Source organism: Engraulis encrasicolus, chromosome 5, assembly GCF_034702125.1.
Source record: "Engraulis encrasicolus isolate BLACKSEA-1 chromosome 5, IST_EnEncr_1.0, whole genome shotgun sequence".
Lineage (NCBI taxonomy): Eukaryota > Metazoa > Chordata > Actinopteri > Clupeiformes > Engraulidae > Engraulis > Engraulis encrasicolus.
This window is the reverse complement of record NC_085861.1, coordinates 46,707,551-46,771,537: the sequence shown is the minus strand read 5'-3', so window position 1 is coordinate 46,771,537 and position 63,987 is coordinate 46,707,551. Positions and strand designations below refer to the sequence as shown.

The 63,987-nt window shown below is 45.4% G+C and overlaps 1 protein-coding gene across 3 annotated transcripts; it reads left to right on the top strand.

Moving 5' to 3' along the window:
- The first annotated feature begins 4,503 nt into the window (after positions 1–4,503).
- Positions 4,504–35,685, top strand: smarcc1a (SWI/SNF related, matrix associated, actin dependent regulator of chromatin, subfamily c, member 1a). Of its 3 annotated transcripts, none has more exons than XM_063199584.1 (28): positions 4,504–4,730; positions 5,935–6,054; positions 6,346–6,431; positions 6,739–6,820; positions 6,952–7,044; positions 7,159–7,228; positions 7,591–7,660; positions 8,178–8,253; positions 8,684–8,809; positions 9,402–9,496; positions 9,972–10,099; positions 10,658–10,717; positions 10,978–11,015; positions 11,227–11,348; positions 11,622–11,693; positions 12,105–12,218; positions 15,748–15,901; positions 16,355–16,468; positions 16,599–16,655; positions 16,854–17,112; positions 17,642–17,803; positions 22,403–22,464; positions 23,935–24,073; positions 24,523–24,698; positions 25,460–25,594; positions 29,023–29,350; positions 32,346–32,474; positions 32,942–35,685. In XM_063199584.1, the coding sequence occupies exons 1-28, from the start codon at positions 4,545–4,547 to the stop codon at positions 33,022–33,024; spliced, it is 3,336 nt and encodes a 1,111-aa protein (XP_063055654.1). In that variant the 5' UTR covers positions 4,504–4,544; the 3' UTR covers positions 33,025–35,685. The 3 variants fall into 3 exon arrangements, with proteins under 3 accessions (XP_063055654.1, XP_063055653.1, XP_063055652.1); XM_063199583.1 differs by having other exon boundaries at positions 9,378–9,496; positions 16,358–16,468; XM_063199582.1 differs by having other exon boundaries at positions 9,378–9,496.
- The last annotated feature ends 28,302 nt before the right edge of the window (positions 35,686–63,987 follow it).

Below are 63,987 nucleotides of genomic sequence, written 5' to 3'. Positions count from 1 at the left end.
TCCCTCTCTCTTCCTCTCTCTCCCTCTCCCCCGCCCCCTATCTCTCTCACACACTCAAACACACACATACACACACACACACACACACACACACACACACACACACACACACACACACACACACACACACACACACACACACACACACGATCATGACCCCATGTGGCCAACGAGCTGCAAAGCATCTGCCAATAATGCAATACGAGTAGCCTATCTCTTTAAGAAAAAATGTAGTATTTAACCTGACTCTCGCAAGATGGATGAATGCGTTTCACCTTGCTCATTCATCTGGAGCTATACGCCATATGTGTAGGTCTGTGAAGGTGTGAGTTTATCCAAAAAAAAAAATGCACATGATTTAATGAGGAACTACTTTACTCACAGTAAATGCAGCAGAAGCCATCATTTTCAGAAGATTTTCAGAGATGGGACATAGCTGAAATGTAAATGTGCAGAAGGGAAATAAGTAACACGACAGTTGCTTCATATGGACTCACTCATCGACATTGATTCTGTTATTTCAACTTTATTTTCGAATCTGTGAGTAGTATCACCTCATTAAAAATGTTAGACAAGTGTTTCCCCATTCCCCAATCACCTGCAATGACTTTTTTTTTTTTTAAACCTTCTTTGCAGACTTATACGCATATGCTGAAGCTCCAGATGAATGTTTGTGGAGCAATCGGGCCGCAGGTGAATGGGTGGAAATCTTGTATCAGCATTAGTGGTGTGTGAGTTACTTTTGACTGGACTATTGAAAAATACAGTATGTCACTTTAGTGAGTACACCCCTCACATTTTTGCAGATTTGTCAGTATATCTTTTCATAGGACAACATTAAAGAAATTTCACTTTGACACAATGATTAGTGACTGTTAATGACATGTGTAAACGACAGAACGAGATGTATACAACAAATTTGTTGTTCACTCGCAAAAAATCTAAATACAACCATTAATGTTTGAACATGTACCCACAAAAGTGAGCACACCCCAGATTAAAATCTGATAAAGAAGGGGCCGTGTTGGCCCGAATCGTCTCGAAATGAAAAGGGATTAAAAGGGAGGTCATCGGTGTGCTTTCAACCTTTCTTTACGCTGAACTTGTGTATTTTGAGCCTGCATCTAAAAAAATTGGAGTGAGATTTGAATGAAATCCTGTGAGAATAATAATTTGCTTCAGTAGTCACAGAGTGCATGTTGGCATGCATGTTTCTTTTAGGTGTAATTCAGATTTCCAATGTTGACGGCATTCATGCATCCTCAAACCATTTCAGTCCCAATACCATGCTTGAATAGCCAGATGATACACTTTTTTGTAGAGGTCGCGGTAACACTTTATAATAAGTACCCCTTTTTAGGCATTACTTAAGGGTTAGTTAAGCCTTATTTTACCATTAGTTAACCCTTAGTGAATCACAAGTTAATCATTATGTAAGTATTATTTCTCATTTCCTAACTATTATCTACTACCGTTAGTAAATGGTTAGTGTGTGCTGATATAACGGTTCGCTAAGCAAAGTTAAGCATGGAAAGGTTTTCACTTTAAAAGTTCCCCAGATATGCAGAAGTAGTGAGTTGTAACTTCTTGTTAATGCATAAGCAATGCCTAACAAATCATTTGTTAACGTTTTGTAAAGCATGGAAAGGTTTTCACTTTAGATCAGTTCCCCAGATATACTTAAGTAATGAGTTGTAACTCCTTGATAATGCATAAGCAATGCTTAACAAGTCATTTGTTAACGTTTTGGAAAGCATGGAAAGGTTTTCACTTCAAAAGTTCCCCAGATATGCGCAAGTAGTGAGTTGTAACTTCTTGTTAATGCATAAGCAATGCCTAACAAATCATTTGTTAACGTTTTGTAAAGCATGGAAAGCTTTTCACTTTAGATCAGTTCCCCAGATATACTTAAGTAATGAGTTGTAACTCCTTGATAATGCATAAGCAATGCTTATCAAGTCATTTGTTAATGTTTTGGAAAGCATGGAAAGGTTTTCACTTCAGAGAAGTTCCCCAGATATTGGCCTACTTAAGTAGGCATGGAAAGATTTTCACAGAAAAAGTTCCCCAGATATGCGTTATTAATGCGTTGAAACTTCTCGATAATGCTTACGCAATGCTTATCAAGTCATTTGTTAACGTTTCGGAAAGCATGGAAAGGTTTTCACTTTAGAACAGTTCCCCAGATATAGCTAAGTGATGGGTTATAAATCCTTGATAATGCATAAGCAATGCTTACCAAGTCCTTTGTTAGTGTTTCGGAAAGCATGGAAATGTTTTCACTTAAAAGGTTCCCCAGATATGCGTTAGTAATGCGTTGAAACTTCTTGGTAATGCATAAGCAATGCTTATCAAGTCATTCGTTAATGTGTTGTAAAGCCATAACAGGTTTTCACTTTAGATCAGTTCCCCAGATATACTTACTTAATGAGTTTTAACTCCTTGATAATGCATAAGCAATGCTTAAGAAGTCATTTGTTAACGTTTTTGGAAAGCATGGAAAGGTTTTCACTTTAGATCAGTTCCCCAGATATACTTAAGTAATGGTTCGTAATTCCTTGATAATGCATAAGCAACGCTTAACAAGTCATTTGTTAACGTCCAGAAACATCCATGAGGGGCAGTCACATGAGCCTCAACTTAGGCCTAGGCCTACTGTTTGCCATGCTACCAGTCATCACACACTAACCATTACAAAAGGGTTAGGCCTAAATAAGATTTCACTGATGCTAAAGCAAGAGTTTACAAACCGTTACCATACATGCCTAATAGTACTTGTTAATGGTTAGGTGGTAGGAGACAACAAAGAGACAATGTTTTTTTTCATAAATAAAGGTGGGTTATCAGACATTTTAATGATGGTTTACTAATGCTTATCAGAAAGTTAAATCACCATAGACGAATGATTAATTAACAGTACTTAATAATTTCACAGAAATACATAATGACTGACTCGTGATTCACTAAGGGTTAACTAATGCTTAATTTTGTTTAGCGAGTAGTTACATCAGCACACACTAACCATTCACTACCAGTATTAGTTAATGGTTAAGAAATGAGAAATAACACATACATAACGACTTACTCGTGATTCACTGAGGGTCAATTAATGTTAAAAATAAGGATTAACTAAGGTTTAACTTTGCTTAGCGAACCGTTACATCAGCACACACTAACCATTTACTAATGGCAGTAGATAATAGTTAGGAAATGAGAAATAATACTTACATAATGATTAACTCGTGATTCACTAAGGGTTAACTAATGGTAAAATAAGGCTTAACTAACCCTTAAGTAATGCCTAAAAAGGGGTACTTATTATAAAGTGTTACCGAGGTCGCTTGTTTACCAACACACATGCTTGACACCATTCTAAAGTAAATTTGTTTATCTTGGTCTCAAGAGAGATGAACAGACCAAGGACATGGATCACTGGAACCGTGTTGTGTGGTCTAAGGAGACCAATTAGGCCTACTTTGTAGGCCAGGGGTGGGGAACCTATGCCTGGAGGGCCGTTGGCAGCCCTGGAGGCCGTTTCATCCGGCCCCCGAGACAATTTTGATGTTATGCAGCTTCACATGAAATATGACATATTTTGAAAAATAATCTTAGAAATTACATTTTCAATACAATTAAGTTATATTCATGGGACATACAGAGACAGGGGTCTGTTTTAAAGGTGGATGCCTTCAATATAGGCCCAAAGTGCAGGGGGAAATCCTGGTTTGAGTTCATAGTATGGCCCTCGGAGGACTTTTATGGCCCTCGGAGTAATTTGAAGTGGTCCCTCGAATGAAAAAGGTTCCCCATCGCTGTTATAGGCTATCCCCACAACCACAAACCCAGATAAACTGGAAAACTCTAATAAATACCATGCTTGTGTAGTATGGTGTAATGTGTGCAATGTTGGGCAGTAATGCATTACAAAAGTAATTAATTACTTTAATGCATTACTTTTTGCTGTAATGAAGTAATGTAAGGAATTACAGGGCAAAACAAATATGTAGGCCTAATATTTACTGTAGGCCTAATAGTTACAATGCTAAATAACTTAAGTTACAATGCATCACAATGACCTGGATTTTAGTATTATTCAGTGTGGTGTGTCAGAAAAAAGCTATTCCTGAACTACCTGGTAGTTTTTAGTCTGTATGCTGCAAAAAACACCTCCTGGATGCAGTTCTTTTGGCGAAAGTAACTAAAGTTGCCTAATGCAAAAGTAGTGTAATGCCTTACATTTTAAATATAGTAATATTGTAGTGTAAGGGATTATTTTGAAAAGACAGTAACATGTAATCAGTAATGCATTGCAGTTTTTGAGTAACTTGCCCAACACTGAATGTGTGTAGAGTAGACCTAACTGATGTAAAGACATGATTGTGTGTGTGTGTGTGTGTGTGTGTGTGTGTGTGTGGTTGGGGGAGAACATGTCGCGAGATTGCTTCAGTCCACCTGCGGAAATCCGCGGCTGCGCAGTTTCATTTTAAAACTTGTGTGGTGTGCTTCGGTGGACAAGACTGGTCTGGGGCACCAAACAAGAAACAATGGCGACAGCGGCGACTGCAGCGGGAGGAACTGGTTCAGGAGGACCAGCAACCGGTCAAAGTGGCTCAGGAACTTCAGTTGGGAGGAAGAAAGATGGGGGACCTTCTTCAAAGTATTGGGAGAATTCGGAAACTGTTAATCAATTGGAGACGGTGCGCCAGTGGATCGGGAAGCACTACAAAAAGGTTGGCCATCCCTCAGTGCTAGCCAGTATGCTAGCCCATTCACCCCCATTGATCGACAGGCCCGCGCCTGCTAACGTTACCATCACACAATAGAAAATTGTGCTCAGACACGGCTAGCAAGTTTTCTGCTGAAACGAAGTGATTAGATTTGTGCAGAACCGTTTTGAAACACCCATAAGACAATTGCCCGTTTACTTGTAGCGCGCGGGCCATGTCGTCTATCTGGTAATATTAATCTAGCAGTTATTAGCTTTCAAGCTAATGTTTTGATAACGTTATTTGCTTGGCTAACAGGCTAGCTCACCAACTTCAACAAACGGCTGTGTAGTCTACCAGATAGTAGCAGGCAGAAAATAAAGCCAGAGCTACACTTCAAGTTTCATCGTTGTTTTGACTAGATAGTCGTTAGTTATACAAGTAAGCATTCGTTCACAAAGCACACAATGAGGAGAATTGTGATGAACTCAGGAGAGGAACATGCAGTGCTAGCTGTCTCAGTCAATGAGCTAACAGTTGGCAAGTTGTGAGAAGTCGATTCAGATTTGTGTTTCCTGCCAGAGTAGAAGACGTAAATGAATTATCAGATGTATTCTGCACAATAGGCATTGATAAAGAAAAACAGAATTAGGAATAGCATTTGAACATGGCTGTATTTAGGGGGCTAACTGACTGGTTGCCTGGCGCGACCGCATTAGCAAACCGGCTGCTAACGTCTGGAGATTCATGGGTGAATGAAACGGGCTCATTTGTGAGTCACATGCAAGCCGTGTTGTCCTTCTCAGTCGGTCTGCTTTGTTGTCTTGCATTGAAGGAGTTGAACTCGTGCTGTCCCACAGTAGGCCAGACTCCACTGGTTTCTTGGGTGACAGATGTGGACGCCAATAACAGTATCCCCACATACTCCAACAAAGAACGCTGTGTTTTCTTGGCCACTGTGGTTTGACTTTGAAAGCGGGGCGTCCAGTCCCCCCCCGTTGGTTATATCCACGCTTGTCATGTTTCAAAAATCCGCTACTGATTGCTGTGACTGTAAACATTCAAGAGGTGTCCTCACATGCATGAAAAAATGGTTACTGATTGAAAACATTAGCCTAAAAGAGCATGCTGCTTGTGCAAAGTAAACAAGCTACTTTTATAATGCCTTTGCTTTGTTCAGCAAGTAACCTTTCATTTCCTTCTGTGTCCTGTCAACTCTGGTGTGTAGTATGTGCAGACTGATAACCCATCAAGTAAGAATCTGGCTGGGCTCGTCATACAGCTGTTGCAGTTTCAAGAGGATGCTTTCGGTAGAAGGGTGAACAACCCAGCACTCACCAAACTGCCGGTAAGCATACATTATACACTGCATATCATGTAACTTAAACAATACTGCATATTGAACATTTTAACTGATGTGAAAACCAAGTGTGTGTGTGTGTGTGTGTGTGTGTGTGTGTGTGTGTGTGTGTTTGTTTGTGTGGCATTAACACATGCCCAGCCACTGTTTTTCTTCTGCTCTGTATTTTCTGACGACATTGTGTGCACACATGTGATGTGACTCTTGCATGAAAAATCATCACTCGAGGAATTTGACGATGACACCCAATCCTTGCTGCATGTTTGTGTTTGCATCCAGGCAAAAAGCTTCCTGGACTTCAAGGCGGCTGGTGCCCTGTGTCACATCCTGGGTTCTGCTTACAAGTTCAAGAGCGAGCAGGGCTGGTGAGTTGGATGATGTTGGCAGGGTTTGACTTTGGCACCTGCCAACCGCCCATATGCTGGTAATGACTTTGCAGCAGGTGGTCATAATTTCAGTGTCACTCGGCACTTGGGCAGGCAGTTCAAGCTTGGAAATGACGCGCAGTACTACAGTAGTAGGCTAGTTGAAATTGTGAATGGCAAGTGACTCCGGCCACAGTGGCCGATTAATGGAAACGTTAGTGAAGAATTGTCTTGTGGGCCAGAAATGATCCATGATGCCCCTGAAGACTTTTGTTCTCCCTTTAACCTCAAGTGTGTCTGCTTGTAGGAGAAGGTTTGATCTCCAGAACCCTTCACGGATGGACAGGAATGTTGAGATGTTCTTGAATGTTGAGAAGACACTTGTCCAGGTAAGGAATCATGTACATGTTCAGTTTTACCAGTCTTGTGGCTGGTTTTGCTCCAGGGTCCATGGGTGAGGGCAGGGAAAGATGCCGTTATCTGCACCTCAAGCAATTGTATTTTGTTTATGTGCTTTCAGAATAACTGTCTCACCCGCCCAATTGTGTACCTTTCATCTGAATTGGAGCAAAAGCAAGCCGGCAAACTTAAAGACATCATCAAAAGGCATCAGGTAGAAACAAATCTGTGATTTTCATGAATGGATTATCTGCCAGTGTGGGTTTGTTTGTGAGGAATAGAGGGCTTCACTCTTACCGTTTTCTTGTTTATTGCCAATGTGTTGCAGGGAACTATCACAGAGGAGAAGTCCAAAGCCACCCACATCATCTACCCATCCCCATCACAGCAGGAGGAAGGTGGGTTTATGCATATGAACGAAATAATCACATTGCAGTTTCTCAGGACTGTTTTAATCCATTTTATTGAGCTTGGTTTATCTGTGAACTTGTTAAACACGTGGTGACACTTGTCATGCACAGTGCATTTTGAGACAAAGTGGCATGTACTGCACCCACCTATGCAATTGCAGTGTTCTTCTGGTGCTGCTAACTGGTCAGAATCAATGGAAACAGAAGGTGTTGTTCCAAATGTGAACTAAATAGTGTTTGGAACTGTGGAACGAGAGGGTTCTATGCAGGGGTATGAAAGATCATCATGGCGCTTGATTGTGAAGACACAAGTATTTAATGTGTGTGTTTTTCGTTGTTTTTCTTTCCAGATGAGTGGCTGCGTCCTGTTATGCGTAAAGACAAGCAGGTGCTAGTCCACTGGGGGGGCTTCCCAGACAGGTAAGCCTTGTACACAGTACAACTGGTAGTTGTTAATAGCTGCTCTTTTCATTCCAGAAATGGTCTTAAATTAGATGGCTCATTATGGAAAAAAGACAAATTCTCTGGCTCCCACCAAAGCCTGTAGTCTTTTTAGAAAATTTCAGTCCTCCTTTGGTTAGCTTAACCAAACAGGTTCAGGATGTAGCTGTGGATAGCTGCAGGACGGGAAGTTAAATATTGATTTATGTTTCAGATAAAAATGGGAATTGTTTGCATTTAGTGGCTGAAAAATGTAGCAGTTTCCAACTTAATGTGTTCTGATGATGAAGGTGCAACTTCCAAGATCCCAGAATCGAGACTTTACGTAACAGTAAAGCTACCAGACGGCAGCTTTAAAAATTAAAAAAACAAAACAAAAACAAAAACGATTCAGCACTGATGCGATTGATTCAGTTGAAAGGTAGAATGGGGATAACTTAACATTGTGCTGAATGGCAGTCACGATGAACACTAAGCTTGTGGTGCTTCTTCACAGCTATGACACCTGGGTGTCTACCAGTGACGTGGATGCTGACGTGGAGGACCCACCCGGCGCAGAGAAACCCTGGAAGGTGAGGAGGGGGTTGTCATTTTTCAGTTGAGAATAAATATGAAATTAAATGGTTGACAAAACTATTTTTAAAAATTACGTGCTGGGTTCTAAACATGTTTCCTGTTCTTTAAGAGTAATAGTTTGACAGACGAACCTTTCCTTAAGCGTAGTGTCACACTTAATTGCTTGTACAAGTATCCCTCTGCTCCTAGAGGGTGGGGGGACAACTAGTGTCAGTGTCATTTACAAAATGAAAATGTTAACCAGTAGGGCACTCGCCTGCCATGCAGATCACACGGGTTCGATTCCCGGCCCGGGTCCTTTTGCCGACCCCTCCCCGTTTTCTCTCCCAATTCGCTTCCTGCCCCCTTCTCACACCGTCCTATGAAATAAAGTTGGGAAAAAAAAGTTTTACCCACTTCCTCTCTCTCTCCTTCTGTCTGAATCAGGTACATGCTAAATGGGTCCAGGACACGGATGCCTTCAACGAGTGGATGAATGAGGAAGACTATGAAGTGGACGAGAACAAGAAGCCTGTGAACTTCCGCCAGCGCATCTTTCCCCGTGAGGAGGAGGTGAGAACACTGTGTGCGTGTGTGTGTGTGCGCGCGTGTGTGTGTGTGTGTGTGTGTGTGTGTGTGTGTGTGTGTGTGTGTGTGTGTGTGTGTGTGTGTGTGTGTGTGTGTGTGTGTTTTTTTGCTGCTTTACTTTCATTTGGGAAACTGCTCTATCAGCCCAACACTCAGTGATTACTGCTGAGACGCACTTCTTGGCTAAAGTGTGCGTGTGTGCACTTCTGGGAGTCTGAGCATGTATGCATGCAAGTAATTTTTGTAAATGCGTCAAGCTGTGTTATAGTTGTTTTCGCAGTTATCTTTTTTTTTCACCCATCCTTTCAAGCTCCTCTTTCGCCACCTTGCATCCTCCTTTTCCTTTTCCTCCTCCTTGCACTCTGCCACCTGAAAGCCAATCCTCACCCATCCCCTCCCTCCACCACGTCCTCCTCCATTCGCCGGTCCACCCTCCTCCCTCCCCTCCCTCCCTCCCCCGCCTCCCTGCCAAAGTGTAGGAGCCGATCCATCCTCTCATTCTCTCGCTCTTTCTCTCATCCTTCACCCCCCACTCCGCCACGCTTCTGATCAGTCTTCCCGTACACCCGATCGTAAGGACCGCAAGTCCATGGCCGGAGGCAAGAAGAGGAGGCGCTCCCCGTCCCCACCCACCACTCCCGCCGAATCCCGCAAGAAAGGCGGCAAGAAGGGGTAAGACACCCAGTAGCGCCTCAGACAGCCTCAGATTGTGTGTGAATGTGTGAGTGAGACAGATTGGTGTGCCTTGAAGCTATTCCAAGTGAGCATTGAAATCATTGTTTCATTTGTGTGTGTGTTGCTGTTGACTGTTTATTTGAGTTGTATTGTTTATTGGGTCAGCGATGGGCCAGGCCCTGAACATTTGTGAAAATTTCAACTTGGTCTTAGGTTAGAAAAGGTTGGGCAGCCCCTGCTCTAAAACAATATGCCTGATTGCTGATCAAGAATACTTTTACTGGCATACAGCTGCAACATAACAGCGATACCCAAATCTATTATACCCATCTGTACTCGTATTTTTGAACTTTTGTTTGATTTCAATGTTTGTTATTGCAATGCTATCGGCATGAAAGACATTGTTCCAGCGCTCTGCAACAGAGATGCCCATGCCTGACTTGTGTTGTGCGTGCGTGTGCGTGTCTTCAAGGAACCCGGGGCTGCACTGGAAGCGCCGTGGCCATCGAGACGACGACGAGCAGGATGATGACCTCACCAAGGACATGGAGGATCCGTCACCGGTGCCCGGCATGGAGGAGGTGGCGCTGCCCAAGAGCGGTCAGTACCAACCAGCCCGCACCTCACCACCAAACCCCCGCCAGATGAATACCTTTGGGTTACGTTGTCACCACATGGGACGCCCTAGGTCCTCAGAATTGGTCAATATTCCCCACATGCATGGGGAGGTTGTCACTAATCTTGCGCTTACCCATGCAAGGCATGTTATTTGAAGGGCTGCATCAACATCACCCATTTGAAGCTCTCTGCTAACACGGGCAGTCGGCATGCTGCACAGCTTTCAGAAATATGAAGTTCCACACACTTTGCTGTTGTATTCTCTGTACAGTACATTTAACAGAAGAACCTGTATTTCTTCCATTTCATGCTGTAAGTGTTCCTGAGGTGTTGGTCTGTAAAATGCAGAAAGAAAGCTTGACTTTTCTCTCTCTGTAATAAATTGGCTGTTGCATCCTGAAAAACTGAGGCTGTGTTGAAGCAGGGGTGGGGAGTAATTGGTTGTTCCATTTCTATCTTCCTTCCATGAACCTGGTTCATATGTGCTGACGTCTGTCTCCACCCCCTCATCCTCTTCCTCCTCCACCTTGGTCCTGGCAGCCAATCAGAAGAAGGACAATGAGAACACTCCAGTGAAGGGCGGAACCGTGGCCGATCTCGGTAGGTTCTGTTTGCCTGTCGGTCTCTTTGTCTTTGCTCTCTCTCTCTCTTTCTCTCTCTCTTTCTCTCTCTCTCTCTTTCTCTCTCTCTCTCTCTCTCTCTCTCTCTCTCTCTCTCTCTCTCTCTCTCTCTCTCTCTCTCTCTCTCTCTCTCTCTGCATCTTCTTTTAATATTTGCATGCATGGTGTTGCCTCTCAGGAATAACCATGGCCTTCCACAGTCTGTGTTAATGAATCACTCTGATCACCTTCATTTTATAGATGAGCAAGAGGATGGCTCTGTGGCTTCAGGTGGCAAGGTAAAATCATTTTTGCATTTCTGGTTTCTCATATGTAACCATTTCCCAGAAATTCACTGCTTTCACTACTGACTATCATTCCAACCAGAGAACACCTTCTGTGCGCCTACTGTGAAGAACTTTCTTTTGGCAGAAAACTGCATGTATTTGTTTCATCTGGTAGTGTTTTCCCGTATTCCTCTTAAACAAAGAATCCCATCTCTCATCCCAGGACGATGAAGAGCAAAGCAAGGCTGAGGTGAACCGACTGGTAGACTCTGGAGAGGACAATGTTACCGAGCAGACCCATCACATCATCATCCCCAGCTATGCCGCCTGGTTTGACTACAACTGGTAAGTGTGTGTGTGTGTTTGAGTGCGTGTATGTGTATATTGCTAGACAGCCTGCATACATTTTATTTTTTAGGCCAGTGTAAGCTATTTTTATAAATGGAAGAACTGAAGAAAAGAGCTTTTTTACTTTTTTAGAAGACGATCAGGACAAAAAAAATCAGAGATGCTTGTTTCAAGTGATGATGCTTAGATGACACCTTAATTGGGAGTTGTGCATGGTTCATAGAGGTAGAAATGCATTATAAATGCTCGATCTTTTTGTTCTTTCCTCAGCATCCATGAGATTGAGCGCAGGGCTCTACCAGAGTTCTTCAACGGCAAGAACAGATCGAAAACCCCCGAGATGTGAGTCACAGTCATCCACACACAAAAACACACTGGCAGACTTTCAGATATTTACCTTTCATCTATAATTTTAGGCCTATTCCAAACTTCTCAAGCTAAGGAAAAACATGCTAATCTGTCTAAATATCACAAGGTTCCACATTAACTGGAACAAACTGAAATGTCACTGAAGTATCATATTTAAAGAATAGTAAATGGGAGTTTGCTCTGGCAGAATTTATTTTTGTTGTTCTCATTTCAAACTTCTGCCAATTATTGCATTCGCACATGCCATTTAATTTAGTCACGTGTTCCTGTGGTATGCAGTAGTGTAGATGTTGAGTTTTAAAACCCTCCTCCATGAGGTTTTTTCATTCTCCACATGACTGTAGTGTGACCAGTGCTGTGGCTGTTCTGCCCCTCTGTCTTCAGATACCTGGCCTACCGCAACTTCATGATCGACACCTACCGCCTCAACCCCCAGGAGTACCTCACCTCCACTTCCTGCCGACGCAACCTCACCGGAGACGTCTGTGCTGTCATGAGGTAAGGACACACACACACACACACACACACACACACACACACACACACACACACACACACACACACACACACTCACACACTCACACACACACACACACACACACATAGTGTACGCACCATCATGTCCTGTTTGATCTCCTCGTAGGTGGCAGACACACACACACACACACACACACACACACACATACGCGGAAGGTGGGAGGAGTAGTCAAGGAGGGATCAGTGACAAAAGTATACTGTATGTAAAATATTGTACAACCAATCGCCTTTCATGGAGAAATACTGTAACACACATGTCACAACAAATGTCATCAAACAATGAATAGTTAACCTACAGAGAACATGCTTGAATTTTGGGAGGTTTCTGAATTTATTTTGTTGAACTAATCCTGGTTTTGCATATTCGTTGGGTCATTTTACATGTGATGAACTATAAAATGTAATCAGTCTTTGTGATGGATGAAAAATTGTGGTTTATTGTAAGAAACGGACAGACAAAAATGCACATTATTTGCCACTCCCAGCTCTGTCACAGGCCAATCTTTTTGTTCAAATTGGTTTACATAGTAAAGTCCACTCATAAAGTAGATTAGAGGATAATCGTATTTAATCTCATAACAGTCTGTTATGCGTTGTGCCAGATAGTAACTGAAGTATTATGTGTTAAAGAGGGGCGTAAAGTAATGGGAGACCTATTTGTGTTGTTTTAGTCTTTCGAAGTAGTGTTTACACATTGCTGTGGATGACGCTATGAAATACTCACCTTTGAAACATAGTCCTGATGCTTTCCATGGATTCAATGTCATTCACCTCCTATTTTTCCACATTTAAGAACTTTTTCAAAACTTAACTAACAAACAGACATTTTATCTACTCATAAATGCAGTGTGTCTCCATCAAATGTAAGCAAGATGGAACCAACTCCTCAGTAATGAAAGCATTTCTGGCCTGATACAGACAATAACCACACTCCTCAGTAGGATTTTGTGTGTTTGAGTAACACAAGACCACCAGACCTATAATTTCAGAGTGCGCGTGTGTGTGTGTGTGTAAAGTTGCGAGTATATATTGTACACACAAGCATGTGTGGGTTAGTCTAATACAGTGGTTCTCAACTGGAACAGTCTTGGGACCCACCATTTTCCACTCTCATTCGGTCGCGACCCAATTTTTTTAGCGTTCAAGTCAATTCAATGCAATTCTCAAAATGTAACCAAGACTCGGATGACTGGTTGCACGCTATCTATCTCGCATAAACATTCAGATTGTATGTATGACAACAGATGACACAGAGTTCACTAGCCTATCAAAATAAAAGTTGTAAATTGTTGCAGGAAAAGTTGGATTTTTTTTTTTAGAATTACGTTTTTTTTACACCAAGGCTCCGCGACCCACCCATGACCCCTCCGCGACCCACTTTTGGGTCGCGACCCACCAGTTGAGAAACACTGGTCTAAAATATGTCTGGGGTGGAGTTTTGGTGTTATCAATTAGATTGTCATCATGAGCTATCTTAAAGGTTCACCGTTCTTCCCTGTCAGAGTAGTACTTATAGCAGTGTGTGTGTGTGCACGCGCCGTCCTTGACACCTCAGTGGTGTGTTTAGGAGACTGCGGGGTGGGAGGTGTCTGTGTTTGCGTGGGTAGCGCTGTGACAGACCAAGGATACTGCACCAGCTTGGCCAAGGGCACAGATATGAACCTAGATCTCTGCTGTACCATACTCCCACCTCTGCTTGCTGCAGACTTCGGGCAGTTACAGGCTTCTCTTGTACGTTTTGGGGGAGCAACATATCTGCAGCGCTTATTCAACAATTTAGACGGTCTACTATGGGAAAAGCACCATTGTTAAAAGTCCTCTCTAGGCTAGCACTTGACAATGCACTAGATGCCAAATATGGCAATGTTTACAAATGGCAAACAATGTTTTAACTTTCATTATATTTGCTTGCCGCGATTAACATGTTTTCCTAATATCCTGCATTCTCAGCTGAGGTCTAATTCAAATTTCATATAATGCACATATTGCAAGTAAAATACAGTAATTCGGTCTGTTGCTACTATCCTCACCATATTCCACAGCAAAACTTTTCTATCATGCCACATGCAGCAGTAGAGTTTCAAGATTAAACTACAGAGGATGTTGGTTCTCTTTTCAAATGTTGAATGATATAAGTTCAGAATTTACACCGCATTTCACATTATTACGCAAATGACATTTTTTGCCGTTTTCCTAAATAATCAATAGAAATGACAGTCGTCATAATTTTCAAGTAATCGGCCATTAGAGTACAATTCAAAAGTTTTTGATTGAACCTTCCAATGATAACGGTATTTTTTTAAATAACAAAAAACTTAAAATGCCCAAAATGCTCTGTTCCAAATTATTACGCAAAACAGTTTTGTAGTGTTGTAATACAAATTTCTTTCTTTTTTTCCCATTTACATCAAAACAGTTGGCATTTGATACCTTCTAAATTACATTTCGAAGTTCAAAACTTGGTCATAAGCTGTAACTGGAATGCTGCGTTTAACATTGAAGTCAATGGCAGGGCATTGCATGGGAGTTATGGAAGCCTAGATATCCTTGATGCTTTGCTCTCAGCTGTTTTTGTTTGTTTGGTCTGGTGACCCACACTTCACTCTTCAATATACCCGTAGATTTCCATGCCACGTGTAGGTGCTTTGGAGGTGATGACATTCTAACTCACCAGACATAGCATCCCATTCATTTTCAATGGGGTTTTATGTCTGGTGCGTTAGAATGTCATCACCTCAAAAGCACCTAAACGTGGCATGGAAATCTACGGGTATATTGAAGAGTGAAGTGTGGGTCACCAGACCAAACAAACAAAAACAGCTGAGAGCAAAGCATCAAGGATATCTGGGCTTCCATAACTCCCATGCAATGCCCTACCATTGACTTCAATGTTAATCGCAGCATTCCAGTTACTAAGACAAAGAGCTTATCACCAAGTATTGAACATTGAAATGTAATTTAGAAGGTACCAAATTCCAACTGTTTTGAGGTAAATGGGGAAAAAAAGAAATTTGGATTACAACACTACAAAACTATTTTGCGTAATAATGTGGAACAGAGCATTTTAAGTTTTGTATCATTTTAAAAAATACCGTTATCATTGGAAGGTTCATTCAAAAACGTTTCAATTGCACTCTAATGGCTGATGACTTGAAAATTATGACGACTGTCATTTGTATTGATTATTTGGGGAAACAGCGAAAAATGTCATTTGCATAATAATGTGGAATGCGGTGTAGTGTTCAAATGGAACTATGGATGAAGGGTGGGTGCCTGTATTTAGGTGGGTTATTTTTTTTACCTTTTTTTTCAGGGGTTATGCCCATTTCCACTGTCTCTCTCTCTCTCTCACACACACACACACACACACACACACACACACACACACACACACCCGACAAGTCAAGTTCTGACTGCATGTAGATCATAGATTCTTCACTCATTTCCATGGCCTCTTTGGAAACATAACATCTTTCCTGATTGCTGGCAGAGTCCACGCCTTCCTGGAGCAGTGGGGCCTGATCAACTACCAGGTGGACGCGGAGAGCCGTCCCCTGCCCATGGGGCCGCCCCCGACCCCCCACTTCAACGTGCTGGCCGACACCCCCTCGGGCCTGGTGCCGCTGCACCACCGCCCCCAACAGGTCAGTATTGGGTACTCGGCCACTCTCAAAGAGTGGCATCATCCAAAGATTGTAGATAGTAGATAGACACATACAGTTAATGGCGTATGTAGTTGTCAGTGCCTCATGCCTGATGTCCCAGCACCACACCACCCCACAGGTCAGTCCTGGCAACACTGCTTCTCAAGGCTTTGTCTTCTAAAGAAAGTAGATGTAAGTTGAGGTTGGTCATCATGCCTTTGGTAGCACAGAGGGAATTAGTTCCAGCCTGCACAGAGATGCATGTGCTCAATGTAAAACGTTAACATTTTTTACACCTTTTTTGGTCTCAAAGGATTAGAGGAATACAGCGTGGCCATTGTATTTCATGTAACGTAACCTATTCTTTAGGTCCAGAGTGTTGTTGAAATGCCCCTTCTGGTTGGTTTCAGAAGTTTGTGAATTTTTCCTCCAATCGTGTGTATGTGTGCACAGCAGGTACAGTCTGCCCAGCAAATGCTGAACTTCCCGGACAAGCTGAAAGACAAGCCCACCGACATGCAGAACTTTGGCCTGCGCACAGACATGTACTCCAAGAAGAACGCCAAGGTCAGTGGCCAGAAAACGTCTACGAAACAAAACCATATTCTTCCAATTATTTAAACGGAGATAAAGAGTGTACATGAATCATTAGATGTAGTTATTAAGTCTTGTGTGTTTTGTTGTGTTAACCTTGTAGCCAAGCAAAGCTGCTGGCAGAGAGTGGACCGAACAGGAGACCTTGTTGCTGCTTGAGGTGAGTGAGGGTTGTAGGGGACCCTATCATTTCACATATACACATACGCACACACACACATACGCATGCAACGCAATGTATCGTCCTTTTGCTTTCAATAATATGAGTTCAGTATTTCTTTTTATTCATCTTCCTGAAGGTTGTGTTTTATGATCCCACAAAATATATTCTTTCTTTCTCCCTCTGCCCTCCCTTCAGGCGCTGGAGATGTACAAGGACGACTGGAACAAGGTGTCTGAGCACGTGGGCAGCCGCACGCAGGACGAGTGCATCCTGCACTTCCTGCGGCTGCCCATCGAGGACCCGTTCCTGGAGAGCACGGAGGCCACCATGGGCCCGCTGGCCTACCAGCCCGTGCCCTTCAGCCAGTCGGGCAACCCCGTCATGAGCACCGTGGCCTTCCTGGCCTCCGTTGTGGACCCCCGCGTGGCGGCCGCCGCAGCCAAGGCAGCGCTGGGTAAGAGGGGGAGGGGCAAGGTGTGTGTGTGTGTCGCGTTTTTGTGTGTGTGTTGGGCAACCCCATCAGGAGCACCGTGGCCTTCCTGATAGCTAAGGCTGCGCTGGGTACGTGTGTGTGTTGGTGTGTCTTGCGTGGATGCCAAGCCAAGGGCAAGTCAAGTGCATTCATGTGTATGCCCATACGACGTCATCCTTGGCTGTGTGTGAATGTAACATGGCTGGACGCTCACACCTGTCATCACCAAGCAGATGTTCATGCATTATGAAAGTGGGTGCTAGATTTGGGTGACAGAATGACGTGATTAGTAATGTTGTCCTCTCCTTATCTCTCTCTCTCTCTTTCTCTCTCTCTCTCTCTCTCTCTCTCTCTCTCTCTCTCTCTCTCTCTCTCTCTCTCTCTCTCTCTCTCTCTCTCTCTCTCTCTTTCTCTCTCTCTCTCTCCCCTTGCACTCTCCTGTCCCTCCTTTCCCTCCATGTTCTCTCATCTCTCCTATGTGCTCCTCTCCTGTCCCCTTGTCCCTCTACAGAGGAGTTCTCTCGTGTGCGTGAGGAGGTGCCGGCGGAGCTGGTGGAGGCGCATGTGAAGAAGGTGCAGGAGGCGGCTCGCAGCACGGGGAAGGTGGACCCCTCCTTTGGCCTGGAGAGCAGCGGCATCGCCGGCACCGCCCCCGAGGAGCCCGAGAAGCCAGGTATACACACACACACACACACACACACACACACACACACACACACACACACATACTGTACACACACACACAGGCTTTTAGCTAGGGGGGCGTCTGGGCGTCTTTTCGACGCCCTATTTTGAAAATAACAAAAATTTGGACGCCCTACTTTTTTAGTAGGACTCCCTACACGCGTCCTATTTTTTCCACTTTGTCCGCGTTAACCATGCTGATGTTCAAAATTCGCTGAGTCCGAGCTTTCCCACGATGGACGATTTTCATTTACACCGCCATTTTGGAAGTTTTAGAAGATAAAATATAAAATACACCCAACCGGCTCCATCCTCCAGGTCTGTCCTACGCTGCGCTGCACTGTGCATTCTGCTCGTCCCCCCCTTCCCCCTCCCCCTCCCCTCGCGCTTCTGCGAGTCTGTCCCTCGAGTCGCTTAACGTCGCAATGATTCTTCATCAAAAGTTTTGAAGCTATGTTGGGCAGAAAACCCATGTGGAAACGTCATAAGCTACAGAATGTTATGGTGTGGTCATTTTAAGCAACAAAATGTGCTCCTCAAATTGCAGGAAATTGTGTTGTCCTGACCGTCTGTTACAATGCGATGCGACACACAAAGGACGGCCGGCTCTCCACTGCACTTTAATAAACAATGGAATCATCCGATGCGAGGCACGAGTTTGGAGTTTGTTACAACAGACGTGACCGCTGTAAAATAAAAACTTAACAGGCAATGCTTTGATCATGTCTTGTTAACTTTGTTGGCCACGAAGCATAGTGACCAAAACTTAGCAGCAACTTTGAAAAATGGTCATCATCAGAAGAAACATGTGCTTGTGTGAAAAGGTAGGTAGGGACTTTGCGACGCTATTTAATGACTACATACGCAAACAAAAATGTCTCTAATGTAGCTGCACTTGCAATATAGCCAAACTTATTCGAGAAAACCTGATGCTGCCCGAGTCCAAATTGAACGCATCAGAAGTGAATTCGCCTTCTTGTTGGGTGCGTGACGTGTATATAATAGAAAATATGCGCATGTACATTTCAGCTACCGTATTGCCTGAAATATTTTGGAGGGCAGAAAAACTATTAGGTAATTGAATCTTCTTTTCTCTACCTAACATTCAACCATGAGTGATTGGCTCTGTCCACCCACCAGTTTGAACTAAATAACTAAGAAATAAGATTTTTTGGTTCAAAAATGTAAAAAATCCGATTTGGCAAAAAATAAATCCTAAAAACCGGAATTTGAGAAAAAATAAAACGGATTTCATAGGGCCCTACTTGTGCCTGCGGGTCGAGGCGCCGCGGGGCACCCGCGACGGCGCGCGGCGCCACGCACAATGACAGGTTAAAAAAAGTTAGACACCCTAAAAAAAAATCCTGCCTAAAAGCCTGACACACACACACTCTTGATCTATTTTCAGTCTGGTACCACCCCCATGGTGCTGGAGAAGCCAGGCACACACACACACACACACACACACTCTTGATCTAATTTCACTCTGGTACCGCCCCCGTGGAGCCAGAGAAGCCAGGTACGTGCATACATACACACACTCCCTGTTCATCTTTCCCTCATTCTTGCGGACATACACTCCTGTTTACCATCGTTTGCAAACACATACACATACTCCCAAGCTTCTCACACCTGCAGACGTGTACACACACACACACACACACACACACACACACACACACACACACACACACACCAACAACAACATGCATCTACAGACAGAGCATATTAAGGTAATAGCAACGACTTAAGCATTTAGATTCAATACAAGTCAACCCCAACACCCACTTCGCCAACTGTTTTTTGTACTAATGGAAACTTGCACGTCTCTACTGACAGGCGAGCCAGAACCTGTGTTAAATCAGTGTGGAATTTTAGACAAACGATATCTGCAGCCGTGCTATGAATTCCTCAGCAGTAAGTGATGCGGTATCGCTGGTGTCCTGCAGAGGGCAGCATTGTGATGCGATGAGACCTACTGGAGCTCCCGGCGTGCAGGGATGCAGGCAGGGGTGGAGACTGCAGCCGCCGCAGCTGAGCTCAGCTCTGCCTGTCTGCTGGTTTGCAGCGCTGCGTGCGTGTGCATGTGGAGCAGCTTGTTCCAGCCGGTAACTAAGGAGGTGTGTCTGTAATCGAAACAAAGCTCCAGCATTGTCCCGGGATGCATTTTGTTACATGTGAAAATGATGATTGGACTGGCCCATGCGTTTCATCTGTGGCAGGATGGGATGAGGGAAAGGGATGGAGACACATTCTGTATGTCAAGCTTGACTAGCTGCAGAGTCGAAAGCAGTGGTTTTCAACGCTTTCTTTCAATAAATACCCACTGGGACTCATCATAAGCCTCCCAATGCCCCCATTCACCTCATCCTGTAGTATTACATTTAAAAAATAGACTAATAGACTCTACAGCCCCCTCAATGACAACTAAGCGCCACCCCCTCTCAACTGTCTCCTTCTCAAGGCCTCCATAGGGCTCCCTAACGACTCCTAGGGAGCTGTAGAGCTCATGTTGAGATAGACTAGTCTAAAGCCTGCATCTAGACCTTTTGAATGTTCATGCAGCACTATGATGGAAGCACGGTGGTCTACTTGCAGCAGATGGTTTGGCCAGTGAGGGGCAACAGAGAGACGTGTGTGTATGGGTGTAGGAGAGAGGATGAGGGAGAGGCTTGCTGCCGTGGAAACGCAGAGATTAGTGTGGCAGCGGCAGCAGCAGATGGGGAGGGGTGGAGGTTGTGGGGGTGAGAGGGCGGGGGGCAGAAAGTGGGTCACTCGAGTGTGTGCTCAGTGTGCCACACTGAGTAGACACACACACACACACACACACACACACTGCCGCTCTAACACATACACGCACTGAGAGCTCAAATGCACACTTATTTTGCTGAAAGCAAATGTGAACATGCATAACAGTAGTTGCATATCCAAACACTCTGTGGGGAGCTACACTGAAGCATGCACTTGTCACAGCCACATACAACACATTCACAGCTCTAATATATCGACGGATAGTCAGAAATCTGCACACACTCACTCAAAGGCTCACCGAAAACTCTGAACCTTCACTCCTCTCGTTCAAAGGTTAATGCAGTCTGTGTTGGTTTCAATACTCACGCGCACACACACACACACACACACACACACACACACACACACACACACACACACACACACGCACCTTTTTATTGCCCATGCCTACGCACATACTGTATATTCCAATGGCATGGCCTTGTGCCTCTGCCTCGTTTCAAGAATGAAACAAATGAACTCATTGGATCATGACATTACTGCATTTGAAGTGCAGTGGTCATTTCAGTAGGATGAAGGTCTTCATCTTGGTTGTTCTGCTCCCCTGTGCATGTATACGTGGCCTATACTAGGCATACATCCTGCTCCGGAGTGCCACGGTGCTGTCCGGTTAAATACGACTCCACTTCGTCCCGCATCACCTTCCTCCACCCTTCTCCAGCCAGCCTCTTGCTCTTATTCTCTCTCTCTCTCTCTCTCTCTCTCTCTCTCTCTCTCTCTCTCTCTCTCTCTCTCTCTCTCTCTCTCTCTCTCTTCCTCCCTCTCTTCCTCTCTTCCTCTCTCTCTCTCTCTCTCTCTCTCTCTCTCTCTCTCTCTCTCTCTCTCTCTCTCAGTTTATCACCACTAGGCCTACCCCTTTCACCTGCCTCATATATCCTCACTAGACTAGCTGGACATAAAAAAAACACAGATATGCCCACTCTCCCATCTCTCCACACAGTGTGCACACACGCACACCTATACAAACAGGCTAGCATCAAGAGACATGTACATTCTCAATAGTTCTGCTGAACATAAAATTCAAACATATTCGTACCGTACGTACACGTACTACACACAGAGATGCACACACATTCCCTCAGCTGTCCTACAGTGCTTGGTTTTACACTATCCAGTCAGATATGTCAGTCAGTCAGAGAGGGTTGTTGGAGTCAGATGGAGAGTGAAGGGAACCCTATTGAGCGGGCTGCTAAGCCAGCAGGCCCCGCGGGTCTGTTTCTGCTCTCTGGGGTCCGCTTTAGTGTCGGGTTAATGCCCAGTGCACTTTGCGCATGGCCTAATGCCGTTTTCAGCACACACACCCATACCCACACACACACACACACTCCCCCCTCTTCCCTTCCACACACTAGCTTCCAGCATGGCTGCTTCTGTTCCATACACAATTACTAATACACATCAACTTTCTCTTGCGCGCATCCTCCTATTTCTCTCTCTCTCTCTCTGTCTCTGTCTCTGTCTCTCTCTCTTCTCTCTCTCCATCTCTCCCTTCTCTCTCTCTCCCTCTCTTCACTCTTTCTCCTCTCTCTCTCTCTCTCCTCTCTCACTCACTCACTCTCTCTCTCTCTGTGTCTCACTCTCTGTCTCTCTCTGTGTCTCACTCACTCACTCTCTACTGTCTCTTTTTCTCTTCTCTTTCTCTCTCACGTTATATCACTCACTCACTCACACTGTCTCGCTCTCAGTCACACACACGTGCACATTGTCCTTTACTGTTTATGGTGACCTTTTAACAGGCCCTGCTCATTAATGTGTTTTCTTCCTCCATGTGTTGCAGAGGGCGGTGACTCAGAGAAGATGGACACGGACTCCTCAGACTCCCAGCAGGACAAGGACAAGGTGAGCTCTCGTTGCAGATCCAAAGCAAATAAGTTTGCCACTAATCCATCAAAATGGTGTGTATTACTGATTGATGAGTTCTCTGGGCATAAGTAATGATCAGTGGTCAGTTTCGTCCCCTGATGGTTCTCATTAGCAGAGGTGTGCAGACGGCCCGCAGACTGCAGTAGCGCAACCTATACATGACGTGCGTTGTAGTACAATCGACACGGCATTGTGTGGCATGAAGACCTCTTAAAACTCAGTGTTTCCCACAGAAATTTTGGAAACTATGGGGGCAGCCGGGATTTATTTCACGCAACGTAAATGCAAAACGACAAAACAATGAGTACAGTATGACATTGGCGCATGGAGAAACTAGGCATAGGCCTACATTTCAGCAATTTATATTTTGAGAAATAAGACTATACAAGATTTTACCAATGTACAATAGTAGTACATTGTCATTTATATTAGAAATAAAATAAAAATGCAGTACAGTGAATCATTTGTGTTTACAACACAGTTTCATTCGTCCCTCATGCAGGGGTCTATGTAATGAAAAAAATAATACAACGAAATAGGAGCAGAGATAAGAATTTAAGAGCACTGTGAAATTGTTAACGCATAGACAAAAAATAATCATTATTATTACATGAGGGGTGCTGGTAACAGGGCCAGTTTTTCAAAATTCCTCCCATTAAAAGGGCTGAACAACATATTACACATTTATGTCACCTAACTAATTACTGTCACCTAACTCATTACAACTGTAAAACAAAGCCTGGGGAGTGTTAGTAAACTCATCCCAACTGTCCCTTCTCTGAAGGTTTTTTTATTACTCCCAAACTCAAGTTAACTACAACAACTTGACTGGGCTTTTGATCCGGGCCGCCATAGTTTCCTCAATGTATGGGAAACACTGAACTCCTAATTATTCTCTTATTTATGCTTCTGACGCATAGCCTCTGCATCAGTCATTGCGCTTTTTCAAATGTGGCTCGAGACATGAGACCTCGGGTGCAGATGCGTAAATGCAAAGCTGGTTCGCGACCAGACCCAAGCGAGAATTGATGTTCACAGTTGCAGAAGTCTAATCTGCTTTATTTAGCCTTAATGTCCCGCCTTTTCCATTGCACAATAAATATATACACACCATGAGCTCCACCTCAATCGTGCTTCACTTGTCAATAAGTAAAAAGCCTTTATTGGCTTGCTTTCTTAAACCCTTGAAAAAAGTATCCTCCAACCCGTTTCAGCATTCAAGCCTTCATCTCGACTGAGGACACGTGTTTTTAAAAAAAATAAGGGTTAATGTAGCCAAGACTGCTTAAGTTTTCGTGAATGAGAGCCTTGGAAATCCACTTTTCTTAGTCTCCCCATCCATAGAGCACCTCAAAGAAATGACTGAAGTCCATTGCGCCTAAACGCAAAGGTTTTGTGCTTCACCGGTCTCATTTACTGACTGTATGCGTCCTCTCACCCTCTCAGGCCGACTCCAAGGAAGACGCAGAGAAGCCCAGCGAGGCGTCTGAGCGGCCCGCTGACGCCGAAAAGGTGAAGAGCGAGGAAGCGGAGGCCGGCGAGCGAAAGGAGGAGAAGGCCGACACAGCGGAGGAGAAGAGCCGAGGTAGGCATGGCAACTACCTCAGCCATGAGAATACAGTAGATATAAACTTTTATTACAGGCTCGAGGCCCACAAGAGGCACTGCACAGTGCACAAATCAATAAAACAATGCACCACACATTCATATATACACATTTTATATTAAAAAAAGAAAGAAGAAAGCTAGTGAAGGCACACATACCAGTGTTCCCAAATTTTAGACATGTATCTCAAAGAGCTATGACTTTGATCTACTACCTCAGGGGAAGGGAACCTATTCCCAGACAAGGGTGGGGAATCTTTTCACAGACAAGGACGAGTAGTTGTTGATGGAGACAACTGTAGGTTGATGTGTTGATTGACTGGTCTGTAACAGACGTGTGGAACTGAAAAGAACTGATCGGTTGGTGGATTATGGAACAGTAGGTGTTAGTTAGTGTGCTGATTGTCTGTGGGTGACCCTTTTTTGCAGACAAGGACAAGGAGGAGTCGATGGAGACGTCGGAGGAGGCCAAGGAGGGGGCCGAGGAGGAGGAGCAGGAGGAGGAGGCGGCGCGCAAGAAGAAGAAGGTGGATCTGGACATCGGGGAGGGCAACATCGCCACGGCAGCTGCTGCAGCACTCGCCTCCGCTGCCACCAAGGCCAAGGTGAGAGCTCTCACTGTGTGTGTGTGTGTGCGCACGTGTGTGAGCCCTTCTCTTTCTGGCTCTTCCAACGTGTGTGTGCGTGCGTGCTTGTGTGTGTTAGTGAGTTCTGTGAGGTGTTAGTGAGGTGCAGCAGCTCTTGTCTATGAGTGTGTGTCTGTATGTGTGTGGTCTGACTGGGCACATTTTGGTTGGGGAAGAAAAGTTAAAATGGAGCAAAATCATACAGGCATTGGTGATGATCATCATGGGAATATTTCTGGATTGACAACATCTGCCTTTCTTTTCCTCCTCTTGTCTTCATCCTGTTCCATCTGTCTCTGTCTTCTATTCTCTCCTCTCCTCCCCTCCTCTCTTCCTCATCTCCCTCTTTCTTCTCTTCTCTCCATCTTTTCCTCCTGCTCTCCTAATCCATATTGCCTCCTTCTTTCATCTCTTCCCTCTCCTCTTTGTCTACATTTCTCTTCTCTCCCTCTCTTCTCATCTCTCCTTCTCTCCTCCTCCATCTCGCCGCCTCCTCTTCTCTCCTCCCTCCTCCTCTCCCCTGTGTCTACATTTCTCTTCTCTCCCTCTCTTCTTATCTCCATCTCGCCTCTTCCTCTCCTTCTCTCCTCCTCTCATCTCCTCTTCTCTCCTTCTCTCCTCCTCCTGTTCTCCTCCATCTCGCCTCTTCCTCTCCTTCTCTCCTCCTCTTATCTCCTCTTCTCTCCTTCTCTCCTTCTCTCCTCCTCCTGTTGTCCTCCTCCATCTCTCCTGTGGTGCAGCACCTGGCGGCGGTAGAGGAGCGTAAGATCAAGTCCCTGGTGGCGCTGCTGGTGGAGACGCAGATGAAGAAGCTGGAGATCAAGCTCAGGCACTTCGAGGAGCTCGAAACCATCATGGACCGCGAGAAGGAAGCTGTAAGTCTGCACACACAGTACACACACTTTCAAACACCAGCACACACCAATGAATCTCTCTCGCACGCACGCACGCGCACGCACGCACGCGCGCGCGCGCGCTTTCTAACACACCTACAAACCGCAAAGATATTCAATCCTCAGAAAGTCCTCACCACAGCTTCTTTGTGTTCCTGGATTTTATGACCACTGGAGACCATCCTGTTAGCGTTGTTGATTTTTGACCCATTTTATGAATGTTACGTTCTCATTTTAGCTTCAGTTTAAATTCAAGCAGGCAGAAATGTTTCTTTTTGTCAAGTCATTGTTTCATATCCCTCAGTGGTGCCTCGTTAGGGTGCACCACCACCATCACCACTTAGACATTAACTTACTTTCCTCCTTACTGCTTGCCATATGGCTGAAGCCATGGCCCCCGCACGTGAGCGTGCGTCCACGCACACACATACATACATACATACACACACACACACACACACACACACACACACATACACACATACACACATACACACATACACACACACACACACACACACACACACACACAATTCGCTTAGTGTGAGCAATCTCGAGAGAAATCCCTCCCATAATACATATATACAGTATATTCTCTATAATATTCCTATCTAATGATTAAGCATGGCTTAGGGTGGGGGCTTAGTGTTGTGTGCGCCTGTGTGCGCGTGACCTCCAAGGCATCAGCAGACGTGCTTGGTGAAGAGTTGTGATGCGATGCAAGCCTCTGGACAGACAGAAACCCAGTTCACTGTTGGGCTGTAAATAGTGCATGAAGAATCTGCCTTTATATAACTCTGCAGAGCAGATGCACTCTTTTAGAGAAAAACACAGCCCACTCATGTTTTCTGTCGCTGTCTGTCCGTCTTGTCGGTTTGTCGGTCCCTCCTTCACTCCACTCGCTTTGCAGTGCTGCTGTGTTTTATGATGGGGGACAGACTGCTAAGGCAGCCATCTGGAATATGCCTTTATTACGCACACATGCATACACAAACATACAGATTCATATGCACAACCACAATCATAGTGATTTATCTACAGGGGTTAGACAAAATAATGGAAACACCTGTCATTTTGTATCCACAGCCATTTTGCATGTGTCATTTTGCATCCACAGTTAATCTTGTTGGATGTGGTTCATCCCTCTTGGTGGTATGCAGACATTACCTTGGATACCGTGGCTCTTGATACATCACAAAGACATCAAAGATGCAACAGTTACATGCGCACCAAGAATTTCTCCATTTTGAACTCTGATATGTCACCTATACTGTTGTGATTTTGAGCAAAACTGTGCTCTTACCCTGCTAAATGAATCGTCACACTTCACCTTATTGGTGCAATGTGACAATAATGAAGATTAGCCAACAGGCTGGTCCACTTGAGCCATGGAACTTCACACTCTAAGACGACAGGTGTTTCCATTACTTTGTCTAACCCCTGTACATCATCATGTACAGGGTGTATGCAGGGTTTTAAAAAGTATTAAAAGGTGATAAATTAAAAAGCTAAAATGTAATGGCCTTAAAAGTTGTACATTTTCTCAAAAGGTATTATTTTTAGAAAAATTAGGTATTATTTTTTGTTGTACCATTTTGACAAAGAAAAAGATTGATTCTGTATCTTAGGGCAGTATGAGGGGCGGTCATGGTTATGCGGTTAGGGCGTCAGGTTGCCAAACTGCCAGGTTAATGGGGGGAGTAATCCCCCATCCTCCATGACTGGGGTACCCTGAGCAGGGTAGGCCTACCGCCCCGCCGCACTGCTCCCTTTTGGGCATCTTTTTGCAAAAAAAACCAAAGTGTAATGTAATGTTAAGGAGGTAGAAATTACAAAAGATGTCTTGTTAGTACTTGCATCGGAGTGTTGTGGTGGTTGTAAAAATAATCTAAAGGTAGTGAAAAAGGGTATTAAATGGTAGTAAATTTGACTTCAAGATTGGTGTATATACCCAGATGTATCATGTGTTCACATGGGTACATCATCCTGCACACACACACACTCACACACACACACAAACAGTGCATTAATGTTCCATTAATATTCATAAGCAGAATTTTAAATAGACCTTAGTGGCAACTCCTCATGACCAGGATCGAAAGCTGGCAGAGCAGTGCTACGCACTTTGTCAGAACCGCTGAACTGGTATTTCTGCCTTTAAAAGGGAAACTGAATTCTTTTGTCCACGGGGCTGGGGCGTCAGTGAGTCAAGGTGAGGACGCAAGGTTAGGTCCTAATGAATTGGACCTGTTCAGTATATTAGTCGTCTCTCTCTCCCCCCCACGTACTCTCCTCACCCCTGGGTCCTGTACGTGTGTCCGGTTTTCAGAGCACTCTCAGGCAGGGGGGAGCTCCTGCTTCTGGCTAGCCTCCATTGGCCCCACTCACAGGAAATGCCTTTTGGCCGCTTGTTGCCTTTCTCAGCTCAATCACACATTCTCTCAACTCAGACACACACACACACACACACACACACACACACACACACACACACACACACACACACACACACACACACACACACACACACACACACACACGGGTGGCCTTCAGACAGTGGAGCTCTTAAAGGGATGCTATTATCTATTATGCATTTCCCCCTACTGAGTGGATGAGTTGAGGTTACCTACTCCAGTGATGGTGGACACTGTTGGGCCTGTTTTTCGAGACCGGTCGGCGGTGCTATAAATAACAATATTGAGTTGCAAAAATGTGCTTGAATCGTGGCTCTAAATGAATCCCTTTCTTGCTCCGTTTTCCGCCCTCTCTCTTATCTTTCAACTTCTCTACCCATCATCCCTTCATTTACCCCTCTTTACATCCCTCCACTATCTTTCACCCCCTCTGTCCCTCGTTTCACCCCCTCTGTCCCTCCTTTCACCTTCCATCTCTATGCTCCATCAATCCTCTGTGCCTCGACTGATCCCCGGCTTCTGTCCCTCATCCTGTCCTCCATGACACCTCCGTCACTATTTTCTATCGCTCCATCACTCCTTATATCCTTCTGTCTAAACCCAATCATCCCTCGCTCCACTCCTCTGTCCTCCATCATCTATCTTCCCTCTCTCCTCCCTGTCTCCTCCTTCATCCCTCCTCTTCCACCTCCTCTTCCTTCTCCTCCTGCTCTTCCTCCACCTCCACTTCCTCCTCTTCCTCCTCATCATCTCCCTCCTCCTCCTCCACCTCCTCTTCCTTCTCCTCCTGCTCTTCCTCCACCTCCACTTCCTCCTCTTCCTCCTCATCATCTCCCTCCTCCTCCTCCACCTCTTCCACCTCCTCTTCCTCCTCCTCCACATACACCTCTTCCATTTCCTCATCCTCCTCCTCTTCCTCCACCTTCTTCACCTCTTCCTCCTCCACCTCCTCCACTTCCTCCTCCTCCTCCACCTCCTCCTCTTGCTCCTCCTCAGCTGGAGCTCCAGCGGCAGCAGCTGTTGACGGAGCGCCAGGCGTTCCACATGGAGCAGCTGAAGTACGCCGAGATGAAGGCCCGCCAGCAGATGGAGCAGCAGGCTGCAGCCGCCGCCGCAGCAGCAGCCGCGGCCCAGAACGCAGCCGGCGGCGCCGGGGGTCACCCAGCGCCACCCCACCAAGCCGGCGGCCCTCCTCCCCACGGCCCCATGCCCGGTATGCACCCCGGGCACCCGGGACACCCCGGAGGACCAGGCGGACACCCGGGAGCAACGGGCTTCCCTCCCATGCACCACTCCATGGGCCCACACCATCCAGGGGCCACAGGTGAGGCAGCACTGCAACACACTGTACTGTACCACAGATTTTCAATATGGTAGTCAAGGTAAAGCAAATACCACTTGTCACTGATTTTTAGGACTTTTTTTAAATCTTTATTGGATAGGACGGTTGAAGATGGTGACAGGAAGTGAGTGGGAGAGAGAGATAGGGGACGATCAGCAAATGACCTAGGCCGTTGTCGAACCAGGGTCGCCGGCATAGTAACCCAGTGCCCTACTGTTAGGTCATGGCAGTGGAACAGGTTAAGTCTAAATAGGCATTTCCATTGAACTCCATTCTGAGCTAGTCTCTTAGAAGGGCCATGGCAGCTCATAGACATGCAGCTCACAGAACTTTGCATCATATTGATTCTGGAAGAGACTCCTTATGAACGGTGTCTTCCTTATCAGTCATCTCTAACTGTAGTACTACCTACAGGGGGACGAGCTTTAGGGAGACAGGTTGGCAAAAGTATAGAAGTTTGGGTGGGAAACCCTGTGGGGTTGTTGTGGCAAGTGACAGCGTTTTTAGTCCTTGTAAAGATCCAAGTGCCCCTGTTAAGTCCGAATCTACGCCCTGCCCATGTATGTAAATCACAGTGTCCAACTTGCGAGCTCTTCCTGTTCAGAGAAAAGTCCAGAGAAAGCCTGATAATTCCTAGCCTAGAAATCTAGACGCCCCTAGCGACCGGCCGCAAATTGAATTTGCTCCCCGGGGCAGTCTAGCGGATCCCGGTCGTTTTGCGAGGCTGAAAGTTATCCGATGACAGGGCCAATCAAATCGCGAGGGGGGCCGGGCTACCTAGTAAACAGGAAACTTTCTAAGAAGAAGCATGGTGTCCGTCCGTGCTACGTACAGCACGAAAGTGTTTACTTAATTTAAAAAGCCTGGATGATAATACATTTCGTGGCTGACATGGATTGATGTAATAATACACCATGAACTTATGGGGCACAAATAGATCTCAACACATTACCATTTGATCATTCGATGTTTTAAACTAGCTCGGTAAGCTAAGTTGAGCATTTTACAGAACCAGATAGTCACACGTTATTATCAGACCACTACTGTAGGTGTAGAATGAAATTGCTGCCCCAATTTCTAACAAGACACATGCCATTAAAAACGAGACATTTGGGAGCTTTGGAAGTCTTTGAGTAGCTTACTAAATAGATGGGAATGACACCGAGTCTACCAAGCTAGTGGCTAGCTAACCTGTCGTCAACAACACAGACCTAGGTATCCAGGTTAGGGTTAGGTTAGGGTTAGTCTTAGAAAAAAACTAGGGTTAGAAACAAAAAAACTAACATCAAAAAGATAATTAGCTCCGTTATATGGCGGTGGGATCGATAGTATGGCTAGTGGGAGCGAGCTGACCGGGGAGCGTCCTGCGTTGGGAGCGACAATCAGGGAAAGTTATGGTAGCTGGCTAGCTAACGCCGAACATGCCATGTTGACAACAATCATAAATATAACCGTTTAACAAGCTCCAAATTGCTCGACATTTTGCTGATTGATCAAGGAGGGTCATGTGGTTGAAAACGAGGCATTTTTGAACTGTATAAGTGAAAACACGATTTATTAGGAAACTTGTTTGTGGCTGTGGTCATCACACGAATTCACTGCTACGACGGCTGGAAGTTGCCGCTTCACCTACAAAGAGGCCCTCGCTAGTGGCTAGCTAACCTGTCGTCAATAGCAGAGCTAGGTATCCAGCCTTGTATTATATGCCTGCCCCAAATTCTAATAAGATCCATGTCATTAAAAACGAGACATTTGGGAGCTTTGAAAGTCTGTAAGTCGTTTACTAAATAGATGGGAATGACACCTGGTCTACCGACCTAGCGGCTAGCCATGTATTAGTTATGGGTATACAGCTAGCTAGCTAACACCGAACATGCCATGTTGACAACAATCATACATATAACCATTTAACAAGCCCCAAATTGCTCGACATTTCGCTGATTGATCAAGGAGGGCCATGTGGTTGAAAACGATGCGTTTTTGAACTGTATAAGTGAAAACACGATTTATTAGGAAACTTGTTTGTGGCTGTGGTCATCACACGAATTCACTGCTACGACGGCTCGAAATTGCCGCTTCAACTACAAAGGGGCGTGTCGCGTGTACGAGACAGCTGTGACGTTACACAGAAGTGTGTGGGGATTGGTTGTTTGCCATCCAATTGCGTGACGTTGAGTGCTGAAGCAACCGTTTATCCCGCCCACACTGCTGCCCAGCTCTCCTAGACCCTGGTACAGCTTTTTGCTGTACGGGTCTGGCTGCGCTAGGCTAGAGAATTCCCCGTCTGTGGGGAAGTTTGACAGATCAAGCTCCGTCTACGAGCGTTGTTGCGACTGCCAGGGCCACACATTGGACCCAGGCTGCGATCCAGCCGGTCCTAGAGTCCAACTCTTGTCACCTCTCCACTGTCCTTCCTGAATTCAAGGCAAGGAGCCAAAGGGAGGGAAAAAAAACAAGAAACTCCAAACGGGGGTGTTCCTCTGTGGGGGATGGAGTTGTGTGATCTAATGTAGGGTATTGGTAAAGAGATGGTGGTTCATTCAGAGGACTCATATATTTAGTAAAATCTGGAGCTCTGAGCGTCGAAGAGAGTGTCATGTGAGCGATGGTTGACTGCGTGCGTGTGTATAGCTTTTTTTCCTTCACTGTCTTTTATAATTAATGAGTTTTCTGTCCCCAGGCTCATGTGTTTAATTCAGAGGTGTGTGTGTGCGCGCGTGTGTGTGTGTGTGCGCGCGCGTGTGTCTGTGTGTGTGCGCGCGCGTGTGCTTCATGTGTTAATGTTCATGCATGTGTGAGCATGTATTTTCTCAAGTAGGGCACAGAGACTCATTCACTTGGGCATTTTTTTTCACCATATATGGAGGTGTTCATCCACACCATCACTGTTACACCTGCTAGTCACACTACACCCCACCCACTCCACCTCCTCTTCCCCACATCTGATTGGCCCGCTTGCCTGTCTGTCTTCCCGCAGGACCAATGGTAGGCCCAGGGCAGCCGATGCCGGGCCGCATGATGCCCGGCCCTCCCCCTGGCGGACCCCCCCAAGGCGGCATGCCCCCCATGATGGGGCCTCGACACCCTGGCGCCCCCAACGGCATGTGTAGGTATCTCCACGATCCCCTTCCTCCCACTCCCCAACCAGCATCCATAACATCCAATGCTATGAGTGTGGGGTGATGGGGAGGTGTGTGTGCGCATGTGTCTTTGTGTGTTGGTGTTATGTAGGGCTCTAAATCAACTTTAGGATCTACCAGTCATTTTAGCTGGTGATGAAAAATGTTAACAGCCAAACACACATTCACTAATGGGTCAAAGTGGCTGGTAAGTTGGTCTTTGCTACCAGCCAAACTGATTTTTCACCAGCATTTGGCTGGTGTTAATTTAGATCCCTGGTGTTATGTCTCGTTTCGGTGCAGTCTTTTATCTACATACTTGCAGTCTGATCTGATGGCTGTTTTGTGTTGTTGCATTGCTTATTTGGCTCAGTGAAAGGTGTTTCATGGGTTAGAATGTGTATAATAACACATCTCTTCCTCCTCCTCCTCCTCCTCTTCTCCTCGTCTTCAGACCCCGGACCTCCACCTGATGGGATGCCGCCAGCCCCCGTTGGACCTCAAGCAACTGTGCCGCCCCGCGTTGGGGACAACTAATAATTTCTAAAACACACATGCGCACACACATACACACACACACTCGCATACACACTGTTGTTATTTTTTAGAGCCTCTTGTTTAGAAAGCAGGAGCTGCCCCCTGTACCCCCTTACCTCCCTCACCGCCCCCCTCCCTCTAACTCTGGCTCACACTGAACCCCGTGGACAGACCCCTGTCACTCTCTCTACTGAACTGCCTTGCTGGTGGGTGGGTCCTCCCTGTTTTGAAGCCGTTTCCCTCTAAACAAAACATGCACACACACACACACACACAGACACACACACAGACACACACACACACACACACACACACACACACACACACACACACACACACACACACGATACACACACACACACACACACGATACACACACACACTCATGCGCACATACTCTTCTTACTAGCTCAGGGCTTATGGACAAGGGTGCCACGTTAGTTGCTTTCTTCCCCTGTCTCTCCAGCTCAGCAATAGCACTGGTTTAAACCTCCCCCTTATCCCCCCCAAAACCCACCTTGATTCCCTTGGCTATGTCCTTTATCAAGACTCCAGCTGGTGGAGCGGTGCTCGCCCTTCCCCACTCTACCAAGGGGTGGTGGTGGGGGGCATGGAGAAGAGCAGAGGTGGGTGCCATTAGTCTGCCCACTGGTCCCTCACCCTGTAATGTGACGGTCCGTATGTGTATATTGTGGTGTTCTGCATAAGCTAAGTTAACACAGGGGGGCAACCATGGAGGGGGCTTGAAGGACTGAGTGGGTTTGGGAACTGATCGCAGAGGAGATTCTTTCCTAAATTCAAATGCTATGAGTGGGTGACGGTTTATGCAAAAGGCAAAAGAAGGTGAAAATGTCCGCCTTCATGCTTGCCTTTGTTTTGTACTTTTTTTTGTCTTTATTCCTCTCGCTCTCTCTCTCTCTGTTCCTTGATCTCTATCTCTGTCGATCTCCTCCTCTCTCTCTCTCTCTCTCTCCCTCACTCCCTCCATGTACCCCTGCAATCCAGAATTACACTGTAGCTGAGGAGTCCTGTGCCAGGCTAGTGGTGCCCCCTCTGCTCAAGTATGCCCATCTCTGCCCTGGCTGAAAGGCCCGGGGTGCACGGCTCAATGTACCCATTCAGTGCCCGGTCAAGTAGAGCCGTGTTTGTGTGTGTGTGTGTTAGAGTTACAGAGTTATAGGTGTGTGCGGTACTGTTACTTACTGTAAATGGGGAAATTAAAGTTATTTCTGTCTGTGACCAAACATTAGTACATACAAACACACACAAACACAAACGGGCACCAACAAAGGGACACCTGTTCACACACACACACAGACACACACACTGGCACGCACAGGTTTGCTCCTTCAGCCTCCTCTGCCTCTCTAGGACATTGCTGTGGCATGTTCACTGTAGTGGTCTAAAGCGCCTGGCCCTCCTGCAAGTGTGTGTGTCTGTGTGCGTGCACTCGTGTGCGCGTGTTACGCAAACCAGCTGTTTCCTCTAGATGACCTGCCCAATTCGTCTCCCTCCACACACACACACACGGCAGAGATCAATGCTGATTTTTAGCTCTAACTTGCCATGCCATGACTTCTGAATCTTCAAGCTGCAAAACCAAGTATTTTGGTCTCTCTTACTCATACACGCGCACACACACAACCTTCATATATCCTATGGACTACACATGCACTACACACAGACACAACAATGTCTGTTACTGTCCCAAAGTGAGCAAACATATTGACTCACTCTCACACACACACACACACACACACACACACACACACACACACACACACACACACACACACACACACACACACATTTTACTGCCCTTGGAGAGCTCAGCCAGGTGTCACACTGAAAGGAAGGAGGATCTTCTGCTTTGTAGTTGCACTGTTAGCCGCTGAGCCCTTAGCCTTAGCGCTCTGCTCTCCCTGTAGCTGCTGCAGACTGACCTAGTAGCCGCCTCTCGCCTCGCTTCTACCTCTCTCACTCTAACTGCTACCTCTCTTGTCCGCTCCTCCCTACTACCTCTCCGTCAGCCCCCTCCTCTGTTTTCTTTCTTTTCTATCTTCTCCCCCACTCCCTCCCGTGGTCTTAGATTCTTTAGTTTGTGTTGGTTTTTTTTCTTATTCTTTCTTCCTCCCGTCCCTCGCTCGCACTTCCGCTAGTTTGTTCTCTCCTCTACCGTGTGCCCACATGACTGCTGCGAAGAAATAAAATTAACTGCTGTGTGGAGGCTGTGAATGTCCTCCTGTTATATGCTCAGGTGTACCATTTCCCCCCCCTTTACACACACACACACACACACGCACACACACGGTCAACATACACCCGTACCTGATGTGTGCTAACAACACGCCTAACCTATTGACTTGGCTGCACATGTGTGCATGATGCTCACATGCTCGCATTCACAGCTCACACATCTGGCCGCATTGCCACACACACACAAACGCACACGACTCGCTCACTAAGCTCTCACTTGCAAACACACCTTAACTCGTGCTTTCCAGGCTGTTAAAAACAAATACACAAGATGGGAACCAAAATTCTCCTGGTGTGGTTTTCCCCCTTCTGACCCCATTTCCCTTACATATATATCTTTTATTGCTACTTTTTATTTTATGGTAATGTATTTTTAAGAAAATAAAGTTTGTGTAGACTCTGTAACCTTTGTTTCTCTGACGTTTGTAGTTTGTTTGTTTTTCATGAAGAGGTGCATTGGTATTGAGACGTGATCACTGTCTAAATAAAATATTACTTTTTTGTTTTTTATATATATATTCTACAAGTATATCTGTGATTCTCCACACCAACAACTCAACACTAAGTAACATGACCTGGCTTCAACTGTGTTCGATTTGGGTATGGGTCAATTATAACCTCATTACTGAATGCACTGGCACATGACCCAACAGTGTGTGAACACACACGCACACACACACACACACACACACACAGTGAACAGCTGAATGAACAAAAAACATGTTCTCTTTGATTCAGCTGTTTACTGATCCCTGTTGTGGTTGACTAATAGTTTGTCATTGTTTAATCTATGTTGATTTACTCTGCGGTCACACGTGTCAAAAACTACACACGTTTGGAGATATGTCTCCTAATATTTGTGTTGGGTGTTGCAGGAAGTCTTTGCAAGTGAAATTAGTCGTGGGTGGCAGTGTCCTATCATAGTGCATCACATGAGTTAACTAAACAAGTCGAGGCAAAAAAAAAAAAGCAGAGAAAAGGCGGGGGAGGGGGAGTGGTATTTTAGATCGAAATCATGAAAACATCCTCGTAATTTCGCAGCCTTAATCCCAGCTGCATAATCTGTTGTATGGTGAGCTGGGGTGACCTATGCCATAGACCCTGGGTGGGGGAAGGGGATGTCTGTTGGACTGGAAAGGCTGAGTAAATGCGGGAACACCACAAGGTTTTTTTTTGTTTTTGTTTTTTTGTACTGGGTAAGAAACAGGATTATTACGGTCTTCCCCACTGGTTTACCACACTAGTGAACCTCTGGTCTGGATGCATCCAAACAATCCCTGTTAATGATATGGTAAAACAAAGCGAGAATAGACTGTATTTGTGATTTAAAAAAATAGACGTTATTTATTCTGACCCAAAATGGTGTTGGAGTTTTCTAATCATTTGTTGGTCTTTTAGGACCGTTCAGCTGGTGTTGTTTGATTGTTACTCTTTAATGACCACTTTCTCCAGTGCCGCTGAGGGTGCTAGCACAGAACCAGACAAAGATGAGCATCACGATGACCACAAGCAGCTGGCTGAGGTGTTTCTGAGGTGGCTGAGGGTGACTCTCCAGGTCTTTCTTAGTTTGGTCTCCTCTTCCTCTTGCAATCACCTTGCTGCGTCCTTGAGTTGTCTCCAGATGGCTCTGCAGGTCTTTCTTCTTGGTCTGATGTCGTCTTGTGATCACCTTGCTGCACCCTTGAGTTGCCTCCTCAAAGGTCACAATTCTTTTGACACGCTCAGGCTTCTGGGGACGCTCTGTCCGAGTAACCAGGTTCGCTAACTCCTCCATAGCTTTTAGGGTTTTCTCTAGATCATTATGGTCTATTAACCTTTTGGGGTCCTTCCTCACCCTCTCCACGACTGTCCCTGGGCAGGCCTCAGTTTTGTTTCGTGCTGCTGTTGGTTCCTTGGGCCTTTCATCTTGGTTTTGTAGTGCAGTTTCCTTGGGACTTGAGTCTTCTTTGGTAGCACGGTCGTCTATGTGTGGTCGAGTCGTGGTCGATTCGTCTTGGATTTTCTTCATCTTGGTGGGTTTCTCAGTTTTTCTAACAAGTTTGGTGGCCTTAAGAACAGAGGTCGGCTTGGGAATGTTGGGGATTTTCAGTTTTGGCATTTTCAGTTTGGGCAAAAGGCGAGAATACCAGGCCCTCTTCTTCTTCCTCCTCTGTTCTTCCCACCTGGCTTTTCCCACCTTCACCCTCCTCCTAATCTCCTGGCGGGTTAGAGCCTTTTGGGGGTTGTCAGGGGTTGCAGTGGTGGTGGTGTTGGGGACACCGTGGATCTTCTGGGGGATCACGCCCACCTCCACAGTGTCCTCAACGGGGGCTTTGACGCAGCACAGGAACAAACTGAAGAACCAGAGCTTCAATGCACGTGCCCGCTTCCGCTTCTTGTTCTTGGGGTGCTGCTCAGGGCAGTCACCCTCTGCTCCTCGAGCCATAGTGGGCTCTACACAGTCATGAAGTTAATTTACTTCTTAAATATCTGAAGGGGAAAAATTGGGAGAGAGGGACAGATACAAGTTTTAGAGAAAAAAAAATGATAGCCATCCAATCTGTACATTATTACACAATAGTAAAGAGTAACTTGATCCCCGGGGGGAAATTAGACTCAACTACTTCAGATTTTTTCACAACCCTCACACAAACTGAGAAATAGCCTATTCCATCAAAACAATTAATAATTCAAAATCAAAGCAGTGACCCATGTATTATTTATAGCCGTATAGCACATAGTTATGATAAATAGCCTATAGGCTATTGTTATTATGATAAATATATTACCATCATATGAATATACAAATAAAATACTCACCGCAAATCAAAAAACAGCTGATTCATTGAAACGCTTTTCAGAAATGATCAATTTCGTATGTTTATCACAGTTACCAGTTTGGAACGTTGATAATCAGCTGCTATGATGTCATAATACAGACAGATGCGCGCAGGTAACCTGGTAGGCTACTTGAAAATGCGGCCGTCGTGCACATTGTGTGTTTATAAGAATCTGATTGGCTAAGCTATTCAGACATGTAAAACTTGTGGACGTCTCAAGGGGAGTTAAACGTTTGATGTTAATCATAATAAACGTTTTGTATCTTGAATGTGTGTTGTCATTTTGTTTTTGCTGTGGTCTTATTCGCTAATGTCTTTTGATGAGATCAAATCGCTGGTTAGGTTATGTACTTCGTTCGTGATTCAGAAACTCGTAAATTAGGATATCCCTACTGTATTGTGATGCATTAAACTCGGCAATTGTGTTCGCCGTTAAAACAGTGGCATGCGATAGCCATTCTGGTAGGCCTACAGCTAACCACCCCCCTCTGAACCTCTGACCAATTCAGAAAAAAAGTTTTGTTTTTGTTTTATGTTTTGTTGGGGTTTTTTTTAGGAGGAAAATAATTAAGCCGTGTCTGTCACCAAAACTACGTGGGTGAAGGATGGTGTAGTCTATTTGGTAAGCTGGACGGAAGTTGCTTTCGTTTATCGGTTCTAGGCCTAATAGTTGTGCAATGTGTGTCATATCGTGGGTAACTTCAATAGCCTATTCAGAGCCGAGTATGCACGCTCTCTTTGTTCATTCGAGCACGCGAGTTGAAGCCTCGTAGGCCAGTGTTTCCCAACCAGGGGTACGTGTACCACTAGGGGTACGCGAGCACACTGCAGGGGGTACTTGGGAAATTTTAATTTTAACAAATACATGGAGCATAGTCACACTGGAATACAAAAGGCGATGTAGGCGATGTAGGCGAGTTAGGGGTACTCATGGCACAACGAAAAGGCTTACGGGGTACATTAGACAAAAAAGGTTGGGAAGCACTGTCGTAGGCTATCACCAGGATTTTGACGGTGTGAGGGATGTTTATGAGTGTGAGGGATACAGAGAAAGAGAGAAATATGGGAGCCAGCAGAAAGTCAGTAGGCCTAGCCTGAATGAGCCATGATTGCGCTTCTCGCGCTAAACAGCATAACTGTGGACTCAACAACATTCTGCACTCCTTTCCCCCCACATATTTCATGATCAGTATTGTATAATGCAATTATTTACTTCGGCCTACTTATTTATTTACAAATTCATTTTCCACACAAAAATATGCCAAGGCCCGTGCATCTCAGTGTGAAAGAATAGTAGGCCTAGGCTATTCATACTATTTTTCTCTTGCAAAAAAAAAAACCTGGAAACGGGTCCCACAGACCCAAACACCTTACAAGGGTTTTTATTATTGTTATATTAGGCTATTATACTTAGCTAAGGTGGGTGCAGAGACTGCATTTATCCCAGAATTCCAGGAAATTCTAGGAACTGCCAGCAAATGCAATGTGTAAATTTAAAGACATAGGCTAGCCTACCAATAACAATAATAGTGATTCATTTTTCATTTTAGTAGTTTGCACATTACATTAAATTACTGTTAACGATTACTATAAATGTTTATTCATTACAATTACACTCATAATTTCTCAAACTGATGAGAGCAAAAATCAGCATGTCATCAAGTAAGTTGCCACCATGGTGAGTGATCTTGTCACTGTGTCAAAAGCAGAAGCATTGCCTCAGAGTTGGTTGGGTGAGAAGCATGTGGCGTAGGATGGTGTGCCATGATGTTGGTGCCTTGCTTACGGCTTACTTGTCTGTCTGGCGCCACGTGTGAGATGATGATGTCTCTATATTTAGCCTGACGTGAGACTGACACTTTTTGTTTATCTAGTGTCTGCCCGGCTGGCACGGCTGTACTATAGAATGTAGAAGTGAGAGAGAAGTGAACCCGTGGGCCATCAGGGAGGCCCTGGCTGCCTTCTTCCAAAGAATATTTTTAGATTATTTTAATGTTCCTTCATTGTGGATAAGACAGTTAAATTGATCGTGGCAGGAGAAAGAGAGTGGGAGATAGAGATGGGGTAGCGAGAATCCATGCAGGTCAAACTCAAACCCAGGTCCCCATGGCCATGCAAGTCGATTCATTGTGCCCTGAATGGGTGCAATGGGCCCCTTCACCCCCCTTTCACTTCTTTTTCCACATCGTCAGGCACATCTCCAACGCATAAACAGGGTTTAGTTGCAAAACGGTGTATCTCCAATTTGTAGAATGTTGGGAAATTGACATTTTGTATTTATCATTCCATTGCTTTGCAAAATGTATTTTATATAGGTGTAAAAAGTATGTTCCTAAAATATTTGAATGGCAAGAATTCTCAAAGGTGATAGGACCTCTGAATAGTCATTTCCAATAATAAAATGCAAAAATGTGGATACACCGTTTTGCAACGAAACCCTTCAGATATAGACTGATGGCTGACTATGATCATCTTGAAGGGCGTAAAGCTGATGCCCTCTTTGAGATCCTTAAACACATGACTTCAGAGGAATTCATAATTCATAATTCTCTATGTACTTGAGTACATGGAGAAATATTTTGCATTTGAGAGTAAAATGTAGGTCGGTTAATCAGTTTCAACTTATGTTTTAACTGATGTTAATGTTTTAACAGCATTGGTCTGGTGATGGGGAAAAAAATGCACAATAAAAATAATATCAAATGAAACTATGTGTGCACACATGCAACATAATTCCATGGTCACTGAATATTTTGGTCACCCCTTTCAAGCAGGTATTACCGGCAATTTTTTTATGTCTTCTTATTTTTGCCACCTGGTTGTTAAACTGAGCTGTTCGTCATAGTGTCAGCCTCCATATGGATGACAACTAGCTGCCTTTGTTTCCAGAATTGTCCAATCAGGAGCAAAGGAGGTGATACATGTGACTCGTGTTTCGCACCCCTCCAACCCTGGGCTAACAGGATGCACTGAGCAACCCCACATACTAACCTATGAGTATGTCTAATCTGTATGAATTTATATACAGTGCCCTCCATAGTTATTGGCACCCCTGGTTGAGATGTGTTAAAAGCCTTAAAATAAATTCAGTGTTTATTGCAGAAGAATACTGTCACACTGAAAAAATTAGGAAAATGTAGCCTTCAACTCAAATGAATTGTAGGAAAATAAAAAAAATCCCTGACTAAAAAATAATTATTTTTCATTAAATCACCTGTTCCACAATTATTGGCACCCTTAACAATTCCCAGGAAATAAATATAATTGAAGCATTTCTGTCATTTCTACAGTAGTTTACAAAGTTTACCAGAGTATGTAGGAACATTTAATTAGTAATTCATCACTTCCTGTTTCCCTGGGGTATAAATATGACGTGACACCGAGGCCATTTCTCTTATCCACTCTTAAACATGGGAAAGACAAAGGAACACAGCATACAAGTAAGGCAGATGTGCGTCGACCTTCACAGGTCAGGCAGAGGCTACAAGAAGATTGCCACTCAACTGCAGCTGCCCATATCCACTGTGAGAGGAATAATTACGAAGTTCAAAACAACTGGAACAGTGGTAAACAAGCCTGGACGAGGACCCAAGTTTATTTTGCCACCACGCACAGTGAGGAGGATGGTAAGAGAAATCAAAAGATCTCCAAAGCTCACTGTTACAGAATTACAACAAATGGTAGCATCCTGGGGTCACAAAGTCTCCAAATCAACCATCAGGCGCTGTCTACACGCCAACAAGCTGTTTGGGAGGCATGCACGGAGAAAACCTTTCCTCACCCACAATCATAAACGCAAACGTCTGGAGTTCGCCAAGCGGTATTGGGGCTTCAACTGGGACCGTGTGCTTTGGTCAGATGAGACCAAGATTGAGCTTTTTGGCAACACAAACACTCTAAGTGGGTCTGGCGTGCCACGAAAGATGCGCATGCTGAAAAGCACCTCATACCCACTGTGAAGTATTGGGGTGGGTCAGTGATGCTGTGGGGCTGTTTCGCTTCCAAAGGCCCTGGGAACCTTGTTAGGGTGCATGGCATCATGAATGCTTTGAAATACCAGGACATTTTAAATCAAAATCTGTTGCCCTCTGCCCGAAAGCTGAAGATGGGTCGTCACTGGGTCTTTCAGCAGGACAATGACCCTAAACATATTGCCAAATCTACACAGAAATGGTTCACCAGACACAAAATCAAGCTCCTCCCATGGCCATCTCAGTCCCCAGACCTCAACCCCATTGAGAACCTGTGGGGTGAGCTGAAGAGGAGAGTACAGATGAGAGGACCCAGGTCTCTGGATGATTTAGAGAGATTCTGCAAAGAGGAATGGCTGAAGATCCCTCTTTCTGTCTTTTCCCATCTTGTGAAACATTATAGGAGAAGATTATGTGCTGTTTTGTTGGCAAAAGGGGGTTGTACAAAATATTAACAACAGGGGTGCTAATAATTGTGATACACATTATTTGATGTCAAATAATTATTTCTTTATGTGGGATTTTTTCCCCACTGAATAAATGCACTTGTATTGAAGGTTGGATTTTTCTCTTTTTTTCCATTAAGGTCCCATATTATTTAGAAAAAAATAATAATAATTGGAAGCTAAAAAACACATCAAAACCAAGGGTGCCAATAATAATGGAGGGCACTGTATGTGGAACATCCACAGCTTCCATATGGTATGCTGGGTGCGCGGAATGGGAAATATATCACCCTGAGAAAAATATGTCCGCCAGGAACCTATCATTAGGTGCCCTCTCTCACATTCTCTTTCTCTCTCTCTCTCTCTCTCTCTCTCTCTCTCTCTCTCTCTCTCTCTCTCTCTCTCTCTCTCTCTCTCTCTCTCTCTCTCTCTCTCTCTCTCTCTCTCTCTCAGAGTATGTCTCTCTCCATTTGTCATCACCCTCATGCAGTGCTTGTGTAGTGCTGAAGGTTTTGTATTCCTCTCTGCTAGTAGTAGCTAACAGTATCATCACCATCCTAGCTGCTGCATACACCACACAGCCTTATCATTTTTCATTGCCTCCATTTTTCTTTTCTCTTCTCCATCCCTCTATCTGCTTCCATCTCTCTCTCTCTCTCTCTCTCTCTCTCTCTCTCTCTCTCTCTCTATGTCTCTCTCTCTCTCTCTCTCTCTCTCTCTCTCTCTCTCTCTCTCTCTCTCTCTCTCTCTCTCTCTCTCTCTCTCTCTCTCTCTCTCTCTCTCTCTCGGCCCGGTTCTTCTTGCTGTTCCCTCTCTTCTTCTCCCTCAGCTGTGCCTGTGCTGATTCTGCCACCCAGAATGAGCTCACAGCACCACAACTCAAGCGTGTGTGCCCCCCCCCCAACTCCTCTCCTCCTTCCATGCCCTCCCTCCCTCCATTCTAACCGCTCCTCTCCCCATCCATGCATTCCCTCTATTCACCCCATTTTCTCCCCTCATATGCCTACCCCTCTCTCTCATCACCCCTCCCCTCCCCATCCATCCTCTCCCTCTCTCCATTTCCCTCTTCTTCCCTTCTCTGTCCTCCAAACATGCCACCCCTTCCCCCACCCCACCCTCCTCTCCTCTGCCCATTCATGCTCTGCCTCTCTCCTCACTGAGTCAGTCTGACTCTTTTCCCCTGTCAATTCCCTTCCACCCCCCCCCCCACCACCACCACCACACACACATACGTACTGATCTCCCCCAATGCTGTTGCATGACTATTTCAGGCACTTCTTGTCTCAAAATGGCATAGTGTGGTTGTATGCGTTGTCTACTCAGATAGCATACCTTAATTTTTTCAAATGTGTGTTTTTGGCCAGCATTAACCCTATTCCCTTAGCGGTACTGCACACTGGCTGTGAATGTTACACCGCTGCTAGTGGACACCCATCTACTTTCACCCCAGTCTAATTCCCATCGCTCCCTCCCTCATCGACTCCACTCTTCTACCCAAATCCCTCTCCTGCTCTCCATTCATCAACCATCTCCTCCATCTTCTCACTGCTTCTCCTCTATTCCATCCAATCTTTTCCATTTACTTGTTGCCTTCTTATGTTTTTTTCCCCATGTGGTTGACATGATGTGGTTTATTGATATTCCAGCTTTTGCCTCCTTTTCTGCCGGTCCCTTTATCTCCACATCTCTCTCTCTCTCTCTCTCTCTCTCTCTCTCTCTCTCTCTCTGCATGTTCAATCGCCTTATCTCTATGTATTCTGTATATTCCCATGCCTGCTGACCAGTGATCTGAGCATGCAGTGATGCACTGCTACACACAGTTAATCACCACTCTCTATGGGAATACATAAAACATAGGTTACACTTTACTTAAAGCCCATTCTATAGTGCGTTATGAGTGTATTTATAATGAATTATAATGCGCATCATAATTAGTCACAATGCATTATGGCTACACTCATAATGCTTCCTGATGTATTATATCAACCGTTATAACTACAGCCTACATCTAGTGCATAATGCCTCATAATAAATATAAATACATAAATAACACACTTGTATTTAACACATAATAAGATAGATGTAGTTATAACTGTTGATATATAATACATCATGAAGCTTTATGAGTGTAGCCTTAATGCATTGGCTTCAAATAAAGCGTTACCAAAACATTCTACTCTGGTATACTGTGTGCGTGCATGCGTGCATGCGTGCATGCGTGCATGCGTGCATGCGTGCCTGCGTGCCTGCGGGCATGCATGTCTTTGTACATCGGTGTTCTCCTGAATAAAGACACAGCTCATCCCCATTTCCATCTCCATCTGTGCTCACAGGGCACCGAGGGACAGACACCTCAGCAACACTGTCAGGGTGGCGAGGGCTGTGTGTGTACACACTATGCCAGTAAGGTAAACGTGTTTGCCGTAGCCTGGTTTGCTGTTTGGTCCCCAAAGCAGAGAGAAATAGAAATAAGAACAAAAATAAATCGGAGCAAACAAACAAACAGTGGCAGGCTGCTGTGGGCAGTAGGCCTATGCAGATGGCTACCGCTCTGAGGCAACCACTTTGCCAAAGTCTGTGTGTGTGTGTGTGTGTGTGTGTGTGTGTGTGTGTGTGTGTGTGTGTGTGTGTGTGTGTGTGTGTGTGTGTGTGTGTGTGTGTGTGTGTGTGTGTGTGTGTGTGTGTGTGTGTGTGTGTGTGTGTGTGTATCAGTGTATTTACACATTTGTGTGTTATACACAGCGTAGGTGAGTGCATGATCACACTCGAGAGTATGTCTCTGTAAGTGAGTGTACTGTATCTGCCCTAGTGTGTGGATGCACTACTTTCTGTGGGAGGAAAATAAGTAGAGCTAAAATCATGGCATTTGGATGAGAGAGAGAGAGAGAGAGAGATAGAGAGAGAGAGAGAGAGAGAGAGAGGGGTGCATTGTAATTCCTCCTTTTCCCAGCAGCTGCATGGCCGACAGTGCCGTTTAGACGTCCTATACCGCTCGGTTCCCTTTCAGGAGGAAGAGTTCCCATGGCAACCACTCTCTCATTATTCCACCTGATGTTCCCGTGGCTCTCCTGCATCTTCTGTTCAGTGTTGCCAGATTGGGCGGTTACCCGCCAAATTGGGCTACTTGGGTTGGCCGTCTGCGGGTAAAAATGAAAAAAATGTTCATTCGGCATTTTTATTGTCTGCAGTTTTGTGCCCATAGAAATCACTGCAATTTGTTGAAATGGGGCGGAATTTAGCGCATTTTGGCGGTTTTTGAGAACCTTTTGGGCGGGATTTGATCAGACACATCTGGCAACACTGCTTCTGTTGTGCTGCAGGAAGTGCAGTGCAGTTCATCACACCACTCTGCACCGCCCGTACGGACACACACTGATGAGCATCAGGGCTGGACTGGCCATCTTGCACAGTGGGCATTTCCCGGTGGGCCCTGCACCCTCGTGGGCCCCTATTTTCAGATTACTTTCTGAAAATAGGGGCCCACGAGGGTGCAGGGCCCACCGGTGAGTCAGTTCTGCGCCCCTGCACCGTCAATAATGAGGGGCCCCTTTAACCCAAAAGTGCCCGGGCCCTATTTCTCCCCCAGTCCAGCCCAGATGAGCATCAACTCCTAGATATGAGCAATATCGTCTTGGCCTTCTGTGCTTTCTGCCTAGAGCCCATTATTCCATCTGCTGACTCAGACCCCGATACAGCCCACATACAGTGCAGTACAGTGCCGGTGCATAACCCTCTCTGTAAATATATATTAGATACAAAGTATAATATATATGATATACTATATACATAATATAATATCACAGTCTCTCCTTTTTACGTGAGTAGCACACAATCATACTGCACAGCAGCTAGGCAGTGCTTACGATACTTGAATGAGGGTTTAAACAGTATCTCTTTGAAGCAGGAGTAGAAGAGTCTCTGAGTGAATCCACCTAGCCACAAATAATTACATTACATTACATTACATTGCACTTAGCTGACACTTTCATTTATTCAAAGCGACTTACAACTATTATTTTTCAGGGTATTGGTTACAGCCGCCCCCTGGAGCAATATGGGGTTAGGTGCCTTGCTCAAGGGCACTTCAGCCATGGATGGAGATGTAGGTAGAGGTCAGGGGGGATTCGAACCGGCAACCCCTGGATTGAAAGACCAACTCTCTAACCACATGGTCACGACTGCCCCCAAGTAATATAACAAGCTTTCAAATAGCCTGCCCCAACTGTCATTTCAGTTTGGTTTGATAAATGTGTTCTGTGAATGAAACCATCTTTACACCCCAACCTAACATTCTAAATATGGTAGAAAACAGACATGGACGATGTGTCAATATGGTGTTCACTTCAAAATTAAATTTAGAGTAGTCACTCACACATACATAGCAGTGCAATAATTTAGGCATGGGTAGACATTACCTAAGCAAAAAATAGTTTAATGGTTAAAAGGTAAAAGTCAAAACACTAAAACATTAAGACTGAAATGCGTGTAACAGTTTTGGTGTACAAGTGGTTTACTGTTCTTTTTTTTAGAAGAGAACAAAACCACTATTTGTGACATCTGGGTCTCTCAGGCCACCATAGATTGGTGATGTATGTCACCATTTGTGATGTAATGCTGACACGATAATGCGTACATTAGTAGGTCTCAAGATGGCTTAATAAACACAAACTCATGTTTACGTCATTGTCAGTGATTTATTATTTATTGTGCCTGAGGGCAAATTAATCCACCATTTACCACACAAATCTCCACGCAAACACGCGCGCACACACACAAGCACACACACGCACACACACACACACACACTTTCACTCACTAGTATAGAAAGCCTGCTTCGTCATTGGCTCGGTCTAGTAATGACTGTGTGTTCGGAGCTCACCACCAGCGATATATAGGAAGTAGCTATTGTGCTGACTAGCTGTAGCCGTCTACAACGGGACAGAAGTGGGGCACACACAGCCACGGGCCTGTCTGCAGGCTCCCAATTAAGCCAGACAAATAAGCCCATCCGCCGCGACAGCTTCAGGGGGCCCCTGGCATTCAGCACATTAGCCACCACCGAGACTGCAACCAGGGCCGTTGACAGCTTTGGCTGGGCCCGGGACAAAGTCATCGTAGCCCCTTAATGCGCGCCGTACCTCCAGTGGCACGCTGTAATAGTCATTGAAATGTAACTACCATAGCACTACAATACTATGACACAACACAGGCCCTTTAGTAATGCACCACGACTTGGTCATTACCTTACTGGTAACTACAAATTTATAAAGCCGCGTCTTAAGGGGTTAAAGGACCCCCCACCTAATACATGCAATGTAATGAGGACCCAATTCTGGGGCTCCTCCTCTCTCCCTGCTCCCGTTGCTTTGTGTGTGTGTGTGTCCCCTGTCAGCTTCCCTGACTTCAACTAATAGGGGAACGCTGATGGGGTTGGTGTTACATAGACGACTACTCCAGTCACAGACAGACACCCCCACGGCACCCAGACAGATAGGCACATCTTCAATCACGTGGCATTATTATGTGCAAAGTGATGGTCCCTGTTCAATTATGAAGTGTATTGTTGTTGGACTTGTTTTTTTTATGTCTATTACATGTGTACTGTGTGCACTTGAGCTTTGCATTATTGTAAGGTTGTTCAAAATGTAGTGTAAATAATTTCATGCAGACTTCTGTGACACATAATTAACTCATGATGAGAAGTATATATAAAATGTACAACAGCAGGATGCACACCGTCAAGGTTTCCACGGGCAGTAAATAAAATAAAGGGGGGTGGGGGGGGTGCAGAGCAGAGAGAGGTTAAGTGTGTGGGCCCACATTTTTTATTTCAGGGGGCCTTTAAATTCTATAGCAATGCCCCTGCATACTGGTATGTTAGTCATATACATTACATCACTTTTGAGTGTAGAAAACTGTAAGTACTGCAGTCCGTTTACCATTCATTCCATTTGTATACAAACACAAGAGCTTGAAACCAACCTTGAAGCTCACAGAAAGCAAACACATACTTCTTCTTCTCTTCTGTTGCTCAACCTCTGTGTGGTTGTGCTCTGCTGTTCACCTCGTCCACATATGAGCCCAGCCCTTGGCTCCCAAGTCATCTGGAGAGGTTTAGAAATCCCAAAAGGCACCCGGGCCGTGATGGTGTCATGCTTTCCCACCCACATGTCAGCCAGCCCAGCCGTACCACGTCAGCAAGTGGGGTTGTCTGTCTCTGGCCTAGACGTGCTGCTTGCCCCAGTGAACCTCACACGCAATCCAGCAGAACCCGCCGCCAGGCGTCACGCACTCAGACTGAAATATGGCGGAGTAGACAGACAGCATGGTTCAAATCTTTGCCAGGCCTGGTCAAGATCTGGGCCAGACCGAACACTTCATTAGAAATACCTATGGGCTACCACAGGAAGTCAAATATAGACGGTTTAGTGATCCGATTGGATCCCTATGGGAAATCCCATTGACCCTTTGGAAAAATGGCATCCAGATTATGGTTAGTTAAGATCTATGTGATGGCCAGGTTCAAACACATCATTTGGGTGCATGGAGTGAGTGATGCCACCCAGGTTTGGTGTCTGTCTGTATTTGGCAGTATAGTCATGGGTAAGCGGTTAGGACGAGACGAGATTAGGGCGTCAGACTTGTAGCCCAAAGGTTTCTGTTTGACTCCCGGCCCGCCAGGTTGGTGGGGGGGAGTAATCAACCAGTGCTCTCCTCCATCCTCCCCCAAGACTGAGGTACCCTGAGCATGGTACCGTCCTGCCGCACTGCACCCTTGTGGCACCTCTGGGGCCTGCCCCCTTGCACGGGTGAGGCATAAATGCAATTTCGTAGTGTGCGGTATGCACTTGTGTGCTGTGGAGTGCTGTGTCACAATGACAATGGGAGTTTCGAAGGTGGGCTTTCACTTCACTTCACTTGACTGGATGTTGATGTTATTCATTTGTTGGTCCTGTGTTGTGTTGTATTTGCCTGGTTTAATCTGCGTGCGGGGCGGGCTGACTGTATGTGTGTACTGTAAGAGAAGCACGGCCGGCTGATCGTGTCCTCTGTGCTCTCTGCCGTTTGGCCCCTTGCATTCAGCATCTGCTTTGAGTTGCTGGGAAGGAGCTTTCGTTTCACGCCCCATAGGCACACAGTGAGAAAGACAAGTGTGACTCATTCGCAAACCTCCCTCTTTCTTTCTCTATCTCTCTATCTATCTCTCTCTCTCTCTCTCACGCACACACACACACACACACACACACACACACACACACACACACACACACACACACACACACACACACACACACACACACACACACACACACACACACACACACACACACACACACACACACACACACACACACACACACACACACAGTATATAGACTATATCATGATGACCTTTGGCTCACACAGAAGCACCACACCAAAGGCAGTGCATTGCCAAGCTCAGACGTAGCTACCACCATATCTGTCAGAGTAATAGTCTAGAGTTTTAGCATACCACAGAAAGCAAACAGAACCACCACTGCACACAATAGTTTTGCAACCTCTACTGTAAAAAGAGAAGTAAACAGTAAACTTTAGTATAAACAGTGGATAAACAGACCCTCTCGGAAAACAGCCTCAATTATTCACATCACAGCTGAGAAGTAGGCCATGTTGTTTTATGCACTCCCAAATGCAAAATGCATGCTCCCTGAACATGGCAAACAGTGTCTCGCTAACAAAGAAATACTGCAGTACCGAGAGTGTAGCTGTGCGCTGGTATGCTTGTGTCTGGTATTTGGCATTCCTTTGTTATGGCTCTCTACTTGTCCATATGCAAAGGTACCGTTGAGCTTCAGAATACCAGCTATAATCCATGACATTTCATCTTAGAATAACAATGTTTAAGAGACCCTTGGTCCATTATTCAACCAGGTCTGTGTGAGTGTGGACAGGGCCGCCGACAGCTTTGGACGGGCCCGAGACAAAGTAATCTGAAGTGCCCCCTCACCCCATGCATGCAATGTACTGAGGACCCAAATCTGCCTCCCCCCTACAGTACCTGGGCCAAGGACAACTGACCCCTTTGCCTCCCACTGTCGGCTTACCTATGTGTGGACTCCACCAGTTCCTCACAGCACTAAAGGAGAATTAAAGGAGGGGTGTGTAGCAAAGACATCTGAGCTCTGAGCTAACTGCTTTGTGCAGTGCTGCATGCTCAACTGTTAATGAGATCCCCTGAGTCCCACTACTTCCATTGCTTGTAGGACTGTCAGTTGCCAGTCCAACGTTTATGTAAGACAGAGCAGAGAGGGAGATAATTACTGCAGTGTCTAGTAAGTAAGTGTCTCTCTTGGCCCATGCCTGCCCATCATTTAAGTCGGAGAAATAGACAAAAGCACCCACAGACCGACAGACAGGTCGACAATATATCTTTTTGGAATATTGCTAGAATGCAGAGGGAGGTTGAAAGGGAGAATGATTTCTTCAACTGTAACTGTCATATTTTGGCCAGAGCAATGTTGGCTCGGTGAAGCAGTTGGTCAGAATGGTCATGATGTTCAATAAGGTGAAAGAGTCAGACTTATCTGAGTTTAGTTGAAGTCTTCAATGGGATAGGACAGGATAGAATAGGATAGGATATGAGGAGCCTTTATTATCTCTTCAAGAAAGAAATTTGTCACACACACGGAGGCGAAAGGCTTAAAAGGAAATTTTACACAACCACAGGATCTGGTTGGTAACATCACAGCACACACACGATGAGATACAGAAAATATAGTACAACAATGAGGAATATGAAATGCTTCATCAGGGCCAATTATACATTCTTTGCAGTAATATCCAGCTGAGCAGATCTCAGCTTTCTTCTTCTTCTTCTTCTTCTTCTTCTTCTTCTTCTTCTTCGTCTTCTTCTTCTTCTTCTTCTTCTTCTTCTTCTTCTTCTTCTTCTTCTTCTTCTTCTTCTTCTTCTTCTTCTTCGTCTTCTTCTTCTTCTTCTTCTTCTTCTTCTTCTTCTTCTTCGTCTTCTCTTCTTCTTCTTCTTCTTCTGCTTCTTTTTCTTCTTGTTGTTGTTGTTCTTCTTCTTCTTCTACTACTTCTTCTTCCTCTTCACTTTGTCGTTCGTCCCCTGTCCTCTCCATCAATCTCAGTAAACCTTCCCTGCTTCTTCTTGCACGGTGGTTGGCTAGCCTACTTTTATCTCTTCCTCTGTCTCTCTCTGGCATTCGCTCTCTCCTGCCAAAGTAAGCAGGAGAGTCACCTTCCCCCAGAAATAAACTGCAGGGACACACGGTTTGCTCTCTGTGTGTATGTTTCTGTCTTTGCGTGTCTTTGATGAATTATGGAGGATCTTCACATCTGTGGCTTCGTTTGAAACTGGATCTTGTCTTCATTCTGGATCTTCTGCAGCTGTTGAGTCCCTCTTGTTTTTATGTGTGTGGATTCAGTCTGTAATCCAGAGGATACCATTTAAATGGGTCAGTCAGTAGAACAAATGAAAACAACATCAGCAAAATCTCACATCTATAGCTGCCATGAAATTGTGAGCTATTGCTGTAGTAGAGGCTGCAGCGTTGTTATCATTACTTTACATTACACTTAGCTGATGCTTTTATCCAAAGCGACTTACAGATATCACAGTGTATTGGTTCCAGTCCCTGGAGCAATGTGGGGTTAGCTGCCTTGCTCAAGGGCACTTCAGCCTTGGTATTAGGGAGTGGGAAGGGCCGGAGTCGAATCTGAAAGTGAAGTGAAAGTGAAAGCCCAACTGCGAAACTACAACTCCCGTTGTCATTGTGACACAGCACTCCACAGCCTTGCCACAGCACATAAGTGGACACTGCACACTGCACACAACGGAATTGCATTTATGCCTCACCCGTGCAAGGGGGCAGCACCCAATGGCAGGAGAAGGGGAGCAGCGCTGCGGGACGGTACCATGCTCAGGGTACCTCAGTCATGGAGTAGGATGGGGGAGAGCAATGGTTAATTACTCCCCCCACCAACCCGTCGGGTCGGGAGTCGAACTGGTAACCTTTGGGCTACAAGTCTGACGCCCAAACCGCTTACCCATGACTGCCCAACCTGCAATACTGTGATCTTACAGCCCAACTCCCTAACCATTACACCACGGCTGCCAATCGCTGTGCAATGCAATACAGAAAGGCAACACTGTAACACTGAAAAGCTGTATCTCCTCATTTGAAGGACAGGAGGCACAGAGGACTCGATTCTCAACACTGTTGCAGAGCACATACAGTACATACAGTACACAATCCAAGGCTGGCTCTCTGTAAGATGCCTCTAGCCATTGACGGTACTCAGTCATGTGTGCCGCGCTGCTCTGTCAGGCTCCATATAAGCCCATATGTGTTATTCCTACATCATGTCTACAGAGCACTTTCTTTGTTGGTGATCCTATTGCTTTCTCTGGGCCATTGGTATGCTAAATGCATGTACAATTACTCACAAGAGCCTTCTTTGTAATAGAGCAACTACACAATCATTGCATAATTCAGCCTTGAACGCAGAAAGATCATCTTAACTCAAAGTCAAGTCAACCCTATGCTGGATTACAGTTAACGGCATCTGCATTGTGAATCATTTTACATGTCTACGTAGCTCATGAAGCTGAACAGAGCAGAACGAGCAAACAGGTGATGTCATCGATGCACCGTGGGAGACCTTTTGTTCCATGCAGAACATAACTCTGCAACACTGGCTTTAAGAACAGAATGCTTACTGAGCTTTTGTAAGTGCAAAAAAGGCACAGCCCTGCCAAACTGAGATCTGCCACGCTGTAACCCTGTCCCGTGGCCATGCCTCGCCTGACTGGGTCCAGCTGGCAATGGTTCTTCTGACCCACATTTGTGCCAGATGTGGCCCAGGTTGTGCCTAAACCACCCCTCCATGTCCGAGAGGGGTATAGTACAGTGTAGATCCCTTTCAGGGCCAGCTGTCGCCAAGGACAGATGCAGAGCCACGGTGACTTAAGTCTGCACAACTGCATGCAGTGGTGCTGACAGGGGGGGACAAAGGGGACAGTTGTCCCAGGGCCCTGGGAGAGACCCAGAATTGGGTCCTCATTTTTGTATCTATGGGACTGGGGGGGGGCTTTCAGATAACTTTGTCCTGGACTCGGCCAAAGCTGTCAGCGCCCCTGACTGCATGGCCCGATCGGAATGACCGCTCACTCTTTCTCTGAAGCATTCACTCCACTCCCCTTTGCCAATTTCAGTGGAAAGAAATGTGGAAAGTATGTTATGGGAGTGACTGAGAAATGTTGTTTTTCTTTTTCAAAGTGAGTTCAAGTTGAAAGTAAAACATATTTTAAAAGAAATATGGAAGAAGAATCTGACTTGTAAATGCAAATCATCCTGCACCATCTGTTCACAGCATCTTGCTCTCTGAAGATTTAATCTGTGAAAGTTTAAAGATGCGTGCATAGCACTCCCACTCATACCTTTACTTGTTTTTTCTTGTTTGCAAAGTGTCAGGTTGGATACTTTTCTGCCTACGCGACATCTCAATTATACAACTGGATATGAAAAAATATGGTGTGTTCTTTGGCAAGTTTATTTTGTGCGTCTGTGTCAGGCATTGACAGCTTCAATGTACATGCATCTAGACTCGCAGATCAGTAGCTTCAGTGCTGCTGCTGATAGACTACAGGTGTTACACAGGAGGACAACAACAAGAGCAGAGAGGGAGATAGACCATCACTTCCACTCGCTTTTGGAGGTGACAGCCACTACGTTTACATGATGTTTATAAATTCCAAATTAATAATTCCGATTTTTTTAGTTCCGTTGAGTTTACTTTGATCTTTCCTTTAATTCCGAGTTTACGTTTTTCAAAGCGGAATTAAGCTTTGTTCAGAATTAAATGGAGTTCATTTGGAATTGAATACGTCATGTTAACATAGCCAGTGAACGTGCAGTGTGCCCCAACATTCTGAGATGGTTAACCTCACCTCTGTGACATTGATTTGGATGTGAGATTGGCCAGACTGGAAAGATTTTGACCCCTATTACTCATACTAATGGAAGCTTGCAGTTTGTTTGAATTCAGTTGACACGATTGGCTATGACCAAGTATGAAGCCAATGAACGTCCATTGGCTATCGCAAACCACACCTCCCCTACGAGAAATTCAGTAGGCAGACAATATCTCCCTTGTGATATGGTGTGGTATGAACCAGGCAAGGCAGTGGTGCCCTTGAGCAAGGCATCTAACTACACATTGCTCCAGGGACTGTAACCAATAACCTGTGCCTATGTAACTACCGGAATATGTCACTTTGGATAAACATGTCAGCTAACTGCAATGTCATTAAAGGTAATGGATGACTTATAAATCAGTGTGATGGACAGTTTCATTCATTGTATAAAATTGCCTATGTGTTCTGGATTTGGCCCACCTCTGATTTTAACTGGCCCTAACCAAAAGCCATGCCCCTGTATCCAGATACTACACTGTACACCAAGGAGCCTGCGGGACGACTGGGCCACAGAGACTGATGCTGAGGTGACAGCGTCTCCTAACTCCCAAAATAAAAGTAGGTCACGGCCCCTTTGTCCTCTTGTGTGTCTCTCTCGCTCTACCTCGATTGCAGTTATTTTATTTTTATTGATGTGACAGGTTGTTGTCTGCCATGGGCCACTGGGTACAGGCAGAGTGGAGAGGGGTGGAGAGGGGTGGGGGACGTTTAAAAATGGAGGGTGGGTGGGAAAGTAGGACAGCAATTCACATAGCACTCTGGAAATGATGGGGAGATGAGAGGAAGACACACGCACACACACACACACACACACACACACACACACACACACACACACACACACACACACACACACACACACACACACACACACACACACACACACACACACACACACACACACACACACACACACACACACACACACACAAGCACACAAATATGTCCTTTTCTCCTCATCATTTCTCACATACTGCCACCCCTCTCCCCCTTTTTCTATTTATTGCCATGAATGACGAGGGGTAGGAATAAAATGGACACATTAGGGGGGGGGGGGTGTTACTGTGTCATCACCACACATCACTCGTCCACTCACTGACCAATCATCCTGCAACTGGGTTGCACCTGTGTCCCCTCTCGCTGTGTCCAAGTGACCTCTTTATCCCACTAAATCCCATCACGGCAAATCAGCACTTTGAACACATTTTCTAATCTACAAATATAAATGAAGTGTTGCCCTCAAAAGGAACCTATTTATCAACTAAAAAAAGATTAATACAACCATTGAACACGCTGTCATTTCTCTCTACAGTAGCAATGTATTTATTATAGCCTATAAATTATTATGTCTTTGCCCCCACCAAAGGTGCCGGGTCAGATGCATAATACTGTTCTCCGTGTGTCCAGCTGTATATCAATCAGCGAATCCTTCCATCTGTTCTTCACAGATTTTATCGTTTGGGCGTTAACTTTGGAATGGGTGCATTACTTGTCATCTATTCCTGTGTGCTAAATTAATCATAATCCTCTACATTGGCTACATGAATTGGACTTTTTTTTAAATCTTGAAACAGTATTTGGGTCTAATTAAATGTTGCTAAGCAATGGACTCCCTCACACAATGTACAATCCCTCCCACACAACTTCATTGACAACCTGATGTTTCGCTTTCCTTTCTATGGGATTCACTCTTTTTCTCTTGCTTTCTTTCCCCCCTTCTTTATTGCCTCCCGGGTCATCACCGTGCCTGCTTAGACACTCCTCCTCTCTTCGGCCATTTTGGAGTGGTAACTACATCGCTAATTATCCCCGGCGCTGTAAAAATTAGCCAGTCCAGTCACTCTGGCTCCGCACACGACATCACAACGGTAATGAGGCGCAGTAATGTTGCTTGGTCATGGATGATGATGTAGAGACTTCATCCACACTCACTCTGTTTCAAAGCTCGTTCGCCACGAATTAGGGAGAGGACATTAAGTTAGTGAGCACTCAAGCTCACTTCAACAATGGGAACATTAAAGTGACACCGAGTAGGGTTTTTTCAGTGTTCAGCTGCCCTACAGGTTGGACGCAAAAGTGTGTCGTCTTTCATTTGAGCTACAGAGATGGCCGCTCGCTCGTCCAAACATGCTCAGTGTGGTTGCAGTCCAAGCTGCGTTCCAATGGGAATTGAGAAATGCCTTTCACCTCACTGGAATTATTTTTGGAAGCATGATTTTAAGTCTGAATCAAATAACTAGGCCAACTTAATTTTTGCTTTATGTCCCATCTTTCATTCTTATTGGTCATTTGATGTATTATTTATTGTGTTATTTATTATCATTCATTTGTACCATTTTCTTGTTTGCAAAAACAGTGTTGCCTCGCATCTCCAAGATGTGTGCTTCCAGCCAGTAAAACCCCAAAATAAACTCTATTATGTTTTTTTCCGCCTCTCTCATTACCTGACAATCTTTTGTCTGCATCCTTGTTTGCTCTGGTTATGCAAGCAGTGCTGTGGCTTGCTCTGGACAATGAGTGCAATTGTTCTCTCAATCAATTTACCATTTCTGCTCGGTTTGAATTAATGAGGGCCTAACGTGTAACAATTTGCTCCAGCTCCCTCGCAACCCCCCAGCCCCACCCCCAGCCCCCACCCCCAGCCCCCACCCCCAACCCCCACCCTCATCAGCATTGCACGGTTGACAGAGCTGGCATCCTTTGCACTGTGGCCAGTGTCCATGTTTAAGGCACGATATTTGGGAAATCTGAACGATGAATTGTGTTTTTGTGTGTGTGTGTTTTTGTGTGTGTGTGTGTGTGTGTGTGTGTGTGTGTGTGTGTGTGTGTGTGTGTGTGTGTGTGTGTGTGTGTGTGTGTGTGTGTGTGTGTGTGTGTGTGTGTGTGTGTGTGTGTGTGTGTGTGTGTGTGTGTGTGTGTGTGTGTGTGTGTGTGCGCGTGTGTGCGTGCGTGCGTGCGTGCGTGCATGCGTGTGTGCTTGCGTGCGTGTTTGTGTACTATATGTGTGCACTGTATGCATGATATTGTGGTGAGCTTGCTTGCCCTTACGTTTCTTTGTTGTCTGTCTTTGTGTGAGCGTGCTGTAATTCTATTTATTTATTTTGCTTCGCCTGCAGATCCCCTCGCTCCAGTCGGAAAGTGGGCCAAACGTCTGCAGAAATTAGCACTGCAGATACTCGCGCATGGCAGAGACGCAGCTGCATAATTCATTACTGGGACTCTGTCAGAGGGTGTAAACCTGTGACACACGTTAAGCTCTCACTCACTCACACACTCTCCTCTCTCTCTCTCTCTCTCTCTCTCTCTCTCTCTCTCTCTCTCTCTCTCTCTATGTCTTTCTCTCTCTGTATGTCTCTCTCCATTTGTCATCACCCTCATGCACACGTTAAGCTCTCACATCCTCTTCTCCCCCCCCCTCTCTCTCTCTCTCTCTCTCTCTCTCTCCTTCTCTCTCTCTGTCTCCCTCTCTCTTTCTGTATGTCTCTCTCTCTCTGTATGTCTCTCTCCATTTGTCATCACCCTCATGCACACTTTAAGCTCTCACTCACTCACATCTCTCTCTCTCTCTCTCTCTCTCTCTCTCTCTCTCTCTCTCTCTCTCTCTCTCTCTCTCTCTCTCTCTCTCTCTCTCTCTCCCTAAGTGTCATCATCACCTCTGTCTCTATCTCTGAGATGTACGTGTTACTAGGCTACAGTACAGTGCACTGGAGTGGCTAAAAAGAGTACATCCTTGGCTGTGTGGCAATGTGCTGTGTGTGTGTGTGTTTATGCGTGTGCATGTGCGTGTGCGTGTGTGTCAATCTGCCCATCTGTGTGTGAATATATGTGTATTTGCTTGTGCTGAACGTGTTTGTTTGTTTTTCTTTAAATGTTTGTTTGTTTTTGTCTTTGTTTGAGCCTGGAGTGTGTGTGCACATGTGAGGGTATTTTGAGAAAGACGCACATCAGGTCTTTAAATCTCTCCTCTGCACTGTCTCTCATCAGCACCATGTGGGAATGGGAGAGGACAGTATGCAGAGGTGGTGTGTGTGTGTGTGTGTGTGTGTGTGTGTGTGTGTGTGTGTGTGTGTGTGTGTGTGTGTGTGTGTGTGTGTGTGTGTGTGTGTGTGTGTGTGTGTGTGTGTGTGTGTGTGTGTGTGTGTGTGTGTGTGCATGCTCGCTCTGTGTGGAGTGCGTGCAGGGGTACCGACAGCGGGAGACAAAGGGGACAGTTGTCACGGGCCCAGGGAGAGAGGGGGCCCAGAATTGGGTCCTCATTACATTGTATGTATTGGGCTTGGGGGCCCTGTCAGATGACTTTGTCCTGGGCCCGGTCAAAGCTGTTGGCGGCCCTGTCTGTGTGCCTGCATGCGTGCATGTGTGCGTGCAAGCAAGCGAGCGAGCAAGTGTGCGAGTGTGCATGTGTTAACTTAGGGGGTCACCTTGCAGCTCTGTTTCACTTTTCCACAGAGTAATAGGCATGTGTGGCTGACAGAGCATTTTTGACTGTAAGGTGTGCACTGTACTGTACTGCTGAGCAGTGTTGATTGTAGACTTCAAGTACAAATGCACCACTGAAAGTCATTGCAAGCTGCATTGCTATTGCTGTTCTTTCAGCGTAGCAATTAAAAGTGTTTTTGGGAGAAGAATATCTGTGCTAAGAACATTCTTTTTTTCAGCTGGGCTTTCTATTTCGGAAAGCGAAGACAGGACAGTAGTGAGGGATATGAGGAAATTGGGAAAAATGAAGGGTTGGGTAAGTGGAAATTACCCTGGCCTGATTCGTACCTGGGTCCCCATAGATGCTGCCCATGTATGGTATGTGTATGCTAGCATTCTATGCCACAACATTCCGTGAACTTATTTTGTTAAGCATTCCCTCCCTGGCTTTGTCCATCACCAAGAACGTTTTGCAATGGTTGTGTTTTAGGTCATTACAGTTACTGTGAGCATTACATGGATGTTCAGTTGTCACCACGATGACACTTTAGGCCATCTGGTTGGGGGAGGCCGGGGGGTCATCAAAAAAATTACTTTTTTTTGTTTTAGGGGAGCACAAAAGCATTTCTCATTAGAGAACCTCGGGGGCATGGAAGTGACCACGGGTGGGCTGGAGTGGGCAGTGCCCCCCTACAGGGACAAGCCCAGCGCACCCAAACCAGCCACCCCCATGCCCCCCACCCCTGGACACCCCCCTCTGGGCTTCCAGGTCCTTTAATGACCCATTGGCCCCCAGCCATATGCCCCTTTTAGGACACTGCAGTACTGTCGAGAGTACCCCCCCCAACACACACACACACACACATACACACACACACACACACACACACACACACACAACATCCATTGCTGCCAAGCATCCGTTTTCTCACGCACATTTACAGCAGTTCTCTTCATCCGGCCCTGCTCCATTCGATGGCTTTGATTCGGTCGGAGTGGGATCGAACGGATCAATAGCAAAACGCAACATGGCTCTTTAGTGCACGAGACCTACTTTCAACATGAATGGCTCGCTACGATGCAAAGGCGAACGCCTGCAGGAAAATGTATACATGTATACTATATTGTGTGTTTTTGTGCGTGTTTGTGTGTGTGTGTGTGTCTGTGTCTGTGTGTGTCTGTGTGTGTGTCTGTGTCTGTGTGTGTCTGTGTGTGTGTGTGTGTCTGAGTGTGTGTTTGTGTGTGTCTATTTCTGTTTGTCAATGTATATGTATTGTATTCAACTGTGTGTTGGTGTGCAAATTCACAATTTCATTTATTTTCTGCCATAAACATGAAGGCTGGCGCACTCGCATGCACACACGCACAAACGCACACATGACGCCCAGACACAGGCACACAGACACAGACACAGACACACACGCACACACACACACACACATGCACATATATTATACATAGCCGTAAGTAGCATGTTCTTTTCGCTGCATCTCTGCCTTTGCTGAACAGGGGCTTTTTATAATAAATGTAAAAGCACGGGCGACTCGCTTCATACAAGCATGGTCTCTGCATTTTACATGCATGTTGCCAGCGTCTCTGCAATCCCTTTTCGCAACAAGAAGGCTATTAGGTTCAGCAACGGCTGTGTCATGCATTTTTTTTTCCAGTGGATGCCAGATCACCTGACTGAAAAGAGGAAGAGAGAGAGAGGGAAGAAAAAAATAGAGGTGAAGGGCGGAAAAGATGGAGGAGGAAAAGGAGGAGAATGGGCAGAAATGTGCTGCTTTGCACAAAAGGAAAGGAGAGCCATGGAGAGAGACATGGGTGGGGGATGGGGAGATGATGGTAGTTGTGTGTGTGTGTGTGTGTGTGAGAGAGAGAGAGAGAGAGAGAGAGAGAGAGAGAGAGAGAGAGAGAGAGAGAGAGAGAGAGAGAGAGAGAGAGAGAGAAAAGAAACGGATCTGGGCATAGGGTGACGGGGTGCGTTGAATTAAAGCTATGTGTGCTATATGCGGGTGGGTGGGTGTGTGCTGGAGTATAGAGGGGACAGTATTAAGGGGAGGGGGGCGGTGTACAAACAGTTTAGTTCTGCTCTGGTTGGCAGCACATCAGCTACTGTCTTCCAAGCCCCAACGCAGAGCCAGGAATAGCAACTGCACTCTAATGGTAGCGGAATAAAAAAAAGAGAAGAGAAGGATGGAGAGGGAGAGAGGCGAGAAGGGGAGAGGAGGAGAAGAGAGGTAGCAGAGGGATTTGACAAAGTAGTAGTGGTGGCGATGGTGGCGGTTGTGGTTTGTGGTGGTTGTGAAAGAAAAAGAGACCCCTATGCAGAGAGAGAGAGAGAGAGAGAGAGAGAGAGAGAGAGAGAGAGAGAGAGAGAGAGAGAGAGAGAGAGAGAGAGAGATGAAAAACATAAATACATCTGGGGTAAGGCTCATCTCCATTTTTTAAGAACCCTGCACTCCACTTGCGTGTGTTGCCTGTGTTTTGGAGTCGATGGAGAGACCTCAGCACAGGAAGGCATGATGCTGGGAGACCCATGTTCCATCATGGAATGCTGCGGAACACTCTAGAAAACCACACCAACTGCCCATACTGTCGATTAGCATTTCATACCCACCCATCCACCCATCCATCGATCCATCCATTCATTCATCTATCCATCCATCCATCCACCCATCCATCCATCCATTCATCTATCCGTTCAGCCAGCCAGATTTGTCTGGGAGTAGTCAGCTCACAGCCCACAACTGTAAAAAAACACTTTTTCCCTGTAAAAATAAATAAATAAATGACATATGTTGTGTGGGCTTCAACAGTAATAAACATGAGACAGCTGGCGGAATGTGTTAAATTTGTTGTGTTGTCCATGATCTGCCTGCCTGCCTGCCTGCCTGCCTGCCTGCCTGCCTGCCTGTCTGCCTGTCTGCCTGTCTGTCTGTCTGTCTGTCTGTCTGTCTGTCTGTCTGTCTGTCTATCTGTCTGTCTGTCTGTTTGTTGTGTTGCACACTATGGTCTTTATGTCTGTGTGTTGGTCTGTCTCCCTGCCTGCATTCAACACGCCCAACCACACTCTGACTTGTAACTGACCTCAGCTGTACTTGTGGTCTGTTGTTGTTTGTTTGTCTTTGATGCAGGCTGTTTGATTTGGGCATCTGGTGGGGAGCTGCATGTCAGCTGTGAATGGGTCAAGCAGTGATTATCCCCTTGATTGTTTTGACCAATGGGACATGTTTCTGTCAGTGACGACGCATGGCTCTTTGTTTTTTTCATGCTGTGTCTGATGTGTTTGGTGGTGGGTCCATTGTTTTCATATGGGGCTACACTTGAAGATTATTTAAATTGATAATTTAATCCATACATTTTTTACATTGTGTTTTTAAAAACGATTGGTTGAGGCGACCAAAACAGTGTCACATGGCCTGGCAGGCATATATAATCTCAATAATGTTCCATCAGTACATAAAGACCAGGGGTTATTACCTCCGCCAAGGAGGTAATGTTTCCGGTCGCGTTGGTTTGTCTGTCTGTCTGTCTGTCTGTCTGTCTGTCTGTCTGTCTGTCTGTCTGTCTGCCTGTCTGTCAGCAGCATAACTCAAAAATTGATCAATGGAATTCGAAGAAACTTTGTGGTTTTGTTGATAATGCCCTATGGAACAAGTGATTCAATTCTGATGGTGATCCGGATCACAAACCGGAACCAGGACTTTTTTAAAGATTCTGTTAGCAGGATAACTCAAAAACTAATCAACTGATTTGGACGAAACTTTACCGACATACTCGGCATTTTTTACATGACATGCCGCGTTCGGACGGGACTAAATATCCCGGTTATTATTACTTTACCCGAGGTCCCCCCATTAAACTAGTCCCGTCGGAATAGGGCTTTAGGGTGTAACATAGTCAAATGTGTCAAGCAGCTTTCTTGGCGGAGGTCTGCGCTCTCTGAGTACTTCTAGATGTTTGTGCATTTAGGAAAAAATCACATGGCTTGACATACAGTAAAATGGCATTGCCATTGCGGTATGACAAAATGTATTGATCTAGTAGAGTAGAGTGGAGTAGAGAGTAGAGTAACTTTATTTATCCCCGAGGGGAAATTCAGGTGTCAAGCAGCTTGCATAAATACACATAATGCCCACATGGACATTTAAAGTCACATATAACACAAGTAGTAGTCAGGGAAATAAAAAAATAGAGAAAAAATGAAAAGGCAATGTATTCTCTGTAGACAAATGTGCAAAAATAAAACATACTCCGAGAGTTGAGGTAGACAAGATAAAAATTACCAGAAATGAGTATTGACAGATACATCTATGATCTAGAATTGTGATGTAGATCTACGAACGAACAAAACTCTGGTCATTTGTTTACTCATGTTCAGTGCTTACACCTGTACTATCTTCAATGTAAATCCGCCGCATTATTCATTAAATAATAATTCACTCACAATTTCAACCACAAATGATTACACCCCTATGTTTACATCAGGCTGGAAACATCATGGATGGCCTCAATCTTCAGATAAGAGAAACAAGCTGAGAGTGTTTTGTGGGACAGTTTGTCATGTAGTATCATCCAGAGCTGGTGGTGAGTGCTTGTTTAGACATGGGGGAATGTAGTAGAATTGGGTTTGTGGTTTGTCAACATAGGAACAGTGTCAGTGTTGCCAGATGTGTCTGAACAAATTCCGCCCAAAAGCTTCTCAAAAACTGTTCCGTTCCGTGCGTAGTTGTGCGTTGCGTGCGTAGTTGTGCATTGCGTGTGTGTGTGTGTGTGTGTGTGTGTGTGTGTGTGTGTGTGTGTGTGTGTGTGTGTGTGTGTGTGTGTGTGTGTGTGTGTGTGTGTGTGTGTGTGTGTGTGTGTGTGTGTGTGGGTGTGTGTGTGTGTGTACGTGTGTGTGTGTGTGTGTACGCGTGTGTGTGTGTGTGCGCGTGTGTCTGTGTGTGCGCGTGTGTCTGTGTGTGCGCGTGTGTCTGTGCGTGTGTGTCTGTGTGTGTGTGCATGTGTGTGCGTGTATAGTAGGCCTATACAAACAGAGAGACTGAGTCTGCGAATAAGCACATTCTGTG

What these genes read in the sequence shown, in the direction of transcription:
- smarcc1a (XM_063199582.1), top strand. Translation starts at nt 4,545, where the DNA reads ATGGCGACAGCGGCGACTGCAGCGGGAGGAACTGGTTCAGGAGGACCA. An exon ending in ACTCCAAGAAGAACGCCAAG is followed by an intron (nt 16,469 to 16,598) that starts GTCAGTGGCCAG and finishes TTAACCTTGTAG; the next exon opens with CCAAGCAAAGCTGCTGGCAG. An exon ending in TGGACCGCGAGAAGGAAGCT is followed by an intron (nt 25,595 to 29,022) that starts GTAAGTCTGCAC and finishes GCTCCTCCTCAG; the next exon opens with CTGGAGCTCCAGCGGCAGCA.